A 72089-nucleotide genomic window follows, 5' to 3' on the forward strand; every position below is an offset into this window, starting at 1 on the left:
TCTTTCTGAGAATTTCTCTTCTGTATCACTGATTGTGTTGGAGTTAGATGTCTATTCTTTATGGTGTATAGTTTAATAATGGCACCTTACCGTGCGTCAAAGAATAACTTATAAACAATGATAATAATGATAATGACATGTCAATTGTTTATGTTATAAAATAGAATTGATTTTTGAATCGTTAACTTTACATTTGATAAACAAAATTAATAAATAATAATATTATTAACTAACTGAGTGAAAAGTTATTATCTAAGAACTAAGTGAGCAATACGATTAAAGCATCGCTATATTCTCTAAATAGCTTCAGAAACTGGAAGAACCTGTGCTTGGACGACACTTCAATAGCCTAAAAGGTTTATTTGTCATTTTTGAAGGTGTCTGGTGGCAGGTTAGGTACCAGAGAATACCTGCTCTTACATGTTGGAATGCTACATGTAAACTTCTGCTAAGAGAAACATCTCTTTTGATAACAAACTCTAGGTGGCACAATTTACCAACATGCGCAGCCACAAAACTCATATGGCCTTCACTGGACCTAAAGCGCTCTAAAGACTTGTTATCTCAAAGCAGCCTTCATATAAGCTCTCTAATAGGTGTTCTTACGAGACACTGTCTAATAGGCAGACACGCAATACGACTTGGTGTAGCCTCAGATGACTTTTGCAGAAGCTGTTTGGACGGGGAAGAAGAGGAAACAATCTCTCACCTTCTCTGCACTTGCCCTGCTCTTTCACTAAAAAGCAGACTTTTTCTAGGAGACTATCTTTTTGATAATCTCAGGATATCAAATATCTTTTTCGCTTTATAAAAAGTTCAAAATGGTTAGACTAGTAAGAAGTAATTCTCTAGATTCATGTGGTATCACAATGGGCCTTTTCTTTTAGCCCAAGTGCGTGGATTTTGTATCCGCAGCCACTTTAACCTTACCTAACCTACATGTTGGAAATACATGTAAAGAAAGATAAATGATTTGTTGTTATGATCCTGTTTTTCATCTTTTCATTTCTTTTATTGTATACCCGGTTGAAAATAGTCTGTTTGAAGGCCTATGTCAATAGTGTTCTTTCTGTTTCCATTACCGAAAAAGTTCTTCTTTCAGTTTCAAAATTTAATTAGTTGTAATGAAAACAATGTTTCTAGGCCAACAGTTGGAGCTGTCCTCAAAACAAAAACATCGTCTACTCTCTGGGTGGAGCTCTTCCACAATTTCCAATTTTTTCATGACTCATAGATCGGACTGAATTCGGAAATGTCACAGATTCATTTTGATTTAAGGGCCTTTGTCCCACAGTCCTGTGACTTTAAATTGCACAATTTAAGTGAATAATTCACATAACTTCCTTTTGATATGACCTTACATTGCGCTCAGTTGGATTACTTATGTACAAAATGTTGCGTGAGCTGTGTGGCACGTAGCATCGGCGTCATTTAGTTGGCGTCTGCTTCTTTCGTAAGGGTCTGGGGCCTGATTATAAGGTTCGTGGCGGACCGTTTTCAATTTGACCTTTCAAATTCGACTCGGGTCGTATTTCCTTACTAACCAAATCGCGGCGAGGTGAAAATAGTTCTTCCTATGACTTTGACTTTGACTTTTTCTTCCTATATTCCAGTGATCTGACAGCTTTCCACAAATTCTGCTTTATTTTGATTGAATTTGTAAAATTTTCTGTGATTTATTAAAAATTGTATATTCTACTGTGGATAAATTATAAGAAAATTAAAATAAAGCTAAATCAAATAATAATAAACACTCTTTCGCCTGTGAATGCGCCAAAAAAACCTGTCGGATTTTAACTCGCCAATAAACATTATAACATTTCAAATTCGTTAATTGGTCGAATTCAAAATGAAGAAGGCGAAAGCAATAATTGAAAAATGGCAAACTCTCTAGCAGAACGATTCCCAACGAATCCCCTAATTAGGCCTCTGAATATATCAGTGCCAAAGAAGTTCGTTATGATAGCTTCCGTCGAAAAAATATGGACCTGTGATGAATTTACGAATTAAATCGTAATCGGGGAAACTTTTACGAATCACAAAAAACTTTCATTAAATACGATAGAATTCGTCTTTCAAGGGACGGAAACAGCTCTCAACTCTGAGGATGATTTTCCACAAAAATTAAGGTCACTTTCCAAGTGCAGCAAAGTTTATTCAGCTTGCGCATCATTCGAACCTTTGTGGCATTGGTTGTTTACCTTATCTCTTTCAACTGAAGGCTGAAGCCAAGATGCAAAATCCTACCCGTTGTAGTCTGCGAAAGACTAAGTTATTATTAATCTTGTAAATGACCCGCAATTAGCACTAAACTATTTTTCTGAAACCCAGAATCGAAGATAGCGGCGATGTTTCCTGCTGATCGTTTAGTTGACGTTCGGTTTTAGTTAATCTCTTCACAAATCAGTGGACTCAAATTCTTCGCTATTTTAAAATGGGCGAGAGCGATGAACGGTTTCCGAACAGAACAGTATTTTTGATAAAATATTAATTTCAAAGTTTTGTTGATCATACACAATTTGACAGATGGAATTTCTAAAAAATGATCTTTACACCTGTCAAAATTCTGAAGTTTTTATTAGAAGACTTTTTATCTTCACAATTAAAAAAAAATTGTACGTTTCAAATTGAATTCCAAAGCGTGAACAATGTCAAGCTTTAGGTCAACCTTATGGTCAAAATATAATTTTTTTTAAGAATGCCATGACTTACCCTTAAGGCAAACAATTGTGAGATTATTGTAAACCAATAAAACGTTTTTATTGATGTTGAAATGAATGAAGACAAATAAATGATGCAAAGGGGTCGGTCTTTTGTCTATCTGTATAAATTTTCTTCAAGGTGCCATAGTGTCGTAATTGCTATTCTCTTACCCACCTGATGAAGATTAATTGACTTCTTCAACATTGCTAGACACTTGTCAACCAAAAAGAAAAGAAAGTCCTGGGTTCCCTATTCACTTACAAATATAGAATCTACAATTAAGGTGAAACATAATTAATTGTTTAAAAGGCTGAGAAAGAAATGTCATTCTTATTTTTTCTTTTTTTTTTAAAGAACTTTTTAAGGACAATTATTCTTTAAATGATTTAAAAATTTAAGGTCTCCTTTATCATTCGTTTAAATTCTTTTTCGCTGCTGGCGCTTGACATGATGGTGACTGTCGGTGGTCGATGATGGTCTTCGTCGTTGACGACAACGAAGACGAAAAAGACGATGGCGACAATGACAACGATTCCGACTCTGACTCCGACTCCGACAGCAACGACTCAAGGTATGAAATGTTGATGTTGACGTTGACAAGGATATATATGCGAGGACAGTAGCCACTCATGATTATATACGAATAAAGCAGAGATTTTTATTTTGTTTGATGGGAGAGCTAAAACCATCTCTTGTCTTTCGTTGGGTTTTTGGAAGGTTTAACTATAGAAGAAGAAAAGGTTAATCCATAGGACAGCATGTGGGTTGCACATCAGACAGACATATGGAGATATATTTTGTTCATATGTATGACACAAATTGGTCTTTTCGATAAAACAGCCTCACCCTGAAATGAAGCTTAACTTTGTGGGTGAATTAATAATTTAACATCGTCAGGGAGGTTTTTAACTAACCAACCAACCCTTTCGCCTTCTTATTTTTACGTATCCTATATCACCTTATAGCAACCTCTTCATATGAGTGGAGTCGAAAGCTGTCAGTCCATAGAAAAAATAAACAGAAGCACTTTAAATTGGGCGCCATTTTCGACCGTGATATTATGTGTGATTGTCAATCAACATCGCGCCATCTGTCAGTCAAAGTTAATTAAACTGTTAATTCGCATAGAATAACGTTTAAAATGTGTATTTTTTACCTTGATTTAGGAAGGACCAAAAAATTATAATCATGTTCATTCATTCAACGATTTTGTGTCTTGTGTTGTTTCTATTAAATCCTCCCTCAAAAATTCAGACGTGTTGACAATTATTATTCTGTAAAAAACACAAAAATACAGAAGATTCGAAATCCACCCTTAAAAATGACTCATTTGAGATAATGGTTTATCTATATAAAATCTCCCTTTTCTAATCTTTGTTTTGACATGGCATCACATCATCACACAGGAACCCTCAGTGCTTACAAAAAAAAAGGTCAGAGGGTAAAAGTGAGTGAGTGACACCGAAGCAGAGCACAGTGCACCTCAATCAAAATGTTTTCGAAGAAAAGAAACAAAACAAAGAAATTAGAAATTCATCCTCACTTTTTGATTCGGTTTTATATTGAATTTGAAAACGATTCTAAATAAGTTAGTGCAAAAATACATCAAGGCTAATTATTATAATTATTATAGCGGTTGGAGTTTTATACTGTTCCATAACATTGCTGATGCTACCTCTATTTAGTAAGTTTTTGTTTTTCAAGGGTGAGCTGATTGTCGTGTCTCGTTAAAGTGGAAGGCGGCGGCGGAGGATGAAGGAGCAATCAGTAGGATGGGTTCTCAAGGTGACAGTTAAGACAAACTAGAAGTAGGTAATTATGCTACACTTTTGGAAAGTGTTTTTGAAGATGTAATTTCAATGAAAACGCGTAGCTAATTGATTTCTTTAAAAATTCATGAAAAAATAATGAGAAGAGAGAAAACTTTTCTATGTCGAAAGCGAAAGGTGGCATAGTTTGTATTTTGTAAAACTTTACGCCAAAGACCAACGATTCAATTTTCAGGATGTTCTGAAGTCGATATTTTTTTTATTTGCTTTCCTATAAAAAGTTGGACAAAAGTTGTCAAACAGCTATTCCTGACTTTTGAGGAGCTAAACATTCTTATTTTTGAATTTTAAACTCATTTTTAAATTGATCCATGAAAAAATTAATAAAGTGACAGAATAAGTGTCAAAACACAATGACATTTGACGCCATTTTCAAAAATTATGGCTTATTCACGATTTGACAATTACAGCCATCACTCTCTCTCTCTCTCTCTTAAATAATCAATGTAAATTATATCGATACAATTTTATGGAAAATCGATTATTAGAATACTTTCTTCATTACCTTAAAGAATTTTTAAAAATCGAAAATTGTAAAAATTTTATTTATTCACCCTTTTTTAATATGGTCAATTCTCCTTTCCTTTTAGAACACACTTTTGTCAAGTTACAATTTTATTGATATTTTCTCTTTGAATACAAACTTGGGTGTTTCTTGGGTTCGGAAGTCTTTACTATATAAAGAAGAAGGGTGAATCTTTACAAGTTATACTTGGAGGACTTGGGTTTTCTCTTGGGATATTAAAATAATAGATTTTTTCTTTGCTAACCAATAAATGTTTGTTGCTGATATTGCAACTTTAAAATGTTTGAAAAGAAGAAGAAATAATCTTACACTTACCTTTAGGCTGTGTGTTTGTGAAAGTGTTTGGAAATGAAAATAAAATAATCATAAAATAAGGTAAAAGGGTTAAATGGCTTCAGGTAATACCAACAAAAAAAGCTGCTTTCTTTTACAAAAGTAAATAAGCATATTTTTATGGAAAAAATGTAAGGAAACCTAAATTTTCTGTCATGACATTAAATATTTTTAGTAGGTATAAATTTAATTTTTAATTTTTGTCTGGTAGTTTATTTATAACATTTATTAAATTTCTTACTTGGTACACATTTTTACAGATTAAAACAATCAATTTTAAATGGATGCGTCGAATTTTATTAAAATTCTATCTATTTCGCATTGCTCTTAAAACTAAAATTTTGTAAAGAGTTTACAATGTTATATTACCCGTGTTTTGTTGGAAAATCTATCAACAGTATGCACAATTTTACACGAATAACAAAAACAATATCCTCAGTATGAATGCTACCGATAAAAGTTAAAGTAGTAGTTTGACATTTATACGAGTCTCGAATGGATCATATGGGATTTCGTTCCCAAATGTTGGTAAGATTGATATTGCATTTGCATCTCGATGGCTGTGTTCGTTGAGAAGTTGTGCATTTGGAATCATGTGTTTTCCATTGGTGAAAAACAATCAATCTGTTACTGTTGATATTATTTAGTTTTTTTAATGGACTAACTGGGCTTATTTTTCAAAAATAGAAAAGATGATTAAAAAGTTTTGGTATGTTTCCACTAAAGGTTTATCTCAGTTTATATTAAATATATCTTTTTGGTGTTTCCATTCCATTCTTTCTTTTCCATTCCATTCCATTCCATTCAATTTTTTTCTTTTTATTTGAATAAAACAAAACTATATTTTTTGTACACAAACATGCAAATAAACAGACCATAATGCATGATCTGTACAACCAAGTCCTCCACACAGATTTTTCTTCACAAATTTTGAATCGACTCCGATCCTCGACCGGAATCGAGTCAAATCAATCTCATTTCGACTCAATTCAGTTATACAAAGAATTGAGACGAGCTTCAAGCTAGCTTCAATTCCACATGTTAACGTAGTAGTCTTCGAACAAACCCCCTTCTTGAAGTTTTTATTTTATACGTATCAAAGCTGCAATTGTTAAATGAACTATTTTTATAGAATCTCAATTTGCAGACCACTTCATCTTGAAATTATCCATTTTATTAGTTTTAGTTTGCTGAAGTTAATTTTAACTTTTAATTTTCACAAAACTTTCTTCTATATGTGGGTTTTTTGTTTTATTATTCTGACAGATCTTCTTTTAGTTGTACTAATGTTTAAATACAAAAATCTGGCTACTGCATGCCGTTGGCTTTTTTTGTGAATTTTCTACTATACTATTTATAGAATTCCAAAAAACACGGTTATATTTGGTTTTTATATTTCAAAATTAAAAGGAACATTACTGGAGAATAACTAACTATCAAAAAGAATGACCTTTTTGACACCTGGTGACTTATCCCAAATCATCCGATTCATTATTTCAAACAAAATTAAAATAAATGTAAAGTATTAAGATAAATATTAACTCCAATCGTATTCCATTTAATTTTTTTTTTTTTTTTTTTTTTTTTTATATCCGATGGAAATCTTCAAAAGACACTCGGTAAGAATCGGTACCGAGTAGTGTGGGACTCTTACCGCACTAAAACCACCGGTGAATCAGGACCAATCTATGAAAGATCGACAAATGATTTTTATTTCTTAATTTTTAAAATCGCATTGGGGGAAGTTTAAGGTTATAACACTTTCCCGTAGCTTTTAGCCCATCAGCTCATGAGGCTTGGTTCTTCTTAATCTCCGAACATTGTCTCGTACATTTAATACGGTCTCCATTTCAGAGTTAGTATGACTTTGCAGCCGCTTATTGTGTGATACAGCGTGTTTCTTAACCACTTCTGTAACCATTTCAATTTGAAGGTCACGATGTAGATCGCTATTTCTTATATACCAAGGGGCATTTATTATTCCACGAAGGACCTTGCTTTGGAATTTTTGGATGGGTTCAGCATTTGTTTTCTTTGTACAGCCCCATAGTTGGATGCCATATGTCCAAACGGGTTTCAATACTTGCTTATATAACATTAGTTTGTTCTGGATAGATAGGTCAGAGTTCTTTCCTATTAACCAGTACATTTTTCTGTACTTCAAGTTTAGTTCTTCTCTTTTCTTTTTGATGTGTTCTTTCCATTTAAGCTTTGCATCCAAATTCATTCCAAGGTATTTGGCGGTATTGGAGTAAGGTACTTCTGTACTGTTTATAAAAATTGGAACATTGTTTATGTTTTTGTTTGTAAAGTTTATATGCGTCGATTTTGTTTCGTTTAATTTGATACGCCATTTGTGCGTCCAATCACTAACTTTATCGACTGCATTTTGCAATTTTTGTGTAGCCTTCGTAACGGATTTATCTGGCACCAATATTGCAGTATCATCAGCAAAGGTGGCCATGATAGCGTTGATGTCCACTGGAATATCCCTTGTATATAACAGATACAGGGTTGGTCCTAGGACACTTCCTTGTGGTACACCGGCTTCAATTTTCTTAAGTTCCGAGTGATTTTGGTCGTACCGTACTCTAAAGAGTCGGTTCGTAATGTAGGATTTCAGTATTTCGTAGTACTGCCTGGGGAAGTCCCTATGCAGTTTGTACTCAAGTCCCAAGTGCCAAACCTTGTCAAAAGCTTGAGCAACATCTAAGAATACAGACGAGCATACTTGTTTTTCTTCAAGTGCCTTTTCCACAACATCCGTAATTCGATGCACTTGGTCTATCGTGGAATGTTTATTTCTAAATCCAAACTGATGGCTCGGAATCAGTCTTCTTTCTTCAATTATTTTGTTAAGCCTTTTAAGTAGCAGTTTTTCAAAAACTTTTGCCATGATTGGTATAAGCGATATTGGTCTGTAAGATGTAACTTCTGTTGGTGGCTTACCTTGTTTAGGTATAACAATGACTTCCGCAATTTTCCAATGATGTGGCACATATCTTAGTTTAAGGCATGCGTTTATTATAAATTGGAGTTTCTTGAAGGCTATAAGAGGCATTTCTTTCAGAACCTGAGCAGTTATAAGATCGTACCCTGGTGATTTTTTGTTTGACAGCTTATGTTGACACATGCTTCTTACTTCTTTGAGCGTGACAAAAGGTATTTCACATTCGTCGTTTCTGTCAACAAACTGTAAGGGATCTGTAGCTGTGCTTGCTGGGAATGGCTTGAAAACATTCGCGAGATGTTCAGCAAAGAGATCAGCCTTTTGTTTCGGGTTTCCGATCCATTTACCATCTTGAGATTTTATCGGCGGGTTTTGTGTCTGAGGTCTTTTTAGGCGCTTAGCTGCTTTCCATAAGGAGTATTCTGTAGAAGCATCCGTCGTCAGACTTTTCAGGAATCTACTTAGTGAATCATTTTTAAACTCACAGATTCTTTTTTTTAATTCGTTGTTAAGACGGTTAAAAACTACCTTATCATCTGGGAATCTCGTGGATTGCCATTTTCTTCTAGCTCTTCTTTTTTCCAATATCAACTCCTTTATTTCGATAGGATATTTTATTTCTTTTTCTCTCGCATTCGAAATAGTTTGAGTACTTTCTTCTGCAGCCTGCTGCACATCAGCAATAAATTGTTCTACTTCATGATCAATTTGTTCAATTGTTTGCATAGGGGATCTTAGGTTTATAAAATTTTCAAGTTTGTCTCTGAATTCGTTCCAGTTTGTTCTGTTATTCACGAGCTTGGGATTACTTTTTTCTATTATTTCTGTTTCGCTCAGTGATAAAATTACTGGAGTATGATCTGATGATAAATCATAATTACCTTCGACACTTATATGATTTCGTTTAATACCTTTAACTACGAAAAAGTCTATAAGGTCTGGTATTTTGTTAGTATCAGATGGCCAATATGTTGGCGAACCAGAAGAATAAAATTCGCAGTTGTATTTTCGGCCTGCTTGGTATAGCCGTTTACCTTTTGTTGTTATGAGCCTAGATCCCCATTGGGTGTGTTTAGCATTGAAGTCGCCACCAACAAGGAAGTTATGTCCTAACAAATGTAGGAGTTCTGCATAGTCTTCTTCAGTTGGAGAGCGCCTCGGAGGGCAGTATATAGCTGCTATTTTGAATTCTTTCTTTTTTATACCAATACTAATTGTTGTTACTTGCATGTTTTCTTTAGTAAACTTTGGTTCTTCAAAGTGTGTTAAGCACTTTTTTATAAGTATTGCTGATCCTCCCCTAGCTTTGTCAGCTGGGTGCGGAGCGTGGTAACATGTATAGTTTGGTAATTTATTATCAAGATTTTGTTCAATAGCGAGGTGGGTTTCGGACACCAAACAAATGTCTATATGCTCTATGTCTAAAAAGATGTTTAGTTCTGATACATGCTGTAAGAGACCGTTTGCATTCCATGTTGCGATTTTGAGTGTTCTGTCCATCATTGTTTTTTAAGAGCGACTTCTTCGCTTAGCTGTTTTATGTTTAAATCTTGTTGGTCAATCCTTTTCAGGATGAGTTCCAGCATTTCTTTTATAGAAGTTTCCTCATTCTTCCGCACATTTTTTACAATCTGGGAATAGGATTTATTTTCATCACTTTTGCTTAGTGCAATTGCTTTTCCCGGTTGATTTTTAGTAATGTTATCGACCGTTACTTTTTTGCTTTCAACTACTGGTTTTGTGTTGGTTGAGTTTCTAAGCTTGTTCCCAGTTTTGTTTTTTCTTTTTGTGTCTTGGAACTTTTTTGCTACTGGACATCCTCGGTAACTTGCAGGATGATTGCCTTGACAATTAACACATTTCGCTTTCTGTTCTCTGCCCATGGGACAGTTTTTGGTTGCATGTCTGCCTTCACATTTAACACAAGCGAACTCGCGATTGCAGTATTTTTGTGTATGCCCAAAGGCTTGACAGCGCTTACATTGTGGAACACTTTTCGACTTTCGCAGTGGTTCAATTTTGACAACTATGCCCATAATTGATTTAATACTGTAAATCTTATCGAGACTTTCTTTATTTTCAAACGTGAGCATAAATAAAGGTAGAGATCTCTTTTTTGTCGTTGATACCCCAGTGGAGTCTTTTACTATCTCATTTTTAATAAGATTATTGGCATCGAGAGCTTGAAAGCCTTTTTGTATAAGGTCTTCGACAATTTCTTTGGCAACACATGAAGAGTGAAGGCCTCTTGCTACTACTTTTATCGATCTTGTAGCTTTATTTTCGTACGAGTGCCACTGAATTTTCTTTTTGTTCAATTCTTCAGTGACAGATCTATACGCATCGGCGTCTTCAACAATGACTTTCCAATTGTCTTTATTGTATGATGTATATTTACATGCCTTATTCGTGCATTTTTCTACTATGCTCTTTAGCTCGCCAAACATTGCCAATCCGGAGATCATAATTGGGGGTGGGGCAGTTTGCCTGGTACCTTTAACGTGAGACTTATTTTGGGGTAAATCTCTTATTTCTTTATTGGATGCTCTCATTTTTGTAGCAGTATCTGATTTTGAACCTGTTTGCTGACATTTTATAACAGCCTCTGGGCTACTCTCTGCTTTTCGTTTCTTTGACTTACGTTTATTTCGGTTTCCTTCAGTTTCAAGGAGGAGCTCTTCCTCATCAGTATGAAACTCATTAGCAGTTTTTTGTGGGCTTTTCACTACTGGTGACTTTTGACTTGATATATTGTCTTTCACGGACTTTTTATCGAGCAAGCTGACTTTTTCTTCGAGTCTCTTCACTTGTTGCTGAAGACTTTCAACAAGGGCTTCAAGTTGTTTTCTGGCTAAGATTTCTATTTGCCATTTATCGAAATAATTTTCGGATTCAACTTGGTGGATCTCGTTGTTTTTTGTGAAACACTGCTGATCTTTTGTTTCGATCTTTTCATGGATGGTTCCTTTTTCGTTAATGACTTCTATGTCATTTGATTTTTGCGTTGGGGGTTTCGATGGAGTAACCCTTGGTGATATTTTTGGTGGAGTTCTTAGTGTTTTTGAACTCCGTCTATTTCCTAGAAGCAATAATTGGTCCTCCCCAGAATCCATAGGACCGATCTCCGAAGAGAGTGGATTTACCAGTTTATCTGGATTGCCACCTGGGGTATTATATCTATTTGTTTTACTCATTGCCATATTTGTTTTTATTTTTGTAACTTTTGTTTAGTTCCATAAATAGCTCAGTTACCTCCTCTATTTAGGTTTCTTGCAGAACTGGTTCTTCAGAGCGATTATCTTATCTTTTGCTCCTAATTCCTGAGAAGGTAGCTCAGGTGTCTCAGCTCTTGGATTCAATAGATCCAACGCTCGTCGTTAGTTCACCTTACGGTTATCCAGCGGGCACCACTTGGAGGTGACGATGCGATTTTGCTCCATTTAATGAATCTGAAAAAAAAAATGCAGATAAATTCAATTGACAAATTTATTCGAAAAAATAAAAAAACACAGAAATGCTTCTTTCAGGTTTTCACATAGGTACCTACGCTTTTTTGAAGTCTGGGTGTAGGCCACATTCCAGGGTTTTTTTTTGTTAATATTATCTTAATTTTGCTTATAATACAAATTGCTAAGTTTTTATTTTAAACGTCTCCACTCTATTTTGAAACATTAAATTGCAGTCTTTAAGTTGGAAAACCGGGTTATAAATGCTGGTTTCTCAAATGGGACATTTTGTATTAAGATTTAATAGATTGCTCTAAGGTGAAATTTTTAAGTAAGAAAACAAGGAAAATAATTAAATTACTCAAGTGTGCAAATAGATATATGTAAATCTATGATTAACAAGCGTTTAAAATAATTTCACAGAATATAAGAATGTACCAAATGCAAAGTATTCATTTATGTCAAAACGTTTGTGAACATGTGTCAACTTTAAAAAGCTAAAATAAAACAATGATCCACAGTTTCGTATACCGATTTTTTCTTATAATTGTTTTTTGATGTCCCCATTTTGTTTTTATCTTGCAATAGGTAGCCTTTCCTTTGATTTATTATTAAATATTTAATAGTTTTAAGTTATAATGGTTAAAACATTTTTAGGTTGGTACAACCATAACTTTGCTTGACAACTAACAAAGATTTAAAATATATCTTAGTTGAAATCATGGGGCTATTAAATAAAAAGAATAAATAAGGTGGCGCGGTGCAACAGTTCGTAGAGAGCGAAAGCCTAGTGAATTACAAACTCTCAACCATTTCTGTTGGCGAGTAATAATGTCAGGGATGGAGAGGACCTACAATTTAAACCGAATCCGAACTGCTAATTTGAGAAAGCATTTTTAAACACAAGAGTGATTCTGGGAGCATTTAACAATTCCTCACAAGAGGCAGCACCCGTGACAAAAAAACTTATGGTGACTTAGACAGGGATATATCCCAATACCTCTGGTATGACAGTCCTATGCATCTACCATCACGCCATGGTTACAACCAGTGGACGATTAGTCTTAACAAATATCGAATGTTTACAATTACGTGTCTATCTTTTCGTGTAAAAAACAAATGTTTTGTTCCCTAAATGCCTATAGAGTTATTTTACAAACTAAAACAAGTACAAACAAATATATATCATATTTTTTAAAAAATTTAATAAGCTTTAATTTTGTAGAATATTATTTTTTGATGCGACAAATAGTTTTCAAGATAAACCCGAAAAAACTTTATGTTTCTCCTCACTGTCGCTTGAGTTATTTTTTTTATAATATTAAAGGAGATTTTATTTTGTGGAACAACATTTTTTGAAACGACAAATAGTTTTCAAGATAAACAAGAAAAACTGAAACAATCTCCATGTTTCTCTTAACTGTCGCTAGAGCTCACGTCGGATTCTTGGGGACTTTTTTTTGGGTCATCACCAGACATCCCTTAGTAAGTGTGCCAAGTTCCAAACTGTTGGATTTTCTTTGAGGTGAAGAAAATTTTGTTCGTTCATTGACTGGACTAGTTGCATAGTTTTGCAGCAAATCTAGAATAAAAAGGGATTCGCGATTTAAGTTTTTTCAAACATTAATTTCATACGCCAATAAACCTAAAATAGTGTTTTAAAAATAATGCATATGTATTGTCATTTTATTCAAATTACTGAAAAATTTAAAACTGAAAACACTTTTTAAGCATATCCAAAATAGTTTGGAAGAAATTCAATAATATGGGAATAAGTCTATTTATATTACTTTGATGTTTTGTGTATTTTTAGCGCTTGGTTTAGTCGATTTGATTTGTACATAGTCTTGACAGACTTATGTTTAATCTTATATATAAAATTCTCCTGTCTTAGTGCTAGTTGCCATACTCCTCCGAAACGGCTTAACCATTCGGTAGGTCTGAGAATAGGTTTTTATCTATTTTTTATATTCCTAAGTGCTATTTTTTAATTGCATCAACATCGTACACAATGTAACAATCTTACGATAGTAGTCAGTGACGCTATTAACAATGAAGCATTGATTGGTATTGAGGATCTTCGCGTTATCATTGCCAACTTACCACTCAGTCATTTCGTTATGTATTTACCAAATCGAAATGTATCTGATTTAATAGAAATGGCAAAGATTGTTGCCCGCAATGTCCCATTAAGGAACAAAGATCAAAGAAGCATTTTTGACCACATCATGCTCGCAGTTTCAGCAGGACAAGATGGATTCTTTTTTTTCTGTTGCAACTGGCAAAACATTCCTTATTTCGCTAATTCTTGCTTAAATACGATAAAATAATGATACCGCATTGGTTCTGGCATATATTGAGGTTGCCACTAAATATTCAAAATAACCCAGGCGCGTTTTGCAAACAATCATCCATGGCCAAAGAGTTGAAACAGTGTAAAATTATCATCTGGGATGAATGCACTATGGCACACAGACATTCGCTTGAGGCGTTGAACAGGACATTGAAAGATATACAAAACAATGACAGACTATCAAACACTTTCCGTTATTCCTTGATCAACGGACGCTGTTAGATATAGGCAACGGAAAAGTTACAGGTCGATTTTTGCACGATTATTAATTCTCAAGATGCTTTCATTGACCAGATATTTCCCGATGTACATAGTACACCGACAATATACGAATCATAAGTGGCCGACAGCAAGAGCAATTTAAGCAACAAAAAATGTGGATCTCAGCGAATTAAATCTCAAGATACAACATTTGTTATCAGGAGATTTGGTGTCATACAAATCTATTGATACAGTTTGTGATGCTATTGAAGAAGTAAATTATCCAGCATAGGTGTTCATATATGCGATTTGCCCCGATGTAATGGTTGGGCTCATCAGAAGATGACCATTGCACCTTGTCTTGACGCATATTTTCTCGAATGAATAGCAAATTCCGAAGTGCAAATATATTATTACCGCGAATCCCTTCTATACCCATACAGATATGCCAATTCAATTCAAACGACTTCAATTTCCAATTAGATTAGTATTTGCATTGACTATCAATAAGTCTCAAGTTCAAACGATGTCTGTCTACGGCTTAGATTTGAGCACTTCATGTTTTTCAAATACATGGCGTGCTCTTGAGTGGGCAAACTATCCAGTTTGTTTGTATTGGCGAAAGATGGGATCACAAAAATATTGTATACTCTGTCGCATTAAGGGATTGATATTGTTTTTTTTTTGTAGAATTGTCATAATTAGCGATATGTATATAATTTTAAAGAATTAATTTTCATAAATAAAAAAAAACTGTTTGGTGATTTGCTATTTTAATATTTTGTTACCATATACACTGCTCTACACCTCTCCCCCAGTTGAATACCACATCTTTGCATACTTACAATACGTGCGTTTTGTTCGCATTTCATATATAGTAAAGTAAGAAATTCCCAACAAAATGATCTGCAGTGGCCAGATTTTTGTATTTAAAAATTGGTATAACTGAAAGAAGATCTGTCAAAATAATAATAAAAAACTTCAAAAAGGGGGTTTATTCGTAGCTTGAAGCTCGCCTCAATTCTTTATATACCTGAATCGAGTTGAGATTTATCTATTCTAAACTGAGATAAACCTTTTTTGGAAACATAGAAAAACATAAATATCTTTTCTATTGTTTTTTCTTGCAAAATAAGCCCAGTTAGTCCATTTTCACTAACAAAACTAAATAATATCAACAGCAATATATTCGTTTTTTCCGCAATGGAAAACACACATGATTCCAAATGCTAAACTACTCAACGAACACAGCCATCGATATACAAATGCAATATCAATCGTAACAACATTTGAGAACGAAATCACATAAGATCCATTCGAGGCTCGTATAAATGTCAAAAACCTATCCATAGTAAGATTCTACTCTAACTTTTATCGGTGTTATTCTCACTATGGATATTGATTTGTTATTCGTGCAAAATCCTACTTTACTATGGATAGATTTCCCAACAAAACACGGGTAATAAGTTATTTATGTCTAGCAAAATATTCTCTAGAAATTATTTATATGATAAAACAAAGTGTTTTGGGTCAGCTAGTATCTTATAAAAATACAAACGTTCAAAGAACAAAGGAATATAATCAGAGTATCAGAAAAACTTTAAAATATTGCTCCATGAGCCATGACTGCCATGGCTCAAAAAATTGAACTGTCACTTAAAAGTTAAAACTCACTAAAAACTTAAAGTTTTCAATTGAATATCAACTTAAAAAAAAGTCCTATAGTTTGTAAATTAATAAGCGAACTATGTATTTATAATATTTTACGATTACTTAAAAAACAGTATCTCATTTTTTCTTGTGAAAGTTAATGAATTCCTCATTCTTAGAAAAATTTTAGTTTTTATGTCATTAGTAGATTATTTTTGAATAAGATATTATTATCTATAATGGTCCATATAAGGACCATGTTCACTTTTATTTTTTTCAAGGAAGATCTGAAATTCTTGTTTGCCAATTTTTTCACCAAAAATACCAAGTGCCATTTTTCTAAGACAAATTGTGAGCAATTTTTGCCGAAACAACATACTTAAAATAGCGAAATCAATTCGAAAACATCTATTTACTGCCTGATAGTAGTGCCAAAAAATGTTTTTTAATGTTTAGCACCCAAAGAGGCCACCTCAGTAAATTTAGATAGAAAAATCGAATGTCTCTCAAAAGTAGACCCTATAAAAAGTGAAGCATTCATACAGCGGAAATCGGATGTCCAGGTATCTAAAAGAACTGTTGCCCAAATCAACAGAACATACCAAATTTTATGTCAAGACCTTATCGAGTCTATGTAAAGAGAATGTGCAGCAATTTGGAGGCAGCGAGGATATTCTACAAAACATAAATATCAAAATACCCAACAGAAAATTCTTGTTGTTACTTTTTCTTTGCAATGTGTCTTACGTTACTTATTAGTTGGCTCAGTCTGCCAGGAGCTTAGTTATAAAAAAACATGAAAACAGAAAAAGTTTTTTTCAAATATTATGAACATAATAAATAAAAATATTGAAAAAACAAAACCGTTTCTAATTAGGTGTTTCTGTTTTCTAACAACTTTTTTTTATTTCCTAAGTTAAAATTCATTATTGTTATTCACGTTCAGAAATGTTAAAATCTGTGTTTGAAATGAAAAAAAATGTTCTCAAATTTTAATGCAAAAATATTGTTCATAACAAATTGAATCAATTTCAATAAAATTCCAACTTACTAATGCACTCAAGGCCTAAAATATCTAGCATAAATCACTGACATAATTCTTCAAACATTTCCAAATTACTGCCAATCACTGTTCAATAATCCCAAAATGATTTTTCTGTTTCTAAAAACATAATGTTCCTATATTTACATAAATAGGTTAATCATAAACCATATTCGAAATTTTGTTTATGTAAATTAGCATCTAATAATGCCTCAAGGGATGTTTCGATTTCCATTGGGATTTAAATCAATCCTTCATTTTTTATTTCATACAAAACACGAAAAATCCACACTCCTTCTTCCCACCTACACTACAATACGATTGTTCCCTAAAAGAAATCAAAACATTTTGATTTAAATCAAAGAGAGTAAAAACTTACTCTCTCTCCTCTCTTCTCTCAACACCAATACCAATTCAAAACCCTGCGTGTAAATATTTTAAAACGATTTTGATTCGCTTATTCTCCAGTATATAGATTCAAGTATATAAAGCACCCTATCTATTTTATATACCTGGCAGAACGCATGACTGAACTCTAAGTCCCACCTTTTTATACCTGAGTGTTTGTTAATGGGGGGCGTGTTCATAAAACACATCCATATAGTACGAATATATGACTTGGTGAATTTTCAACGTTGACAACCGAAACATTGTTTATAACTTAACTCTTTTTCCAAAAATAGCCGCTCGCTGCAGGCTAACAAAAAAGTTACTCAAAAAAAGGTGGTTGGTAACGGTAAAAGTAAAACTACCTCAAACCCCGGCCATCTGATACGTTAGTTGTCTTTGGAAACAATGTGAAAAGTTACTCTTGGACTTGGTTTGTGGATATTTTTGTTTTTTAAGTGGACTTTAGAGTTTTGTTATAGCACAAAATTTCCATAAAGCTCTTTTCGTGTAACCATCATCATCGTAGTTGTCGACGTCCTCGTAGTCGTCGTCATCGTCCTTGACTATTATAGAAAAGATACGAAAAAGAGGACGAGTTTGGAGTTACGAGAGTACCTCTACCTGGAAGTCTATATACTTTTTTGGACATGAACGGGCAAATTGTCGACGAACGACGACACGATGCATGCATAAGTAATGAACGAACCCGGAATAATGGAGACACTTTTCGAATTCCTGACCAACGACCAACTACCGAAGACCGTTTTGTTGTTCTTTTGATTTAATTTCTGATCCATTAGCATCGATGCATGTTATCTGCCATCCGACGACGGGGTTTAAAATAAAAGGGGTGACGCAAGAGGACCCGAGGTGGTGGCTCTTTTGGATGGTGGATGATTCGCTTGGTCAGGAAAAACGTAAAGTTGTTTAAACTGTAACACACCTGTCAGTGAGTCCTTCCACCGCCAGTCAGTTGCAGTGGTGGGTGGTTAATGGGAAAGCAAACTTTTTGGTGAGAGTGTTGCGGGTGGCCAAATAATAAAAGTTAATGCTTTTTACCTGTCAAATCAGAGGTCCATTCTCTTCCGACTCTCCCCTGTCACACTCTATTTTCTTTGAAGGGCTAGAAAAAAGCCTTTAACATCAGAAATATAGAAAAAGGGTTGTTGGCAAGAAGAATGACGAACCTTTGGTGTGCATAATTGATTAGCAAAAGAGCTCTTGTGGCTTATTAAATATTTAAAACCCTATAAAAGAAATTAGGTTAAAACAATTTTCGGAAATTCTTACGTCAATAGTATAGGGTAGGTCATTTTTATTGACACTTTTTGTTGTCAATTCAGCGCAAACATTCAGCAAATAATATGAGCAAAAAAATAACCACAGCTTATAAATGTCACCAGTGGAGTGGAGGAGGACATATCGCGCTTATTTGAATTGACAGCTAACACTTTTTAGCTTTCAAATCAGTGGAGGTGGTGTTATATATTTCAATTGAAAAATTAAAACTAAAAAAGAAGAACAATCTTCATTGTGAGGGTGGTTTTGGACAACTCCCAAAAGTCTCAATGTAACGGTACATAAGCGCCTTTTTATTCAAAACTTAATACGCCCCGCCCAAAAATTCACATTGTTTGCATAAATAACACCAACTTACCGACTCACGGAGTCGTCATCGCTATCGTTGTCGCTGGCTGTGGGTAGGTAAAGTGGAGATGGAGAAAAACGAAATGAAGGCGCACAACATAATATAGATGGCGTTGATGGGGACCACGTACAGTACATATTATATATGTATCTCTGTTACCCATTCCCCCAGAGCAAATCGAAAGTCTCTCAAGCGCTCAAGTGTCTTGGGATGAACTCGAGATATATTGGCTGCCTCTCAGCGGCGCGGCGGTGGCACAAAGTATATAGGTAGAGACTCAAGTGTTTTCTTTTTTTCTCTAACGCCCAGCTTACGCTCCATTGCGGACCCAATTCCGCATGGTTGAATCCCAATCCGTCAGTTCAGTTGTGCAGTTGAAGCAGTTGAAGCTCACAGACAGAGTAAAACTGGTTAAGGCGCCTCTCGCACTGCTTTGTTTTTGGTGAGTTGTGAATGGATCTATACCGACACCAGTGTACCTAATGCAATAAGAAGGCGGGTAACTACTAGCGCTGCTGTTGTGGCTCGTTTTCGATTCGACTTGTGTCTCTGTGCTCTGTGCACAGCACATCCCAAGCACAACACCGTACATCAGTGAATGAGTGTTGTACACTGGGACTGGAGTACGCTGCTGCTGGCATCAGTTAAAGGTTTTATTATTTTTCATTCGTTTCGGATTCGGTGATAGCAGAGTAGTTATTCTTTGGTGCTCGAGAAATTTGGACGTGTTTCCTGTTTGGGGGAGACCATCACGCACAATCGAAAATAAAACAATTACCAATTGCATAAAAGCGCGATCCTAAGGGTCCTTTTTTCGGTTGGATTATTTATTAATATTTTAAATGTTTTTTTTGAAGATGATTGAACTGAAAGGTGACATTTAAAAAGGATATTTCTATCTTCTTTGAAATATAAATAAAGGATTGTGAAGTGATTGTGGTTTTGTAAAGAAAATAAATACAAAAAATTTAAGAATTTTAAAAAATACAATGGGTGATAAATACCTTTAAATAAAGTTACATTTATACAACTTAAGGTTTACTTAAAGTGAACTTGTTTTAGATAGTGAAATTAACAATTATAGAAAGTTATTGTAGTGTTAAAAATTGTTACGTTAAATTATTTTTAAATTCAAAAAAAAAAAATAAACAAATAAAAGTTTAAAGTTAGTTTTGATTTGTTTCTAATGATGATGGCATTAAAAATGCTTTATCGCGGTCCAAGTTCAAGATTGGAAAATTTAATTGAAAAGATTCAAGCTACCAAAGATGGAAATCCAGGTATACTTAATATTTATGTTTTATTAAAAAAAATAGATTTTAAGGCTACTTTGCACTTATCACTCTTCCTTTGAAATGTTTAGTGTGAATACAACCTTAAGGCTAGGTTTTATCTGGCAAACTAAATGCGTTGATCTTAACAACCTTAATGCACAATTAAGTATAAGATTAACAAATGTCAGAATTTGAATGAACGTCCTCACCACAAGATAACTTCTCAACCTAAAGTCATCTTTAATATCAATTTTCAAATACCTTATAGCTGTACAAAACTAAGAGTGTGAGCGATCGCTCATGTTTTACAGAGATCAGTAATATTTTTATAAAAATTCATAAATTTAATAAACTTTCAGTATTGTCAAGTATCAATCAGCCAACTATTACAATTCTTCATAATTATAGTTCAATAATAACTATAGTACCTAAGGTTAGTCAATTTAAAATTTCACTTTTTTTAAGGATTTTCTCATAACTTGCATTGTTTACAAGCTGTTGTTAATTTTAAGTTTTTTTTTTTCAATTGAAATGCCGACGGCTAATGAGATTGTTGTGGATAAACAATTTAATGGTAAAACTTTATTATTCATGTAGATTAGTATTACCTATTTTTAAAAAGCAAGTTTGCACTATTCGAAGCAATATTTAATTGGTTCGATTTGTGGAATTGCAAATATTGAGAAGTTTTCACTGATATCCCCAGAATCTACATTTTTAGTTTCCTTATGCGTACCTACTTGCGTATCAGAAGCACTCAGCAGTTTTGAAATTATGAATTTTGGGTACGCCACTAATGATATTTTGTATAAGCTTTTTTTTGTCATGAAAATAAAAAAATTGCGCTCTACTGGTTTTTTTAAAAATCATAAAAAAAACACTGATAAGAAATGATTTCGACTCAAAGAAATATATTGACTTACGGATGGGAAGTTATCACTGTATGCCCCATCCCTATATATTTTTTTAAGATAATCAAGTCGAAAGTCAAATTGTACGAATGCTAGAAATTGTATTTCAATTCGAATTTTCCTAAAATTGTATCAGATGTCAGAAATGATGTTCTTCAATGGATACAATTGTTCTAGAGATAATATTTTTATCGTTTGAAAATTATTAGAGGTGACATCTATTTTATAAATAAAAGTCAAAATTTAAATTACTTTTCACCCAGTCTCTTTCTGCATAGTTTGATGTAATTTTTTAGTTCTGATTTACAAGGAGAACCAAACAAAACTTTATTCAACTTGTCATGTAATATTGTGTTTTTCAAATGAATTTTTGTATATTTTTTCTTCACGCGGATAAAAAGATATCATAATTTGTGCAAAATGTTGGTGAAAACTTAAAAAAACAAAGCACGTTAATGCATCAAAAATCATCCAGGATTTTATTTTTTATGGTAAAAAATTTTCCTTTATGAATCTAAACGAACGTATTGTTAGCTCTGATGAATTAAGATGTTGTTTTGAAAAAAAAATTATTTTAAATCTATATGTGTCAAAAACCAGTTTTTAAAAACTGGTAATAGTTTTTTTTAGGGTTTTATTTTTTCAAATTTTCCCAAAATTTCTCCAGATGTTAAAAACCTTATTCTCCAATTCATACAATAATTTTGCATGGAGTTAATGTAATTTCTGCTCGTAAAAATATTTGTTTTTAGGTTATTGTTTTAGTTATAAAATACGTTTACTGATTTTTTATTTTCAAAACATTGTTCCAATATCTATAGAAAACGAATTGCAATCATAATTTTAAAAAAAAAAAAATTTTTTAAACTAAAATACATTCCCCTGTTTTCCCCATTTTCTCAAACAAATATTAGAGCATTGACTAGCTTAACCTTTCATAGAACTGTTTAATAAAAAAAATATATAAATTTAGTGTTGTTGCAGGTGTTGAAAAGCCAGAGCCTGTTTACTTACAGAATTTTTAATTTTAATTTCTTCGTTTTATTTTCGAATTCGAAGGGCGAATTTAAGAAAGCCTATTGAAGAATTGTCAATTTCTGTTATTCTGAAAGAAATAGACTTATAATGACACAGCAAGAATTGAACGCAAGACCTTTGGATTAAGAGTCCAAAGGGATAACCATCACGCCACGGATACCAAAACTATTAAGCTTCTAAAAAATATTTGTACATATTTCAAATTTTCTCAAAAACAAATTGATATTGAATTGTTTTTTGATCTAGGTTTTGCAAAAATATTAACATTTAAACTTTCTATCACAGGAAATTTTGTTCATCATTAGGTAATAATTAAAAAAAACGTTTATATTGTTGTTTAAATTTCTTTAACTGCAAAGACTGACCTCATTGAAAATTTAACTCACAAAAACAAGTTGGAGTAAACCAAACGTGCAATTTAATTCAACTTGGTAACAAGTAGATTTGTAACTATTAAAGTGTTAGACATATCGATAGACGAATACGAAAGGGAAGTTAACAGTGTGAGTCGCATCCTAGCTGCTGTTTTTATATAATTTTACCTTATTTCAACGTGTATACTAATATTGAAACCCAATGAGTTTGTAACTCAAAGCAGACTATTTGTATTTTATTTGTTGTTCCCAAAAACCGCTTATGTTGATACATTTGTCTGCAGCCATTTTGTAATGATTTGCTGATGGATTTTAGTTATGTTTGACTTAAAAAAACATTTATTTTCAATTTAGTGACAAACATTTACCGTCGATTTCAAACTTTTTCGGGAACTCACCGTTAAAACAGTTTATAATTCCTTTTTTTCAATTCCTATCATTTCTCTTGATCTCGATTCATACTCGACTCAGTTTTGTGTTTCAATAATAATTTAACAACGTCTTACATTATTTCTATATTCGAAGCAGTAGGTGGCTTAAGTGTTCTCAAGTTTTTCACTTTAGTTTCATGTACTTATTCAAGGACAATGTATTAATCCAATTTAAATTCCGTATGTTTTATATTTGAGTGATGTACCTTCAGTAAGTTGTGGAAAATGGTACAAACAATTTAAGTCGTAATATCTTAAGAAAAAGGACCTTCTTTTGTATGAGTTTATTTTAAAATTTAAAAAAAGCATCGAAAGAATAAGTGTTGAAAACAGATTTCAACAGATAAAGAAAGGAATTGCTAAAATAAAATAAATGCAAATGGACTTTTCTAGTGTGTTCTTTTAATAACAAACAATTGTACACTATGGCGTATACGCATTTTTTTCATTGAAATTTCTTTAAATGTTTCTCAATTTTTGTTTTGTGTACACTTTATAATATTCTTCGTTAATACATCAAATGCGTCTTTTATTATAAAATTCGGAATGCAGCAGTTCGCAAGTAATATAATTGCACTCACTTTGGAAACCTCTTTTCAAACCATTTATTTCAAACCTAAACATGATAAATATCCATTCATTCGTGATAGAAAAAAGTGGTCACATTGTTAACTTGTTTTAGTATATTTTGTGATAAGATGTAAATAAAGCCGAATTTGTTTAAATTACAAGTTGATGTCAAAATCTATGAATTAGCTTATTTTGAACATACCCGTTCACTTAAAAAAAATACATAAAGATGTTAAGAGTAACTACAAATTTGTGTATAAATTAAAAATAGTATTCACAAGACTTAGAAAATCTGCTTTTAGTTACAAAATCATTGGGTTTCAATATTAATACATACAATAAGGTAAAATTATATATAGAAAAAATCTGGGATGCGACTCACAATGTTAACTTCCCTTTCGTATTCGTCTATCGATATGTCTAAAACTTTAACGAAATATAAGTAACAATATTTTACGACTGTCAAGTTAGCACTACATTTTTCCAAATCTCAAAAACTGAGTATGCAATTAATTGTAGCTTTTTTGTTTAAAATTAGTTGTGGAAAGAAATATTCCAAAAAAAGTCCAAGGAAAAACCTGGAACAACTTTCCAAAATAGGAAAATAAAAAAAGGGACTAACTTCACGCACTCACTACTTACCCCCCGTTTTTTAAAAAATGAAAGTAAAAAAAATGTTTGGATTTTTTTTCAATTCTTACGGCTGGCATTTTCCCACATCAATGGAAAAAAGCAAAAATAATTCCCATCCCCAAAAACTCGCTCTGCAATGAATATAGACCAATTTCAATACTTCCATTTCTGTCTAAGGTATGTGAAAGGATAATGCAAAAACAATTAAACAACTTTGTCAGTCGCAATAACCTTTTAGTCGATGTTCAATCAGGTTTTCGTTCGGAATAATTGAAGACATAAGGACTGAACTCGATATTGATAATGTAACTTTTTTAGTCCTATTAGACTTTTCACAAGCATTCGAATGACGACTGCGCTTTCACCCTGAACCAAGAACTAGAAAAGATATCCTACTGGGCGTGCGTCGTGCAATGGGTTGGTTCTCAACGCAAACAAATGCAAATGCCTGGTTATATCAAGAAAAAAATTAGACTTAACATACTTTCCTTCCATATTTCTTAACCAGAACCCATTAGAATTCGTAAATTCCAGTAAAAATCTAGGAGTAATCTTCAATAAAACATTGATCTGGAATGACCACATCAACCAATTAGTAGGTAAGACTTATGGAACGCTTAGAACGCTGTGGACCACCCAAAACATCACTCTATTTAAAACCAGACTAATGCTTGCAAGGACCCTTGTAATGCCTGCTCTCACTCATGGAAGCGAAATTTTTTATAACTGCGATTCCATCAGCAAACATAAATTAAACATAGCATTCAATAGTATCATTCGATACATCTTTGGCTTAAGAAGGTACGACCATATTTCACAATTGCAAGAGATTCTGCTTAGTATGGCTTTTAATGACTTCATGAAGCTTCGAACATTGATACTATTTTTTAAAATCTTGAAAACACACTAACCAGCTTATCTGTTTGAAAAAATCACAATGTCAACATCGAATAGATCGACATCGGTAATTTGGCCACGATTTTCGTATTAGATCTCAGAAAGGCAATTTTTAATCGCTGCATGTCGCCTCTGGAACTCACTTTCAACTCATTTGCGGGATATAAGTGATATACATATTTTCCAAAAAAGTATTAAAATCTTCTTTTCGAACCAAGCAACTAACTTAACTCAATGTACTATCTTCTCTTCTTAACTTTAACTAACTTAACTATCTTTTTTTTCTTCTATTTCTATTATTTCTATTTTAACGTGAATTAATATTTTATTTATAAATTATTGTTATTCTCTTTTTTTGTATATAATTTAACTGTATATTATTTTCTTACCGTATTTTAAAAAAATTTGAATTGTTATATAAAGTTAAGTCATGGACTTTCACTAATTAATAAGATATCTATTATCTTACTGTGTAAGCGTTCATACTCAGTTTTTTTTTTAAATTTAGAAAAATGTAGTGCTAACTTGACAGTTGTCAATATTTTGTGTGAAATACAAAATTTGAAGTCCATATCTTTCCATGTTTTGATAAAACTTGAATCGTATTGTTTTTGTACGTTTTCGTGTTTTGTAAAAAAAAGTTTTTCAACTAAATTTGTGTAAAAAAAATACATTTGTTTTCAAGAATATTATCTAACATTTATATACAAAATTCTGCATGCAATTAAATTATTTTGAAGTCAAAACTTTCATCTATTTCGAGATAATCAAATCAAACGTCAGTTTTTACCAATATTGCGTAATATTTTCTGTAGATTCTTATTTTGTATAAAAATATAAACAATTAAATTTTAAAAACAATATTTCTTATAAGATAAAATTAGTTAAAGGCTATATTTTCAATTTTTACTAAGCTCAGTAGTAGTTTCTCAAGAAGTTTTCATTAAAAAAAAACATTGACTGTAAATTTTTCCAAAATTTAGAAAGATGTTAAAAACCTTATTGTTCGATACATACAATTACTTTGGAGTTAATATCATTATCGAGGTGATAAATATTTGTTTTCAGTTTTTTTTGTGAGTTTTAAAAATAATGTTATTGATTTTTTATTTTCAAAACTGTACTTATTTGGTATTACGTCACATTTATATAATTTAAAATTTAATTAAAATCGCTTGCGTTATTGGTTAAGTCAATGATCAAGTCCTTTCTTCATCTTTCGATGCTATTATTTGTAAAAAAAAATAAATTTGGAATCGATATCTCTTCTTGAGATTTGGACGACGAAAAATGGTATTTCAAACCACTAACGACGAATGTGTGAACTTACGTACACAAGCACGCACAGACATCTCTCTAGAAGTCTTTGGTTTAGATTCTAGTGTCTAGTTAAGTGTCGAAAAATGTCAATTTTCAATTCGTCAAATCATTTTTAATGGCACCAATGGGAAGTTATCAGTGTGGGTCGCATCGCAGTACGTTATTGAATTTGAAGAAATTTCATTTTTTAAGTGTGATATCTAATAACTTCAGTTGCAAAACTACATATTTAAAATATTTTCTCGTTACAACTTAGTCAATTTTTATATATTAAGTTATTTTTGTAGTACCCGTAACGTGATGATTAGTGCTTAGGGCTGTCATGCAAGTAGTCTTGAGTTCAATCTTTACCTATGCCACCTAAAAGTTTTTTCAGGGGTACTGCCTTTTGAGTAAATCTTGTCATGAAAGGTGCTTTCTCAAATTAGCAGTTTGGATTCGGCATATAAACTGTACTGTATTGACTACGTCCTGGTTCTTTATGGACCGTTGTGTCAACCAATTTATTTATTTTTAAGATACTTTTCTTAAAGTTAATAAACATACAAATTAACGTGCTTCCTCTGGGTAAAAAATGTTTCCCAAATAAATTGATATTCAAAACTAGGAACATAACTTGTCAAATAGTACGTCAAATAAAGTACTGTTTTATTAGGTAATAATAATAAAACTTCTAATCAAACTTCTTCTTCCGACGACGGGAAACACACATATTATAGCAGTCTTGAAAATCGTGGGAACTATGTTGCTTTTATCACAATAACATTACAATTTCCTCCCTCAGTTTCTAAATCATTAATAATTAGTTCAAATTAAAACTGGTGTTCCTTTCGATGTGTTATAGTTAATTTAGAATTAAAACAAGAAAAGCCTTAAAAAAAACCGTTATACATCTATCAACTATGACTAAAGCCTTATTTAATTGATATCTTGCAATGAGACATAAAACTAATCCTCTTGCATCTACTAGAAGCTCAATGAAATCAAAACAAGCTTCTTGTGCCCCCAAACAACCACAATGTCTGTGTCGGGTCGGTCTTTCCAATTTAAAAGGCCAAGTTATCATATCTCGTGATTCATGCTTTATTAAAATCTATTTGAAATCTCACACTTTGATGTTATGATGATGATGATCTAAGCACGGAAATGCGAGGAACGAAAGACAAAACATTTGCTTCTTCTTCAAAATGTTTTCCTTTTGTTTTTCAAATCCACCGGAAAGTGGTGGTCTTCATGTTTTTTTTTTTTCAAAACTAAGCCGCGATGCATGATACTTTTTTTTTTAATAAGACCGCCCGCGCTTAAAATTTTTATAAAGCCCCAAGTATCACAAGACTCTGGACTCTATAAAAGACAAGACACTGGACGAGCGACGACGATGGACAATGATTTTAATTGAAGTTTCCCTTCCGTCTAATTGTCATGTAACGCCACTTGATCGGGGAGAATTTCAATTTATATATACACAAAACGCAAAACAGCAGCGACTAACTTATCGTTATCATGGCGCAGCGTAATGTTGTGTTTAGTTTTATGTCGCCAGATAATAATTAGACCTCCCCTTCCAATTAATCCAAGTCAGTCTCATCAGCAAATACATATTATCCCTACAACACGAAACAGTAGCGGTGCGGTGGCGTGTGACAGCGACGGCGAGGGTATTAGTGGTAGCTTCGAAGTCGCGTCGTACGTCGCGTCGGCCCCTTCTCTTGATAATAAGCTATAAGTCCGCCACGCGCGTTAATTCAATTATAGACCGCAAACTGAATCCAAAGATTTTTCTGCCTTCATTGTTTTGGAACCATCACTTCCTCTTTAGTCACCACACCAGATTATAATGCCACTTAATTAATTAGGGGTTTTGCTATACTTGTTAACATCTTGTATGCAGGAGCAGGAGCAGAAGCTGCGATCTGTACTGCGCGACTTCGACTTCGATATGATATGACACCTACGACAGAGGGTGTTTTAATTAAGACAACATCAGTCTGGTGGTTGTTGATGTCATTTGAATGAATTTAAATTAATCGAAAACGTCTTAATTTTCCAGATCTGTACTCGACACACACCTCGTCCAGTTACTCGCCCTCCATGTCGGATGGGACAATTACTCCGAACTCACTGCATCACCATCATCTTCACCATCACCATCATCATCATCAACAGCAAAGGCTGCATCACCACTTGCAGCAGCAGCAGCAATACCAATGCGAACAGCAGCAGCAACAGAACAGCGGCAACGGCAATGGTCACAACCGCGACAGGCATCACAATCGACGTGTTTCAGCCTTAAATGGAGCAACTGCTACTGGTGGTGTCATTGGCGGCGGCGGTGTCGGTGGCGAGGACGACGATGAGAATGATGAAGACGACGATGAGGCTCGTGACGGGGATGCAGACGAAGATGACGACGCCGCAAATTCTAGCGAGGAAAGGGTTTTCCTTACGTCAAATGGTGGTGGTGGTGCCAATGATGCTGTTGGAACAAACACCACAACCACCACCACCAACACTAATTCCACCACCTCGAACAGCATCAGTGGCGCAAATAGCGGCAATGGCAATTTCAATGGCAACAGCAACGTTAACAGCGGCGGCGGCGGCAGCGGTAGCGGTGGCGGTGACAAACATTCCGTGAAAATACCAACGAAATTGCGGAAAATCGATAGGGATTCGGCAAAGTTGTTGGATAAGTTGACAAGTGATGGCATTAAGAGCGCGACCGACCGCGATGGATCCTATCAGTGTCAGTTCTGTGATAAATCATTTCCGCGCCTTGGGTATCTCAAGAAGCATGAACAGGTGAGTGGAGTTTATTTTCTTTCTTTTTTATTTTTTCATTCTTATACTTGCAAAGTTTTATATAGAAAGTTGAAGTTCAAGAGCGTAGAGAAATATGGGGGAAGGGGTGTGCAATGGCTTCGCTGTTACCTAAGTCTTGATTTAATTTTTGAAACTTGAACAAAAGGTTAAGGGTGATTTAGGAGTTATAAAAAAAAGAACATGGAGCAGTTTAAGAAATATGCCATTTTGAAAAAGACGAGGAACCAACAAATAATTTTGGAACATACTCAATCCCTGAAGCTTTTCTCGATGTAAATCAGAAGACATGAAGAAAAAGCAGTTTAGGAAATGGCACCTATTCAATTATTGCTCAAAATTTAATATTTCAAACAGTTTTTCATAGATATTCTTATTTCGATGCAATTTGGTTATTTTGGGCTCTAATTTTGGAAAACAGTCCAATAATTCTTTAAGTACATACAAATGTTACCCTACCGTAAAATTTTATTTGCCCATTTCAAATATGTAAGACCTCAAATTCTGTAACTTTGCAGATGAAGATTCTGTCAAATCATATTATCAGAGCTAAATTACTTTGCAAAATAAAGACAAGTAAACGCCTCAGTGTCCGCTTTGAATTTATAAAAACTGAGTTACTTATTGACCGCAGATATTGTCAATTTAATACCAATCGAAATCGTTGAACTTTCTGATTCAATATTTTACTGACTTAAATAAATTGCGTTAAGATATTACAATTTTTAACAATATTCGATATTTTTAACACACAACACAATGTTGTTAAAAATGTTGAACAACATTTTCGCTTTAAAGTTTCTCTTTTTTTGGTATTTGATGGTTTTTATTCAAATTATGTAAGCATCAAAGCTAAACGGTTAGGACTTGTCATAGAAGAAAACCATATCGTTAGTGGTTTTCAATGTACCTTCAACTTGTACGCATGGAATTTGAATGTTTTTTCTGTAATTAGATATCAAACCTAGTCGTTTTGATTTCATTAACTTTTCATTGGAAGGTATTGTAACATTTTTGAGTTTTTAAGAAAAAAATATTAAAATTCGACTTTTCAAAGGTCCTAGAATTTAAAACAAAGTTTTTGGAGGAATATTGTTTCAAATGTATTTTTTTAACTGATATTTACATCGAGAAAGAAGTTTTAGAAAAATCTGTCAAGTATTTTTTTACAATAGAAATTTTAAAAAAATTGTGAAAAAATGCATGCAAATACTTTTCTTTTAACTTCACATTTTTTGTTTGATGTTCTAAGCTCAACTTCGGGCTAACTTTCTCGCCAAAATACAATTTTTGCCTTTGGCGATCCAAAAGTACACTTTTGAAACTTTTAATTGGAATACAAAAATAACCCTTAAAAGGTAGTAAATCAACTGCGGAGCAAATTGTAATTTTGAAAGCTGTAATTTTTGAAATCAAATACTTTCGTACGGAATTTTGAATAGTAAATTTAACGGTTGTAGCTAGAAAAACAAAATGTTTGCAATTCAAAGAAATTTAAAAAGCTACAAATTGAGATTATTATTACTTTGTCCCCTAAATTCCGAAAAATTCAATTACTCAAAACCATGCAAGCTACAAAATTTCCGGTTTAAGCAAAAGACTAGCTACAATTTATAAGATTAAACATTGTTTGATTTCGCCACAAAGTAAAGGGCGTCAATTGAATTTAAAACTAACTTTACATCTTGCATCAGTTTCACTTCTCAATGATTCATCTGCATTAATAACACATCTTTACAATTCTTTTCATAAATTATATTTTTTTGGAAAAATTTTTAAAATTGTTTTGAATGATGCAAATAAATAAGCACTCAACAATGTGTTTTTCTAAAAAATGGATATAACCTCGATTATCCAAAAAATAGATCAAAGAAGATAATATTCAAAGGAACCGAAATGATAAAAATGTATAATTATAAATTACTAGCGGCCCGTTCCGGCTTCGCACGGGTAGACATTAATAGGTACACATTTTTATGTTATAATCATGCTAATTAAAACGACCATGATCACTAAATTTGAAAGAAATGTATGCTTATCTAAAAGCCTCCCTGTACACTATGTTGGCTGTTGTATTCGTATGTGGCAACAAAACGTATTGATTTTCAGGAGATCTACTCGGGAAAGTGCCACATACAATTGCCCGTGGTAAAAGCATCCTTTAGTCGATACCAACTATGGAAAAAGTTTGTCCCTGAGATTTATTTATTGTTAGGGCGATTGGAACTATAATCAGTTGGTAACATCGGGATCCGCAGAACATGTGCGAGCTGACCGGCCGGCCGTGGGACCCGTAATGATAGTTGCTACAATCCAATTATCTCTTAATTCTTAAATCAATAGTCTTGTATTCTTTAATATTGTCGAACATATTTTTGTCCTATCATTAATACTCTTCGCAGCGTATGCGATGAAAGACGTTTTATGGCTAAGTTTTTAAAAGTTCGGTTGGTTTTAATAGGAATTTCTAAAGATTTCTATATTAATCCAGTACTAAATATAGCCTATGTTACTCAGTGATAATGAAGATTTAAAATGAAAAAAGAACTATTAAAATCGGTGCAGTACTTTTTGAGTTTATTCGTTACATACAAAAATACAAATCTTTCCTCTTTATAATATTAGTGTAGATAACATAAGTTCTTCAATTTAAAACACAAGATTTTTTGTCATGATTGACTCCAAATCTTATGCTGTGAAGAAATGCTTTTTCAATTAACCTCGTGGATTTGGCTATTGGATTTTATTATTTAAATGATTTTATTATTTTTTTTTACAGGCTTTTAAACCTTCAAATTCAACACATATTTTCTGTAAATATTTAAAATTCAAGATTCAAAACTTAAAATTTGTTTTTCAAAAATCCGGAAATTTTTCTTATTCACGTACCCATTCATCTATAAATGGACCTCATTGTTAAAAAAGATTTTTCGACCAAAATTGGGATCAACTTCCAATTGCTCTAAAATTCAATTAGTCACTACAAAACTCCGCGTATGGTCATTTGGTTTCAGCTCCTGGGTTAGGTGGATTTTGTATGGTGCAGGCCCAAATCACGATACAAAATGCGCCACCTATTTACATATATGGTCTGAGACGAGCCAAGTTCTTGTGAGCGATATTCTGATGTACATTCTCTCGAAAAACACCAATTTTTGTGGCAGATCTTGCCCTTCGTTCACGTACAGATGTTGGCAAATTGTTCTCTGAGCCAGTGGACTAAAATTTGGCCAACATAGTGGACTTGGAATGACGACCAGACCTGTTGAATTAAATCATTTGAACTGTCTTCTACCTACTGTTATACAGTGATGGAAAAAATAATAAATAATAATAATGTTTTCACTTAATAGTAAAAAGTTTGAAGCTTATGCTGATTTTGCCTGGAATTTAATTGTTATCCTAACTTAAGGGTCAGTTTTTAATTCATGCAAATAGGGTTTTTGAGTTTGTTTATTAGTTTGTCAGATATCTTATTTTCGATACTAACTAAATTTTTTAAAAGACGTCTATAATTTTAATAAGTATGGGACCTTAAACTGTTCGATGAAAAAAGTATTTGAAACTTTACATTCACGCCCAGACAAGGAACAAGATGAAAAAAAGATAAACTTATTCGCCTTTTGACACACTATAGGTAAGAGTAAGAAGAAACCATTTCTTTCTTTAAGACAACTCAAAAGCGGATCAGATATAGCTAGAACAATATGAAACCAACTTATAGAAGCAAGTCTTCCTGGTAGAAGTCAACAAAAAGTGCCATTTTTAGCCTAGAAAACCATTATACAAAGACTTCCCTTTGAAAACAAACACTTACACCGTTCTTATTGGAATAACGTTGTGTAGTGGGATGAAACGAAGATAAATTTGTTTTTTCCAATGGAAAAATGTATGTGAGAGGGCCAAAAGACAAGACCTTTAAGTAAAAATACACAAAGAATGACAGTGAAGCACAGTGGTGGGAATACTCTTCAGCATCTGGTGTACGTCCAATATTTTGGATCAAGGATAAGATGTGCAATGTGGATTATGTTCACATCTTAAATTCAGTTATGCTTACATTAACTAAAGAGAAGGTGCCAACCAAATGAGAGTTCATGCAGGATAATGACCCAAAGCACCCTTAAAAGAAACAGATCTATTAAGTACAAGTTTAACAAAAATTTTATAATGCGAACGTTCCAATTTTTGTTTTAATTTCGCCAAGTTTCATGGTTCGAAAAGTCTTATATGCCAGTATTGACAAAAACTCACTAATTTGGTGGCATTTTTATAGTGAATTTGAACAATTTAAGTGCTTTGTTAAAGATTGTATCGCTATATTCTTAGTGATGAAAACTGTGAAAAGATGACTGCTTCAAAAGTTAATAACGGTCTATTCAAAATAACTCTAAAACTATTAAGTTTTTTTTTTCGTCAAATTGGTCAAAATTATAATTTTCTGCTTTCTTTATTTTGTCTAAGTTAGTCAAATAAAACTTAAAAACTTTTTATATTTAATAAATAATTAAATTAGCATAGTGACTTAAAACTCTCAACCATTTTTGTGTGCGAGTACTGTGTTGTCACGAATGGAGGGATACTTAAAAATTTAAAAAAAAATAAGATTTTTAATATGCGCAATCGATCTTATTTAAGCAGAAATTTAAAAAAAAAAGTCTGATACTACATTTAAATAAATATTTTTTCTGACATTAAAATAATGAAGAACTTAAATGACAGAAATGTCATTGTCATGTCAAGTTTTCAAAATATGCTTTGAATCCACAAGTCAGCAATTTAAAATGATTATGCCCCAAATCAAAGCTTCAAACAATTTAATTTTTTAATATTTTTCAATAAATTTATTCCACCCCCAATTCAAACCCCCCTAAAATCTTTATTCCATATCCGCTCATGGTTTTTGATGTTCCTTGTTGATTTCTCCCTAAAAGGATATTCCTTCCTTCATGTTTTTTGCTATGTATTTTTTGTTTTCCTTCTTTTTTTCCGAAACGAGAATGAGGGGGGTAATTAACAGTGTTTGCGCTTATTAGAGGTGAATTGCAAGAATATTTTCGCACTGCCTGACTACTTTAACAAAACCCATGACGCGGAGCGGCAGCAGCGGTTATGCCAATAGCTATACTTGCGGGCAGATCAATAAATACATATTTCTCTGGACCATCAACTCTTGACTATATTGATTTTACGTTGACCCTGGACTCACGTACACTGCTTACAATTTCAGTAATTTCTCGGCTGATACTTTAGCCATCATCAGTATGAGAAGTACACATATCCAATCCATGAGGAGCAAAATGTGCAGAGAGAAACTTTTGCAGGGTTCTAAGAAATTCCAACATTGACCGACCGACCCATCAGCTAGACCGGTCTCTTTCTCTAATAAAGTTCATATCTCTTGATCTGGGGGAATTTGTGTGTTGTCTTTGTCGTAATTTTTTTGAAAATAAATCTCATGAATTCAAGGAGCACTCTTTTAGGGTGAAGTATTGCACTTTGTGGATGGCAATAAATATAAATCTTATTCTCACTGACAAATGCAGTGCAGCAAGCGCAGGCACCACTCACATAAAACATGAAATTTTTGGGCATCTTTCGCAGCGCCTCGAAACGTTTTTTTTTGGTTTTACTGACTTTTTTTCCTGTTGTTAGTGAAGGTAACTTTTTGAGGAATTTGCTGTCAAGAAAAGGGGTCGAAGTCGAAGTCGAAGTAGAAGTTCCAGGCATGAAGGATGAAGATCGTATCTTTTCCTCGTTCGTCTTTGTCCCTGTCAGAGTGCGACTTTTTTATTTTTAAAAGTAAAAAAAAAAGATATTTCGTATGTGCCGAGCGAGATGATGATTTGCAATGGGCAGTTAAAAAACAATAACCAGCACAATCAGTTGTTCATATTGTGCAATAAACTCAAGCCAGCTCACTGGAATACAAATTGACTAATTTTGGCTGTGATTTCAAGTGAGTGCCAGCAACAGCGACAGCGTCAAAAAGCGAGAGATATGGAATCTGTTCTGGTTGTGAGTTGGCTTCTTTTTTTTCATGTGCTTCTCTTTTTGTTTTAAAAAATAAAAAAACTTCAAAAGTTAAAAGCCGCCAACTTAAGACATATGACGACTATGGAGCAGAGGTTTAAGAGGTTTAAGAGACCAGAAGCAAAGAGGTAGTCAAATTGGTTGGTGATACACTGGTTTAGAGTTTCGTCACCTAGCCGATAGAAAATATCTCAATTATACTTATACCTACCTTTCGAGGAGGGGGGGGGGTGAAGAGGGTGTGAGGTTGGTTAAAAAGAAGCTATGATTTCGAGGAGTTACAAGTCGTTAAATGCTCAAACGACGCAACGACCGTCCAAAGACATAAATGTGATTTCCCGGAATGAAGGGCACATATTTCGAGAGTTTTGACGACATTAATGACGATGACGATGACAAGACACACAGAAGGCACACCACGACGGTAGCACTAAGCAGTGCTGGGGTTTTGGGCAAGTCTCGAGAGCCAGCTCCAATTAAATAGTTTGCTCTTTGCAAATGCTTCGTGTAAACTATAATCTCAACCACCGACCGAACCACCTCTATATAGGTACATTTATGGACGAATGGAAATTGGATGGTGGATAACATCTTCTGGAGGTCTGCAGAGTCTCCTGAACTGTGTTGTGTATGATGAGAGTTATACATCTCATATGCATATCGCGGTGACTTTACGACTTGGCTATGCAGTCTCTGTCAGCCTTCTCCTCCTTCTTTGAGCTCCAAATAAAGTGGAATGATAATTTTTGTGTTTTTATTTTGCGCGAGTTGACATTTTGGACCCAAAGTGCAACCGCAGCAGCTACATAATATGACTCTGACAGGACAGTTGGCATGTTTCTAGATATACCTCCACCTATACCCTACCTCTCACTTATCATCAGAGAGAAGTTTTTGTGTCCATTTGGGTTTATGTGCGCGGCGGTAGCAATTAACATGCGTAGCGATCATCCACACTTTTGCACAGAGCCAACCATCACAAGACTGCTCCAGCACGACCCTTCCCCTATGTTAAATGTCTTATACAGTCTAGATGTCTTGATTATGTTATATTTGGCATGCTCAAGGCGTACGGTCGTCGTTCGGTCGGCTTGGCGATCTCAAATAAAGTGTATGAATATTTTATCATCATTCTTACAAGATACGAGTATTTATTTATATAAAAAGAAATCATGTACTTGGGGAGATTGAGGGGTGAAAGAGCACCTCAGCCGTCTCACAGATGTTTTCTATGACTTTTTTTTTGGCATTTTTGCTATTTTTTGTTTAAGAGTTTTAAGTTAAGTCCATCATTTGCAAAAATATCATGTCTTTTGGGGTCTGAATGATGCATCTCACAAGTAATTCGAGTATCCGCATATTTTTCTATCTTAAGCTTCAATCTTTTTTTTTCTTGAATTAATGTTGAATTTTGTTGTTCTTTATTTTACAGAGCCATGCCGAGCACCTTCCATTCAAATGCGACTACTGTGCAAGACTTTTCAAACACAAACGGTCTCGTGACCGACACACAAAGTTGCATACTGGAGATAGACGATACAGGTGTCCACATTGTGAGGCGGCATTTTCAAGGAGGTAAGTTGACAGATGACATTTGACAAAAGAAAAAAAAATGTTTAGTGAAAACAGAACCTTACTTGGTTTTTTAAAACATTTGACATTGAGATTCCAAAGACGGATTGCATATATTTGAAAGCTTTCTCTGACAAAAAAAAACACCCTATAAGTGGAGAATGTTGTTTAGATTTTTGATTATTTGTGTTACTAATCTCAAGAGTTGATAATTTTCTTCTAAAATCCTCTTCCTTAACAATTCAACCGTTATACTCATGGCTCTATTAATTTTGTAATATTAAGTACAGAGATTCGTTTTTTAGCTGAACTTGCCGAATGTGGATTAGTTTACCACAGTATGTCTTCTCTTGTCATTCCAATTTTAAGAAATTAAAAGTCAATAGGCATGGACATCTCCTTTCAAAATCTCTCTTTTTTGTCTAATGCTCACATTGTGTCATTGGCATTTAAAGGGTATTTAAACCCCTTTTAATCGTAGCTCATTATACAAAAACTAATTTTTCTATTTTTATGTATTTCAGTGATCATCTGAAGATCCACATGAAAACCCATGACAACCAGAAGCCCTTCCAATGCACCATCTGCAATCGAGGCTACAACACAGCTGCGGCCCTGACATCACACATGCAGAATCACAAGAAACAAGCAGCGATTTTGGCTGCTGGAGGTAATCCCGCTGCCCTCAACTACAGCCCTCGTTCCACTGGTTCGGGTTCGAGTAATGGAAGTTTGCAGAAACGTCGTTATACATCGATTGCCAACACTAAGAGTCCATCTCCCAGTACATTAGAATATGCCAAGCGTATGAGGAGTTCCTACGTCACGTGCATGTATTGCACCCAGTCCGACTTCGCATCAATGGAACAGCTGAGTAGTCATATTCAAGCAATGCACGAGAAGGAGGCGCTGGCTAATCAATCTGTTGCTTCGAGTGGTTTTCAAATGTCCTGCGAGTACTGCACTATGAAGTTTCCCAGTGTTCCGGCAATGTTTCAGCACATGCGGACGACACACATTGATCGGCTATCGAGTCCGAGTAGCTATTTTGAGCATTTTAATCGGCTGGCTGCAACAGGAACTTTCAGTCCACGACTGCCGACGCCCAAGTCGAATGAGACAAAGGTGAAAGTTGAGGAGCCGAGTCCTAAGGCTGAGGAGAAGACCGACGATGAACCAACTGATTTGAGCCAAAACAGGCGATCTGTTCAGACTCCGTCACAAGAGTCAGTCGAAGCTAACGATCGACCGGGGGTGTTCTTTTGCAATCAGTGCAGCGATGGTTTTCCCGATTTCGACAGCTTCCGCAATCATTTAAAGTCGCACATTGTCCAGGGACTCAGTTTGGTGTGTCATCACTGTGGTCAGACTCTAAGGGATCAGCCAGAGTATGAGAGACACATTGTTTCGCATTTTCTCATCACTTGCTCTGAATACGCCTGCACCGAGAAGAACTGCAGTAAGACTTTCTCTAAGCCAGATGAGCTCCAGAAGCACCTTTTTGACAATCACATTCAGACGTTGTTCAAGTGTTTGTTGTGTTCGGACCTCTTCGAAACTAAGGTTGCAGTACAAGTTCACTTCGCATGCATTCACTCACCGGAGAAGAAGATTTACCGCTGTTCAGCCTGCATGGACACCTTCCACGGTGAACAGGAGTTCCATATCCACGTTAAGACCCGACATCAGACAATAGTTGGATCACCAATTCAGTGCATGTTCTGCCGAGCTGTTTGTTCCACCGAGCTTGAAATGCACTTTCATCTTGCTGCCCATGCCCGCCAGTTCCGTTGTCCATCGTGTCCGGAGACTTTCCACGTTGAATTCCTCCTCGATCGACATATGCAAACTCACCATCATGGACAGAAGGAAGTTGAATCCACCCCTCCTCCTCCTCAAACGGTCAATCCATCACCAGTGAATTCGATCAATCCATTGTATATGAGTGCTCTCTTCAACAAGCCTCCTCCATCAAACCAAAACAACAATAACAGCATTCTGGACTACAACGCCTTTGCCATGGGCAAGAACCTCTTCGGCAACGCCTCAGGGAACAAATTCTACAATCCTCTTCAAGTCGACACTGGGTCGGCTATGAAGCATCCATCACTTGTGTATGCCAGCTTGAATCAACGCTACTTTGACACCAATCGAACTATTCTTGAGATGTACAACCAACATCAACAGGACAAGCTCGCAGCAGGACCCGTCGCTAGCATGTTCACTAGTCCCAGTAACAACAACAACAACAGAATCGCACCAAAACTCCCACAAGAGTCCAACAAGCCGTCAGATCGAGGAATTGCTGCCGGAGGTGGTTTCAGCTGTGGGATGTGTGAACGCAACGATTTCCGCACCGAGGCCGAAATTCACTCCCATCGCAAGATCGTGCATAACCTCAAGACCGGGGTGAGTCTTCGCTGTGCTTACTGCAGTGGAAACTTTAAGTCACGCAGTGAGCTCGAACATCACATGAAGACGTGTCACAACTCAACCGGCAAGCACAAGTGTTTGATCTGCGATGAGATCTTCCCTTCGCCAGCAATACTCGCCGAGCACAAGTTACAACACTCAAAGGTCGGACAGTCGGGAAAGTGTTCCCACTGCGCCAAGGCCCTGCCCGATGTTATGGCTTTCAAGGGACATCTACTGGACCACAACACCGAGGGGCAGATGCCAGTTCAATGCATTTGCTGTCGCCAAACTCTTCACTCAGATTTTGAGATCGGTCTTCATGCCAAGTGAGTTCTGCTTAAACCAATTCCTATTTAGGGCGAGATTTTTAAACATGCTATTCTTACAGATTCCACACGAAGTCATCGTTAGTTTCCGAGAGTGTTTGTGCTCTGTGCTTGGAAACAATACCAAACACAATGGACGCCAAGGTCTGTGACAAGTGCTGTCGCAAGCACAACCTCAACAACAAGTATTCCAACCAGCGCAACAGCTTCGATGGCAATTCGGGACAACCAAGTTACGTGGAGAACCGTTGCAATCTCTGCAACGTCATCATGCCCCACGCCCAGAAACTGCAAGAACACTTGGTCGAGCACACATTTGCCGGTTGCGAGGACAGAGGTTTCTCGTGCTACATCTGCTCGGCAGTCTTCACAGCTCCAGCTGGCCTTCTCACCCACATGGCCGAGCACGGTGCCAATTCACGTCCCTACGACTGCAACCTTTGCAGTGACAAGTTCTACTTCCGAGCCGAACTGGATCATCATTTGGTCGATCATGAAACCCGCGATCGATCAAAGGCCTCTCATGCCAGAGATGCAAGTCCTGTGACCGATGACAACAAGACATCATTCCCCGGTGGTGGCGAATTGCCAACCGCTGCTCCAGAAGTAGAATCCAAGAAACTCGAGCTTAAAAATGAAGCCCTCGACGAGAAGCCAGCCGAGGAGGACGACGACGAATACATCGAAGTTGAGAAAGTTCCCGAGACTCTCCTAACGCAGGAGAAACCGTCACGCCCTTCGCACGACAAGGACGACTAGACCACTATGGGTTAGACATACCTCATCAAGCAAACCAACCAGCACCAGTATTCCTTGTGATAGCCAAGAGATCTTTTGCTTATTATTTGTTTCTGTTCTTTTCGTTTCTATGTTAAACTCTTTCCAGATTTGTATCATTAATTTATTTCACAACAAAAAGAACAATGTTATTATTATATCCAATTAGTTATGTAGTGATTAAGCTTGCACCAATTGTAATGAATTTTAGCAAAAATAATAAAACAAATAAAATAATACCAATTACCAAACAATAAAACGTGTTGTCCTTGAAGACTTGAAAAAGTCTGCGCCCAAGTTTGTTAAGTGAAAGACAGAAAGAGAAAAAGAGATCATCAATATTGATGCCAAGCTCTTAAGACGCAGTTTGCATACCAAGTAGGAGTCTAAGCTAGCGTGGGGTTTCCTACTCCAAGGAATGTTAATTTTTTTCTTGGATTGAACATAAGTTGAACTAGGTTCCATAAGCAACCATCAAGGGGGACAGAGTTCACCATACACATTATGCGGCGGCGGTGGCACGAAGCGGCAGAGACGCAATGTCGACAACGACGACTGCCGACTGAAGACGGTATGATGCACAGAGATCAAGCACAATTACTAGTACTTTGCCAGCTGAATTGATGTTTAAAACTGGCTACCCTATCGGATTTCGGGGATCTCCTGTGGCTTGAAACGTCTTAAAGCTAGACTGATGGTAATAGGTGTGTGCTTACACACAGCTTCAAGGCGAGACGCGACACAAGTGGCAGCCGACTGACAGTTGACAACTACGACGACGACGAAAGCAACGAAGTTGCGGCGGCGGCGGGTGTAAGCATTTCCATCATCAACAGCCAACGATCAAGACAGTTTATCTTGTCAGGTTGTCGTCGGGCGGGTGGACTAAATGCATTTTGAGGTCTACATTTGTACTCGAAGAAGTTCCCTTACACTCAGGAGTAGGGGCGAAAATCAGAGGCAAAAAGAAGTAGGTACGTTGAAGGTATATGCGGCAACTTTTTCACTGCTTTAAGAGATTTGAGTCAAGTTAAGGTTGTACCGCAAATAACCGACCGACGACGTCGACGCTCCGAAGAGTCACGTAGCAGCAATAAAAAGGTGCACAAAATCTTTTGATATATGGTTGGCAAATGTTGACATCGTATGTACGATTTTTTTTTAAAATGCGCTTTCAAGTGTCTTTTTGGATGGATGATCTTGAAGCATTTTAAACACATTTCAGAAGTTCTTCTCTTAACAGCCGCATCAGCTCTATAACAGCTACTGAGCTGTTGGAACTTGTAATTTTAAAACGGTGGAGGCGGTTGCGGTGGCGGGGCTGGTGGTATTTAGAATTAGAATGATGTGTGAATAGTTTATATGGTGGTAAGTAAGTAAAAGTAGTAGTAGCTCATTGTTTTATTTTATTTTAAATGAAGAATGAACGAGTTTAAGATTTGTTTAGAAAATATTTTACGGACAATAGAAGTTCACAAAAAAGCTAAATATTTGTGTGACATTTCGTAGAGCTAAGATACTTTTATTTCTTCGTTAAGATCGATGTCACTTTTAAGGAAAAATTGGTTGAAGTCAAAGTTTAGAAAACGAAATTCCAACGTTTTGAAAATTTAAAATTAAAAAAAAACCTAAATCCAGAACACTAAAAATCTCGAAAATTTAGAATCAAGACAGAAATGTTGGCAAATTTTTTTTTCAGAATTTTTCGGGATTTCGGGACATTCACAAATCCCCGCTATTGTTCCGAAGAGGTGTTCTTCAACGCCGGCAAAACCACTGCGTAAGCTTTTCCATCTGTCTTATTCAACTGATTTCTTTCCGAGTAAAATAAAACTGCATTTGTCCAGCCTGTCCCTAAAAAAGGTCTATCCCGTCTATCTATTATCCAATTGCGCTAACGTCCCTTTTTCTTCTTCTGATCAATTTTCAACTTGAGAAATATCTTGAAGAACGGAAGCTTCTTAATAGCCGGCAGTATGGCTTTCGTAGCAATATGTCCACTGGTGATCTCACAGAACAAAACTTTACATCGTTTTGGAGAAAGTAAAATTATTACACTTGATATTTCAAAGGCATTTGATAAAGTCTGGCATCTTGCTCTCTTATCGAAAATGCGTGCTTTCGGTATCGATGAATCTCTTCTTCGTTGGGCTAAAAATTACCTTTCGGACCGTTTAATTCTAGTAGTGTTGGACGGGTTCAAATCGGATATTCACAAAATAAACACTGGTGTGCCCCAGGGCTCCGTTTTGTCTCCGACGCTCTTCCTCATTTTTATAAATGATCTTTTGTCTGAAACTTCTAACTCACTAAATTGTTTCGATGATGACAGTCCTCTCAGCTCTTCATATTCGTTTGTCATTTTCTTCAGATGTGGACTGTAGTGGATGCGCACACACCTTAAATAAGCATTCATACTTAAAGCTCAACGTTAAAATGTTATCTAGCAAAATCTAAAGCTCAAATCTAAGAAAACGATATAGAAACACGGAATGCAGACATCTTGCATTTCCGCTTTTCTCTCGTCCCTTTTTGATCGTGCTTTTTACCCGAGTAGGCTATAGCAACAAGAGACCGTCCATTTGTGCTGGAGCGACAAACAACTCCTACATAAATTAAGTTGTAAAATAAAGTTTTGTTTATTTATAAGAATAAAAAGTTGGTTCTTTTATTGCAATTCCGAGAGTTGCATTCGAGGAACCACATGGACTACCAAGGGACCGTATGATAAGCTCCTTAAATTCTGATATTAACAGTATTATCTAATGTTAAAACAAAAACCGTGTAGAATTTAATGATTCGAAAACTCAATGCTATCTACTGTCACAAAAGCGTAGCTTTCTCCCAATGCCACTTTCTATGAGTGGTACTTGAATCGAGAAGACAGAACAACCATCAATCCTAGGTATGTATACTACAAACCACTTTGACATCGCCGAAAATGCTACTAAGTGTTTAGGTTTTTTCCGACAATGCAAGAAGTTTTTCTATACCTTCTAACCGGCTATAATTTACAAAGCTTTTATTCGTCCAAAACTGAGTATAATTCTCATATTTAGGCTGATGCCCAATAACGTACTTGAGCCTTCTGGATTAAATTGAAAAAAGAGCTCTTAAAATGATAGGAGAACGTTCTCTTACCGAGTAATTTGCTTCTCTTGGACACCACCGCAAGGTCTCAAGGTCATTGTTTAGTCGTTATTTTATAAACAATACCATAATACCCATACTGCTAGGAATGCCTATCTTTAAGACCAATTTCGGAAGTACTGTTAAGTACAGGAATTCTTTCTTTAGACGCACTACAAGAATGTGGAATGCTTTACCAGGCTCAATATTTTCCACTCATAACAATATGCAGACATTTAAAACCAATGTTTATCGGCTTCTCTTTTCTAATCTTATCCTCCCTTCTTAATTGTTGTGTTTAATCATATTAAAAGGGTATTTATAACCCCACGCGCACAATATAAAACAAACATCTTTTCTGTTTTTATTCGTTTACTAACTTCAACTTATAGTTTTGGAAAAGCGTTAGTATTTTGATATTGTCAATTTTTCGAGTTTATATCAAAACGGCGGCGCACTACACCGCTAATTGGATCTCAGGCTGGGTTGCCTTGAGATTGCCATTTCATAGCTTCGAGTTTACTGCAAATTTAAGAGTCTCTATATTTTGTGAAGTTCTCTTTTGACGTAAAAAATTTTAATAAGAAATTTGACATTAAAATATATGACAGCGATAAGTTTAAAATACTAGTTTATGTTAATTTTAAGTGTAAAGATGTCAATTTTCATCAGTTCGTCAAGAAATAACACGGTCTGGTCAAGAAAATTTTCTTCGAAAATATCGTTTGTGTCGTTGTTAGCGTGCCACGTGTACACTGCCGGTCATAAGGTTAGTGTCATATAGGTTCGACACCCCTGCCTAAACCTACATTATATAAACATACTTATAATCATACATTTGTATTATGTTATCTTTTATGACAACTCAATAAAAGTACACTTCAGTCTTCACTTAATCATTGACCACTTGACATGGTGTCAGAAGTGGCTTAAACTTTTATATTAATAGAAAAGTTTATATTAAGTTCCGCATCAATTGTTAATACGAAAAAAAAAAAAAAAAAAAAAAAAAATCGTTAACAATAAATAAATTAAAAATAAATATATTAAGAATGCCTCCTAAAGATGATCCACAATCTGAAACTCTGAGTGCAGCTAATTACGTGAAGCCACCAAAGCCACTCCAAATAACCGGTGGAAACCTTTCATCGGCATGGAAAAATTGGATCCAGCTTTATAAATGGTTCGAGATAGCTGCACAACTAAACAAAAAACCAGAGGAAATCCAAGTGGCAACATTTATGTCATGTATAGGAGCAGATGCAGCAAACATCTATAATTCTTTTTCCTTCACAGAAGCCGAGACTGATAAAGTATCTTCCATAATTAATAAGTTTAACGAGTATTTTTCTCCTAGGGTAAGCTTAACATTTGAAAGGTACACCTTTAATACTCTAACTCAACGCGAAGGAGAAAGTTTCGAAGAATTCTTAACAAAAATTAAAAATCAATCAAAAAAATGTGCATTTGAAAATCTTGAAGACTCATTATTGCGGGACAAAATAGTAACGGGTATAAGAAATGATAGTCTGCGTGAAAAATTATTAGCAGAAGATGACATCAAACTAGATCAGGCTATAAAGGTATGCAGAGCAAGCGAGATAGCTTCCCAGCAATTGCGCGATTTACATAAGCCCGAAACAGCAGCAGTTGATGCAATAAAAAAATATAACCCACATTATTACAAAAAATCACCAAAAGCCAAATCTTCATTCACCTACACATGCAGAAATTGTGGGACAGAGCATGAAAAAAATGAATGCCCAGCTTACAAACAAAAATGCCAACACTGTAAAAGAACTGGCCATTTTACCGATCTATGCTTTCAGCGAAGAAAAAAATTCGATAAGAAGAAAAAAGTATACACCCTACAAGAAGGCACACAACCTGTTAGCGAAAGTGACAATACTAGTGACGATTCAAGCGGTTTGTTCGTTCTAGCTCTCACAAAATCAGAAACAAATAAGGATGAGACAAAAAATTGGTACGAAGAAATAAAAATCGAGGAAAAAACAATCAAAGTTAAACTCGACACCGCCGCGCAGTGCAACGTGCTTCCAGTCAGTCTGATAAAGAAATCAAATTTACAAAAAATAAAACCAACAAAACAAAAGATTATAGCTTTCGGTGGAACAGAAATCGACGTGCGCGGTGAACTAACCCTAGATTGTGTTGTGCGCAATAAAAATCGAAAAATAAAGTTCTTGATTGTGAAAGATTTTCCAGATTTTGAGCCAATATTAGGCAAAGATGACTGTGAAAAGTGTTCTCTAGTGCTGCGTGTGCAAGAAATAAACTTGGATAACGAGATTTTCCAAGGACTTGGAAAGGTCAAAGATTTTGTCTATGATATTGACCTAATCGACAATCCAAAGTTTGAACATTATGCGCCAAGAAAAATTCCTCATTCCATTCGAGATGATGTCAAAAAAGAAATTGACAATATGCTCAGACTCGGTGTTCTAATCAAAACGGACGGATTTCCCCCTGCAGTTTCACCGATGGTAGTGGTAAGAAAGAAGGACAAAATTAGGGTATGTATCGATCCCACAGACGTTAATAAAAATATACGTAGGCGTTATCATCCTTTACTAACCATTGAACAAATAACTGCAAATATTAAAGGATCTAAGTTCTTTACACTATTAGATTGTACGAGGGGCTTTTGGCAAATCGAGGTATCAAAGAGAACACAGCAATACCTCACGATGTCAACTCCTTGGGGACTATTTTCATTTACACGAATACCGTTTGGACTTGCGTGCGCACCAGAAGTCTACCAGAGCTACATGCAAACAATTCTCGAAGGATGCCAAAACACTGATGTCGCTATTGATGACATATTGATCCATGCGAAAACTCAAGAGGAACTGCAGCAACTCACAGGTAAAGTCATCAAAGTACTTTCTAATGCTGGCCTAAAACTCAATAGGGATAAATGCGTTTTTGACGCTACTAAAATAAAATATCTTGGCCATATACTAACGTCAACAGGTGTTCGTGCTGATCCTGAAAAAACGATCGCCATAGAGCAACTAAAGGTACCGACAAATAAAACTGAACTCCAAAGAATTCTAGGTATGGCTACATATCTTTCGAAATTCATCACAAATTTATCTGAAATCACCCATCCGTTACGAGAACTTCTAAAAAAGGAAGTTTCATGGTTCTGGTCTAAAAATCAACAAGAGTCATTTGAAGCTCTCAAAAAATCATTTTCTTCAACTCCATTGCTCCGATATTACGATTCCAAACTTGACGTGAAGCTGCAAGTGGACGCTAGCCAACACAGCCTTGGAGCAGCCCTCCTTCAAAACGATCAACCGATAGCCTGCGCTTCCCGAGCGCTAACGAACACTCAAAAAGGCTATGCTCAGATTGAAAAGGAGGCCACAGCGATACGTTTTGCTTGCGAAAAGTTCCACGAGTATGTATACGGACAAAATCTTACCATCGAGACCGACCATAAGCCGTTGGAAACGATCTTCAAAAAACCACTGTGCTCAGCTTCACCACGGCTTCAAAAAATACTCCTTTACGTGCTTCCGTACGCACCAAAAGTAATTTACCGAAAAGGGACCGAGATAAAACTTGCCGATACACTCAGCAGAAACTGCAACAATGAAATTAATAAAACGCCAGACGACAACATACAAATACATGCTTTAACAGAACTTACCTTAATTACAAAAGAAAAATTAAAATTAGAAATATCAAACGACAATGAACTTCTACTTATTAAAAAATTTATATTACAGGGTTGGCCGGAAAAAATCACCGACCTACCACCCCTGATAAGAAATTATTGGAATTTCCGGGAAGAGTTAACCTATGAAGACGAAATCATTTACAAAGCTGCTAAAATTGTTATTCCTAAAACACTCCAACTTGAAACCCTCACACTAATTCACAAAGGCCATTTCGGAATACAAAGATGCCTACATCGTGCACGAGCAACAGTTTTTTGGTTGGGAATGCACAGCGACATCAAAAATTTTGTAGAGCGGTGCAGCATATGTCAATCCTACCAGCCATCTAAACCCAAGGAACCACTAATTATAAAAACCATTCCCACTCTCCCATGGGAAATAGTAGCAATCGATATTTTTCATTTCCATAATAATGAATTTTTATTAATTGCAGATAGCTACTCCGGTTTTTTCGACTACACAGAACTCAAACAAACAACATCAACTGAGGTTATTAAGGCTCTGAAGGTCTGTTTTGCAACCCATGGCATCCCATCGGTCCTGGAATCAGACAACGGGCCACAATTCGCTTCAAGAGAATTCGCTAACTTTGCTAAAGATTGGGACATCCAACACCAAACATCAAGTCCCTACTATCCCCGATCCAACGGACTGGCCGAACGATACGTGCAGACAGCGAAGTCAATGCTAAAAAAATGCTTCAAAGACCAATCAGATCCTTATATTGCGCTCCTGAATTATCGAAATTCACCACGAAATGAGGTTCTGCAATCACCAAACCAACGACTCATGAGCAGACTCACAAGAACAACTTTACCAGTTTCCCCTGAACTACTTAAGCCAAAGATTATACCGGACGTACACGAAAACATCACCAAAATGCGACAAAACTACAAATCAAACTACGACAACAGCGCAACTCCATCAAAACCCTTTCACGCTGGAGATAGGGTACGTATCCAACGAAACCATCGAGATTGGATAACTGGAGTCGTCGAAGAGTCACCAAAACATGGACCAAGGTCGCTTGTAATACGAACAGATGATGGCAAACTTCTACGACGAAACAAAATCCACATTCAGCCTACTAAATCGATCATCCAGGCACCAAAGTCAGTAACAGCAAATATACCACCTTCAAATTCAGACTCTTTGAAACACACCAACAACCGTAGCAAAATACCAAACACGCCAGATCCGACTACATCAACACAAATAAACAAATCACCAGATTCAACCAATTCCCCAGCTAAGACGACAAGATACGGACGTGTCTTAAGACAACCCGATCGCTACACATCTACAAGCTTTAAATAATTTTTATTACAAAGCATTTCATAACATTATTAATTTACTTTTTTTGAATTTCCTTAACTATAAAATCACTTACTAATGTTTATATCATATTGAATTTAAATAGTTTTGCTGAATTAAATATTAACTTTAAATTCTATAAAAGGGAAGATGTCATATAGGTTCGACACCCCTGCCTAAACCTACATTATATAAACATACTTATAATCATACATTTGTATTATGTTATCTTTTATGACAACTCAATAAAAGTACACTTCAGTCTTCACTTAATCATTGACCACTTGACAGTTAGAAGCAGACATTTTCGAGAAGTACAATCGATATTTCTCCAGTTACATAATAATCGAATAATTAGAAAGGAAGCTCTTTCTCTGCCTTAAGACTTCGCGAAACGCAGCTTAAACTAGTTAGTAAGCTAATTTTAAGGCCAGTTTATCCACTGTTACCTGCACGATTCGCTATGCTAAACAATAAAAGCACCTGAAGCTTAAGAAAAAACTACCACGTAATGACGCAAGGAAGAAACGACGCTTATGTTTCGCGAAAGATCATATGAGCGTATGCGCAAACTGGAATGACCGTAAATGATTTGCGAAAGGCTCTTTTTCGACAAAATCATTTGACCTAGATGTTCCAGATGGTTATAATTATTATTTGCATGGCCTCAGGGAAGTGGAGCCATTTTTAAACCATCACCAAAGAGGACAATTTTCAATATCTGCCACAAACATAAGTTTAACCAACCGTATAAAGACTCTCTTAAAACTTACAAGCAAGCCCTGTCATCAGCCAAAAGACAAGGCTGGAGAAAATACTGTCAATCAATTGAAGACATAAAGGACTCCGCAAGGCTCAGCAAAGTTTTATCGAAGGAACATTGTAATCCTTCATTTCTAAAAAAGCCTGATGGAACCTGGACAGCCTCTCCAGCCTTATCTCTTGAGCTACTGATGAAGACGCACTTTCCAGGTTGCGAGAGTGATAACCCCGAACCGCTTGAAACCACAGAGCTAAACGTAGCTCATGTGGAGCAAGTCAATTCCGTTATAACCAGAAAAAATATTTTGTGGGCCATCAATACTTTTTCTCCATATAAATTCCAAGGCATGGATGGCATACTGCCAGTTATACTTCAAAAGTTGCATGATGTGGCAGCTCCATGGCTGGAACAAATTTTCAAAGGATGCCTCCTTCTCAAACATGTGCTCATGTCGTGGAGACAGGTCAAAGAAGTTTTTATCCCGAAAGTGGGTAGCCGAGGTAACGAATCCGCGAAGGATTTCAGACCAATGAGCTTAACATCTTTTGTGCTTAAAACCTTGGAGCGAATTCTTGATTACCATATAAGAGAAATCCTAGTTGGATGACCACTCGAAAGCTCTCAGCATGCTTATCTTAAGGGCAAATCTACGGAGACAGCCCTCCATGAGGTAGTGCATACTGTAGAACAAACATTATAAAGAATTTACTCTTGCCACCTTCCTAGACATAGAAGGTGCTTTTAACAACGTCCTTACCGAATCCATAGAAGAAACGCTCGTTAAGTTCGGTGTAGAAGACTTCATTCGAGAATGGACTATTTACATGCTCAGTGGTAGGAAGATTCGAGCCACTCTAGGCAATACAATCGCAACAAAACACGTGAGTAGGGGAACACCCCAGGGTGGTGTTCTTTCGCCTCTTCTATGGCTTCTGGTCATGGATACAATTCTCGTTAAATTAGAGAGATGTGGAGTGAAGGCGGTAGCCTATGCGGATGATTTGGTGCTATTGGTGTCAGGAAAGTACACCTCTGTGATTAGTGAAATCACGGAGTCAGCTTTGAAGAAAGTTAGCAACTGGGCCACTAGTTGTGGACTTTAACCAAAGTAAAACTGAACTGTTGCTCTTTACCACCAAAACTAAAGTACCGCCCTTCACGCTACCTCGACTCAATGGTCAAATCCTATCATTATCTTCCAGTGCAAAATATTTGGGAGTTATATTCGACCCTAAACTAAACTGGAAACTAAATATTGAAGTACGGGTTAAGAAGGCCTGTGTTGCCTTCTACGCCTGCAGCAAAACTTTTGGCAAAAAGTGTGGACTTCAGTCGAAGATGATTTTATGGACGTACACAGCCGTAGTACGCCCTATCTTAACATATGGTTCGATTGTGTGGTGGCCTGCTCTTAGCAAAGCCTATAACATTAATAAGCTAAAGAAGGTTCAGAGAACAGCTTGCGTGGGCAGGGCACCACAGGGGCCATGCGTACTGACTACTGCACTCCTACTTTGAACCTTAGTAAGGGTTTTAAGGTTATTTTCCCATCGAGAGAAGATTGGGAGGATGACATCGTGTCGATAGGTTTCGACACAACCATCTTTACTGACGGCTCAAAGATGGAGTGCGGAGTTGGTTCTGGGATCTTTTCTGAGTCCCTAAATGTAGCCAAATACTTTAGCTAGCGTTTTTCAGGCTGAACTGCTGGCAATAAGGGAGGTATGTAAGATACTTAAACAAAACCCTAACCAAAACCGAAATGTGGCTATCTTTACAGACAGTCAGGCAGCTGTCAAAGCCATTAACTCGGCCATATCCTCATCTAAATTGGTGCAGCAATGTCACGGTGAGCTTGCAGGCCTGAATATTAACCTCGGTGTCATCCTGATCTGGGTTCCGGGCCATAGTGGTATCGTGGGAAATGAACGGGATGACGAGCTAGCTAGCAAACTAAATCAAACCGAAGGTGGAGCAACTTACCCAACTGCATTATATCTAGGAAGATATGGCCCACCTATAATAAAACCCGTACAGGCCAAGGCAAGACATAGCCAGGATTGTTGCGGTTTGTACCGGACATTGGCCTATAGGAGTTCATGCAGAGAAGTTGGGTATCAACACCTATTGCCGTAGCTGTAGTGATCAAAGTGAAAGTGAAACGATAATCCATTTCCTCTGCAAATGTCCTGCTTTGGCAAACACCAGAATGAATCTTTTTTCTCAATGCGACAAAATGGCTCTAACATAATCGCTATTAAGGTTCTCTATCAATCTATCCCTTTCAATCAAAGGTCAAACCAGTTTTTGGTATCAAAACGGCGCACTACAGCGCTAATTGGATTTCAGGCTAGGTTGCCTTGAGATAGCCTTTATATATCTGCCAACCATAATGATGTCGTCGTGGTTGGTTTCATCTCCTTAAAAAAGAACTAGAAGGATATCATTTCTTGTTTATTTCATACCGGAGGTCAAATTCGACATTCACAGTAAGAGATATCTCTTTCAATTGAGATAATACTAAAACCAAAATTTATCGATAATTTCTACTATTGTCGCATCGAATGTTGAATTGTAATATAATTTCGGATCCCAAAATTAATATCCGAAAATTGTCTTTTTGACTATCGCGGTCGTTATACCAAAATAAAAGTTAAATTAAAAGCAATTAAATAAACCTTAACTTTGTATGTAATGCACTTATTTCTTGAGATGTTGCAGCTTCTACTTTTTCAAGTTAACATATTCAGCATTTAAAATGATTTTTCGAGTAAGACAATGTTCTTTCAAAAACTTTAAAACCACATTATATTTATATTTTCAATATTATCTTCGTAACCTCAAACTATTATCGCAAACTTATTTATGATAATATTCCTCATCTCAAAGACTGCATAGTCTCAAACCCAAGAGGATTCATCAGAAATTTAGATATGTTCACATTTAGAAAACAAACACCTCTTAAACGATTAAGCTTTGTCAACATCATCTCATCAAACATAAGAAATAACTCATCGAATCTTTGTTATGTTGAATTTTACAAATTCAAGCTTCTGTAAAATGACACACACCAAAGTTACCCATAACGTTTTCAAAAAAAAAGAAGAACTCACTAAAAACCAAAAAACTGATGACATTCCAGGATTTTATCTTAACTCACAAGACCGGTAGTCGTTAATTTCGTTGGGTTTTTGGATTGTTACATATTTTTCGCGCTCCATATATTGCTGGCCAAGTTGGGCCAGGCGGCGGTATGTTTTTCGGGAGCCCCTTGGAAGCCCCATCAAGGTGATTTATTTAAGTTTTATTTCGCTCACGTGATGGTGATGTGATGTTATTTGTTTTTGGTGACTGCGGTGATGGAGAATGTTTATGTTCTTGGAATTGCATACAACATCAGCACCTCAGTGGTCTCCTAAAGAACATGACATTTCGGTGCAGAAATTATGAGAATCTCTTGTGATTCTTTAAGTCAGATAACGAAAAAGGTTTTGAGGTTTTTGGTTTTATTTTAATTTGCCTTTTTTGTTTGAAAAATTTAGTCTGTTCTTTGAGCTGTCAATTTTATATGACAGAAGACTGACATAGAACTTAATCGATCTGCACCTGTGCACCATTGAGACCGGTAGTTGTCAATTAGCGCGCAATTGTCTCAAAGCTAAATATAATGCAACTAAATGAACTTAATGAATCCTTCGCCATAGAATATTTCTTGGAACCTTTTTCAATAACTGAGAAGAAAAAGAAATAAATAAAAACATTCCTCAACTGTCAACCAGGCAATCAACTATCGACCAGGTTTGCGTTCGTCGTCGTCGGTGTGGCTGGAACTGCAGTTTGCACCAAACCATTGAATACCGCCTATCGAGTTTCCCCACCGTGCGTCGTCGTCACCACCGTCTAAGCCGACCAGACCAGAACGGACCGAGACCGCCATCATCGCATCGCTCATCGATCCGATCCGATTCGATCAAAACCGATTGCCCATTATAACTTATAAGTCCACACAGATTATCTACAACTACAATATTGTTGTGTAAATATAAATCAAAAGTATTTTAGAAATGCATTAAATCTGGAAGCACATCAGAGGCAGCAGATATCGGCTCAAATTGTGTCCAGTCTCAATAGTTATGGTTGGTTTTTTATTCTTTGACTTTTATCCCTCTCCATTGAATTGCGCGATGCCGCTATGGGAGGATAAAGTGCGAATTACCTTGTAGCAATCGGCACAAGCTGATCCATCACGCCGTCGTTTATCGTCATCGTCGTCATCATTGTCATTATATTGAATTTATTCGATTTATTCGATTGCAACTGGGCGATTGGAGAATTGTGGGGTCTATAAAGATCTATCTCTGAGCTGTACTTTGTTTCTTAGTTCGAAAGCTAAAAATACAAAATGAAATGCTGTTAATAAAGTCTATAAACGGTGGTGAAGCGGCCTGATTTGAAAACACATGATCAAAACTCAACTAGTTTTACTGGAAAGAAAGAATAGTGTTTCAACGGTTTTCTGATTATTGTCTTGGAGGTATAGGTTCTTTGAATTCTAAGTTTAAGTTTTGTCTTGAATTAAGCAAAACAACAGCTTGATGGCAGGATCAAAAACAATACTAAGTTTTTTACAAGTATTGAATTTTTACAGTAGCAAAATCGAAGTTTTTCCAGAAAATCGAAAGCAAAAACATTCTGTTTTATTTTAAATTAAAAAAAATGTTGGTTTACCCAAAATATCTCACGAACCAATAACACTAGAGACTTGAATTAAATTTCGAATTATGTATTGTAAAGTGATGATGAACAATTATTTTTTGTAAAAAAAATCGAATTAACGATTTTTGGTATAAGTGAAAAAAAAAAAAAAATATTTTACGAACAAAAAATGATTTTGTCTCCAAAACAATTTTGCAACAAAGAAAAACGTTTTTGACAACTGGTCAAATTTTGAGAAAAATCGAATTGACAATTTTTTTTTATAAAAAATAAAATACTAAAAAAACATTATTAAAAGTTGGTGTAATTGATTTTTGACTCGAAAATCTATGGAAACATTTAAGATTAAGGGTTCAACTACTAACTTTGTCCTATAAGAAATATTTTTTTCAATATTCGGTCAAAATTTGAGAAAAATCAAATTGATAGTTTTTTAACAACACATGAACCTAAAAAAAAGTTACTAAAAGTTGGTAAAAATGGATTTAAGGCTCAAATATCTATTCAAAAATATTAGATATTGGCTTCAAATTAATTTCATTTTATACAAAATATTCTTTCCAAAATTTGATTAAATTTAAACAAAACATTACTAAATACTGGTCAAAGTATTCGGGAAAAATTTTGAGAAAAATAAACTGACAGTTGTTTGTCCAATAAAATAAAAAACTAACAAAAAAATAGTAAAACTTGGTAAAAATTTACTTTCAATTCAAATATCTTTTTAAAAATTAAAAGTATTGGCTTCAAACTAATTTTATCTCACAGAAAATATTGTTTTTGACATTCAGTACAATAGTACGCAACTTTGGTAAAAATTGGTGTTCGGTTCTCGATATCTCGTTTACGAAGAAGATATTGACTTCAAATTAATTTTATTCATCCAATTTGCATACATTTATATAAGAAATAAAAACTTTTAAGAAATGCTACTAAAATTGGTAAAAATTGTTTTACAAAAAAAAATGTCTAAATCAAACTATTTCATTATATGCAAAATATTTTTGGTAATTTTAAGATTTTTAAGAAGAATTAAACTGACAACTTCTTTAACAAAACTTGATAACCTACAAACCTTATAAGTAGGGCAACTAAAAATACTTACTTACTTACTTACTTAAGGTGGCGCTACAGTCCGGGCCGGACCTGTGCCTAAACCAACATGCGTCTCCAGCCAGCTCGGTCCCTAGCTAGCTGTCTCCAGTTTCGCACGCCAAGTTGGTTGAGGTCCTCTCCCACCTGGGTGCGCCATCTGAGTCGCAGTCTTCCTCTACTGCGCCGTCCCTCCGGATTGGATTCGAAGAACTTCCGGGCTGAACCGTTGATGTCCATCCGCTCTACATGATCCAGCCGTCTAAGCCGCTGGACTTTAATTCTGCTAACTAGGTCAGTGTCGCTGTACAGCCCGTACAGTTCGTCGTTATATCTTCTCCTCCATTCTCCATCTATGCGTACGGGACCAAAATTCACCCGAAAAATTTTTCTCTCGAAGCATCCTAAGACGCCCTCATCTTTCTTTGACAGGGTCCAGGCCTCAGTGCCATAAATGAGAACCGGAATGATTAGTGTCTTATAGATGGTGATTTTAGATGCTCGAGAGAGGACTTTACTTCTCAATTGCCTTCTAAGTATAAAGAAGCAGAGATTTGCAAGAGTTATTCTTCGTTTGATTTCAGCGCTGGTGTCGTTGTCTGCATTAATAGCGGTGCCTAGGTAGACAAAGTCCTTAACTACCTCAAAGTTATAGCTGTCCATGGTGACGTTTTGTCCAAGACGTCGTCGTTCAGTGTCCTTTTTTGATGACAGCATATACTTGGTCTTGCCCTCATTGACCACTAAACGCATCTTCTTCGCTTCCGTCGATATGCTCAAAACCGCTCCACTGACATCACGCTTTGATCTTCCAATTATTTCAATATCATCTGCGTATCCGAGTAATTGGATGGACTTTGGAAGATTGTGCCTCTAGTGTTGACGGTTGAGTTTTGCACAATTCTTTCCAGAACGATGTTGAAGAAGTCGCATGACAGTGTATCGCCTTGTCTAAAACCTTTTTTGACATCAAATGCATCGGTAAGATTTTTTCCGACTATGATAGAGCAGCGCATTCTCCATCGTAATTTTGCACAAACGGATAAGTTTGACAGGGATGCCAAAACTAGACATTGCTCTGTAGAGCTCCTCCCTATAGATGCTGTCATATGCGGCTTTAAAATCGATAAAGAGATGGTGGGTATCGATTTGAAGTTCCTGGATCCAAGATCTGCCGTAGTGTGAATATTTGGTCGATAGTGGACTTTTCTGGTCTGAAGTCACTCTGATAAGGACCAATCAGGTTGTTTTCCAACGGATTCAGACGTTAACATAATACGGCAGAGAGGATCTTATACGCAATGGTAAGTAGACTAATGCCTCTGTAGTTGGCGAAATTAAGAGGGTCTCCCTTCTTATGTATCGGACAAACTATTCTAAGATTCCACTCATCGGGCATACTTTCTTCCGACCATATTGTGCAGATGAGTTGGTGCGTGCTCCCTACCAAGTCATCGCCTGCTGCTTTGAATACATCGGCAGCGATGCCGTTAGCTCCAGCAGCTTTGTTTGACATCAGTTTAGATATAGCTATCTTCACTTCGTCAAGATCGGGTAAGAGGGATGGTAGATCTGCGTCGCCGAGGTTGAGTGGTTCTATCTCCCTTACAGCGGAATTCGGTTCGTCGTCGCCGTTATATAATTTGGAGAAGTGATCTTTCCATATTCTCAGCATCGACTGTGGTTCTACTACGATGTTCCCTTGATCGTCTTTACAGGCTTCGGTTCGTGTCTGGTACCCTTGGGAGGTTTTTTTTTACCTTTTGGTAAAATTTACGAATCTCATTCCTATTGTGAAATCCCTCTATCTTCTGATCGCGCGCTTCTCATGCTCTCTTTTTTTCCATCTAAGAAGTAAGAAGCCGGTGTTCCTCTCTCCTTTTCTGCTCGTAGAGCTCGCGAGCAGCTCTAGTCCTTTTGTGCAGCGCCGTTTTGTATGCCACTTGTTTCGCTGCATGCTCTTGCCGGCATTCGTGTTCGAAACAGGGGTTTCGCTGTGGTTGCCATGTGAAACCTAGCACTTCAGAGGCGGCATCTCTGATGGCTGCAAGGCAATGTTGCCACTGGTTTTCAATGCTTAATGCAGGCAGCATAGGACTCCTTAAGAGGTTATTAGAGACTCGATCGGAAAAGGACATGGCAGTCTCTTTAATATGTTTTAATAATAATGTTTTAATTTTTATTCTAGCGAGAAATCATCCCAACAGGAGGACTAACAAAAATGTGCCATAATATAATTGTAATTAGTATACATGGCTTCTAATTCATGTCTCTAAAGGCGCAATTTAAACTCAAGTGATATATTGTAAATAAGACAATGAGCAAAATGCAATTACAACTACACTGAGATATCTTTGCACAAATGACAGTGAAGTCCAAAAGCTATGTTTAAAAAAAATATATATCACTTGAATCTATTTTGTTTTCAGCGAATCATTGAAATCAAAACTGAAAACAAATTTTATAAAATTATTCGTTTTTATAATTTGCTCTTATTTATAATTTTATAGGTAAGGAATTTTTAAAAGTAGTATAGAAATACTTTTAAACGGATTTTTAAATTGAAAACACCAGTTTTTTCGTTAAATCTGAAATCAAGTAAAACAATCTGCAAAAGATTACAGAAATCCGTTTTGTAAAACTATCTTCAAAAACTGTACACATATTCTTTTCAAAATCCTATTTTATAGGAACAAATGATATTTCAGCATTTAAAATAAAAAATTAGTAACCAAAAAAAAAATCTAATCAATTAACATTTTTAATTTTCAACAACATCATTGCACAAAATTTAAATTGTAACTAAAAAAAGGTATGGGCCGTAAAATCTTGGTTTGTATTCCAACCCAAAATTTGCCTCTTAGCCATTACTCGAAAACCCCTAGGATGTAGACAATTCTTCAAATTGATGAATCCGAATCAAAACATCAATAATTTTTCGTTGTTCGTTTTACTTAAACTAAAAAAGGTTGGTATTGCCTTAAGACTTCTTCCATGTAAAATTGACGCGTAAATCACCCTAACTATAGGCAGTGGTCAATTACGTGACATATACAATATGACTTTATAGATACAAGCACTCATAGCATAATAGTACATAAACCAATGGCAATGGTTTAATTGAAGCCGATCGATTGAAATGCAACCAATTCAACTAAAGATACCGATAATGTATCTTCTTGCCACAAGCTTATATGAAAGATAAATATATATCTATGAACCTAAGTATAGAAATAGATAGGCTATATAGATATATAAATACGTGCATATGTATGTATGTATATTTGTTTATGTTACGTAGTATAAGGAGAAATAAAAAAAAATTAAGTTGCGGTTACGACCATCAGATACTTAGAAGGAATCCAAAAAATTGGCGATAATAGGCGCAAATGCGGTCTTAATTACGTCGATTTTCCAGCGCGAAATTTTTCCACGACTAGGGTGATGTGGGAAAACAACTACTGATCTGACACAGGTATCCCGCGATATTCCGGTATCTCATCTCGTCCCCGTGCGTTTGTCGTCGTCGTCGCCGTCGTAGTTTGGTTCCAAGTTCCGAAGTTCCAAGAAAAATAATCCCCATCAATAGGTGTAGAAACGCTTACTTCTTCGTGTACATTGAAAACTTATGAAGAAGCCGATCGATTTACTCGATTTTTATAAATTTAAAAACATACCGCCAGCCATCCGTGCACCATCAGCATCACCGCCTTCAGAAGCACCCGCATTTACGTCAAGCCGCCTTCGTACACGTTGTTATGTCTTGTACTTAAACTTGTAACCATCGTCTTTTTAAAAATGAAATGGGTTCCGAGGAAAACAAGATACGAGTAATATTCAACACTTCCCTCCTTTTTTTATTTATACGTTATTTTGATGGCGCAAATTAATACAAATTATTTTGCAAAAGCATTTCGTTTCTTTTGATATGTGGTGTGATGAGAGGTGAGGTTGAGGTTGAGGTTGGGGTTGAGGTAAGGAAAAATGCGTGCATACAATTTACAACCCCCTTTTGATGATATTCACTTAGGAGTTATTACCTCAATGGCATGATGTTTCACAACAAATATTGAAAGTACTTCGTTAATGGTGATATGCCACTCAAGGACACACACGTAGCAGCATTGGCATCGGCAACGGAAAGTAAATCAACAAACAAAGCCATAGCCACAAACAGGACCAGGACCAGGATAATAGGTAGGAGAGAGAGTGTCTTCAAGTTCACAAGAAGACAAATGAGGGTAGGTTATCCGGTTTGAGATTTGTTCTGTTCTTGTTTTCGTGGTGATGAGATGATGGTGAACTCAATAAAAAGGATTTTCCAGCTCATTTTCTTATGCCATTGTGTCTTATTAGGGATACGATTTTTAGATTGATGATCAACGGAAATGGTGCACACAATTTTTATAGGTATACAAGTAGGTTTGTGGATGTTATTTTTCAACACTTCTTATACACACGACACGAGATGGAATATTTGCCATTTTTATAAAATTCTATTTTGTTTTTATACTTTTGCAAAAATGGTAATGAAAATTTATGATGAGGGTTACGTAATGCCAAAAAATGATATCGTACGAACATTTTTCAACATTTATTTTATGTGAAAAATATACGAATGCCTAATTTATAAGGACTCTTAAATTGATGATTGATAAATTTTGTATTGAATGACGTATAACACCCATTTTCCAAACTCCCACTCAAATAACGTTATTATCACATTTTATTCAATTGAATATAGTCAAAGTATGGAAAGAGAAAGCTTTTTATTATTATTTTTTAATAAGTTAAAAGGTGGAGGATAAGGTAACCCAGATGGGAAGAAAATGTTCTATTAAATAGGCGAAGCACAAATTGATAGAATGAGAATTATTTTTAAGATGACGGGGAGTTAATCAGCTTATAACCTTTTTGTAAGAGGGTGCCATCAAATAGGGTTTCAGAGGGCATGAATCGTTTTTAAACATAAGAATCAAGTCTGCAGGTATTTTTCTTTGTGGAACTCTTAATGAGTTAATAATCGAATGATTAAAAGTTGATGTTAAGGAAGAGAATTATAGGTACTCTATTTTTTAGGGTGATTTGAAAGCTCAAGTTGAGAATTAGTAAGAATTATTCATTTTTTTTTATAATGAAAGCCGTTTTTCAGCTGTTTACATGAGTGAAACATTTTAATACTTTTGGTATTGTTTGTTAAAGCAAGATGCTTTAATTTGAAGTGACATTGTGCACACAGTAGAAGCAACCTGGAAATGCATTTACCATTTTATTAAATTGAATGCTTGGATAATTACTAACACCAAAATTTCAAATAAATTTAAGCGTCAAAGTAGGTTTGCAGCACAAAATTAAAGCTCAAGTTGTTTTCTGTCGAGATATTCGACAATTTAAACCAATTAAGTGGTATATTATGTAAGTTTTTATTTTTGTGTTTAAAAAACTGTTTTTTTTCCAAATGATTCGTCAATTTAAAAAAAAAATGCAATACGTTCGAAGTCATCATCTCTGTTCTCAATATAGTTACTTACTTACTTAAGGGGGTATTCTGGTCTAGAGACATGAATTTTAGGTAATTTTTGAAGTGCTGTAGAAAAAAGCAAGCAACAATTTTACTATCAATTTTTTTTATACATTGTTTATTTACATTAGAAGCATACAAAAAAAAATAAAAAAGTAAAAAAAAATCAAAATTCCGTTAGTTATCAGCTGATGGAGTGGTGCGTCTCAAAAATTTGGTGCGTGACCATGCCCACGATTTTAACTCTCCTAGAAATCTGAAATCAAAAACTAAAAAAAATATTAATCTACAATAATGTCGCAATGTCTGGAACTACGGAAAAGTTACAAACATTTTTTTTTACAAAATGGCGACTGTCCAAAGTAAAATAAAAAAAATTTACCATTTTTTTGAACATTCTTCGATTTGTTAAAAATAGTAAAAATGAAAATTGGGGAATGGCCGTAGTTCCGGACGTAGACAAGTCCCTAAAGAAGACTCTCTTAAAATATCAAGTAAATCGGTTCGGCAAAACCTGAGAAATCGTGGGTATCAGATTCAAAAAGACAGTTCTGAGAAAAACGCGTTTAGAGTACCCCATTATGTCTTTTGTTCTATTAGTTGCAGCCCAACCGATTTGGATGGCTGCTCAGCATAATACTTATTTCTCCGAAAATAATTTGAATTTGGGAAAATCCTCTCGTAGACATATTCTTAAATAGTTAAACTATGAAAATATGAAAAGAAAAAAAATCGATTTTTTTTTAATTTTTACACCAGAATACCCCCTTAAGGTGGCGCTACAGTCCGGGGTGGACCTGGGCCTCAACCAACATGCGTCTCCAGCCAGCTCGGTCCCTAGCTGTCTCCAGTTTCGCACGCCAAGTCGGTGGAGGTCCTCTCCCACCTGGGTGCGCCACCTGAGTCGCGGTCTTCCTCTAATGCGCCGCGCCGCCGTCCCTCGGGATTGGATTCGAAGACCTTTCGGGCAGGAGCTTTGATGTCCATCCGCTCTACATGACCTAGCCATCTAAGCCATTGGACTTTGATTCTGCTAACTAGGTCAGTGTCGCTGTACAACCCGTACAGTTCGTCGTTTTATCTTCTCCTCCATTTTTCATGCGGGACCAAAAATCACCAAAAGAATTTTTCTCTCGAAGCATCCTAAGACGTTCTCATCTTTCTTTGACAGGGTCCATGCCTCAGCGCCATAAATGAGAAACAGGATGATGAGTGTCTTATAGATGGTGATTTTAGATGCTCGAGAGAGGACTTTACTTCTCAATTGCCTTCTAAGTCCGAAGAAGCAGCGATTTGCAAGAGTTATTCTTCGTTTGATTTCAGCGCTGTTCTCAATATATTTGAGGCAAAACTCATGTTTTGACAATTTTATGTTACTTAGCTAACTATGCATGACATGACGATTAGTGTGTTGGGCTGTCGCGGGTTTTGCTTCTTGCGAGGGATTGGCAAATTCTCCAAAAGTAATTGTTGCCATGAAAAGTGCTTTCTCAAATTTTGGATCGGCTTAAAACTATAGGTCTACTCCATCCCTGACAACAGTCCTCGCACACAGGAATGGTTAGGAGTTATAAGTCACTAGGCCCTAATTCTCAAAGGACTGTTGCCCCACCCAACTTATTTATTTTATTATTTTTACTATACTATAAGAGGCCGGGATGCGAACCACACTAATAATTTCGCATCTTTGCAACTTTAACAAAATATTAACATTAATATTTTGTGTGAGATAAAAAAAAAATTAAGTTAATATCTTCTTTTCTGCTCATGATACTTAATTGGAAAAATATTTCTAAACAAAACAAATAGAATAGGACCAAGGTGACTACCCTGGGGGACACCAAAATTCACAACAAATGAACTTGAACACTTATTATGAAATTTAACAGTTTATGAAATAGTCGTTAAAACCTTGCTGCGATAGTTTTAAAAGTAATGTTTAATGACACAATTTGTTGAAGGCCTTGCTGAAATCAGTAAAGATACAATCTACTTGTTCATACGTTTTTCAAAGACATCTAAACAAAATGTCGTAAAGTGAAACAGATAAGTAACAGTTTTACGCTTTTTAACAAGACCGTGCTGGTTATCATAGATAATTGAACTACAGTGAAAAAAAGGACGCTACATACGATTGACTCGAACGGTTTAGGTATCACAGATAGTTTAGCAATAGGTCGATAGTTCATTATTTCGTTTGAAGACGTGTTAAAAAGAACACATAACGGATGTGTTCAATACGCAGCACATTTCTTTAAAATGGATGATGGTACACTGTCGACAGTGGGGCAGCTCCATACATGGTGATGATAAAAAAGTCACCTTGTAAAATTAAAGCAACGGGATTATAAAGTTTGCTCTCTTAAAGTTAACGGAAAATCTGATATGAAGAGTGTGATTTTTTTTTCATGTCTCGTAGTCAAGGTAGAATTTTAATGTCCAAAAATCGTTTATTTAAAAAGATTAACTTTAGTTATCCATAAAATCAAAATTAAGATCGGAAAAAAGTTGCAAAAAGTGTCACACCTAGATGAAGGTATGTAGATTATGATTAAAGTTTAAAAATATAAAACAAATAAATCTTTGTGTTGAAATAATTGAAATGAAAAGAAGAAAAATTGTTCACTTCTTTTATAAATTTACGTTTTCAAAATTTTAGGAACAATATTCAATTTCTGAAAGATAAATTGTATTATACATTTTTTTTTTCCAAAAAATTATCTCAAAATTGTTATACCAATAGTCCTTCTTTTTAATACAATTTCTCTGCTCCTTTTCTAACTTCTAAATTGCAAGTTAACAATATTTCTGAACTTTTCAAACAATTATTTAAATAAAAAAAGGTTGTGAAAAATTTGTACTTTACCCAAAAATATTATGCTTTCCATTTTATTTACAATTTTGAGTCTTAAATAAAAAAAAGATCAAAAGTTTTCAGATGTTGAATCCTACATAAAAAATAAAAGTTTTTGTAGCCCAAGTCACATCACTAATTTAAAGGTAGCTTTAAAACATTTTAAATCCCAGTTCATAATTAAATGGGATCGCTCACACCGAATGAAAAAACGTTTTTTTCGTCTGAAAAAAATTGGCTCAGTAAAAACTTCTCGTTCAAAAAATATCTCCCATCCGTTGGACGTCGTGCACTTGATTTTGCCAACAGTAGTGAGCAGACAAAACGAAAGCGCACCGCAGAGTTACAAAATACTGTTCCAACACCTGAACTTGTTTTTGCAGCTCAAATGAGCTTACGAGCATCTGGTCAAAAACAAGAAGCTGATTTGGTCAAAGAAGCAACATCATCCCCAAATTTTTTAAACAAATTGCAAAACTGTAATAAGTTAAAAAAAAATGTCTACTTTAGAAGCTTTGTCAATGATGATGGAAACTAAACTGTCTCGACATCAATACAATGTCATAAGAAGTTATGCAAAAGATGTTTTTTCTTCTTACAAAGAGGTTCAAAAAGAGAAACAGAATTGCTACCCACAAACCTTAGAAGTCACTGAAATTGAAGCTCAAGTTCCTATACAAAATCTCCTGGACCATACAACTGTAAAAATTGTGAATAACCATTCTAACACTTTTAATTCCCTGACCCTTAACCTGAATACCGTTGAACTGACTTTTACATCTAAATGGGCATAGCCAGTATCATCAAACATTTCTAGAGCCTCGTGAAAGTGGTGATAAATTTGTATTTATGAAGTGTCTTGTGCCCTTGCAACTTTCTGGCAATCGGCCACTGAAAATTATTTTTGAAAAAGAAAGTGACGAATTAGTAAAAAACGAAGAGATTATCACAGACAAATTCAAAATCTCCAAGACACCAGCATTACCATGAACAATAAGAACTTCGTTGTTAAACATAGTTCCATTTTTTCAATGCTTGACGGCAAGCTTTGCAATAACTTAAGCAATACCAAATCTGCTATTGGATTTTACTTGTGATTAGCCTGCCCACATAGGAGGAATATCTATCATTCGGTTTGTCTACTTTCCATGCATGGATTCGGTTATTTAATTGTCTTTTGCATTTAGCAAGAATGGAGAACTACTGAAACAACGGACAATATTGTTAAATAAAATAAAATGCGGATTCAAAAAGAATTCAAAGAAAAAACTAGACTAATTGTAGATAAGCCTAAGCCTGGACATGGAAATACAAACACAGGAAATGTTTCTAGACGGTTTTTTGAAAAAAGTAGTCTGTCTGCATCTATCACCGGAATCGACGAAAAACTTATTGAAAAATTTCATGTAATCTTACAATGCATTTCTAGTGGTTTAAGACTAAATGATAAACAATTTAAAACTACTGCATATCAATTTAAAGATACTGCATATCAATTTGTGAGATTTTACCTATGGTATTATATGAGTACAACGGTTCACAAAATTTTTATTCATGGACATGTAATTGCTTCCAATTGCCTTCTACCTATAGGTCAACTAAGCAAGGAAGCTTCGGAGTCTAGAAACCGATATTTTAAAGTCTTCCGAGAACAGTTCAGTCGAAAAACTTCTAGAAAAGACATCCTCACCGATATTTTCAACAGAATCTCAAAAGAATTTAAAAATATTTTTTGTTGACATTTTTAATATTGTTATTTCTCAAAAACGTGAAGAGATTGTTTTAGAATATCTCAGAAACGCGCTGTGCTAGAATTTTTAAGCTTCGGATTCTAATTCAGAATACTAAAATTCTTCAAAAAAGTGATCATAGGTTAGAAAAAATTATTTTTTAAACAAGTAGAATTCGTCAATTAAAACTTTTTAAATAAGCGATTCCAGGTTAATTAATACCATATTCCCGAAATTTAAAACTGTACCAGAGGTTTCAATAAACTACTACCTTTGTCATAAAAACACAAACAGCCATCATAATAGCATTTTTACCTTAAAAAATAATTGATATCATAAAATGGCCATTTCTGTCCCACTGTGGCGTCGGGACCAGGATTAAAACATTCGTCAAGTTGTAGGATACTATTAAAGACAGTTTCTTTACTTATAACGAAATAGACTGAGCTAACGAATTTCCAAAAACAATCAGGATTATTTTTAAGGTTTAATTCAATTTTCCGAATGAAGTCATTATATAGGATGTTAGAGTAGTCAGTGAAAAGTTGTTTTATTATAATGAAAGTCCTATAATCATCATCAGTTCCTGTTTGATTATACTTTATCCAAGTTTGTTCCTTTTGTTTTTTAAGTTTTTAACATGAGAATCAAAATTGGACTAAGAGTTAGTAACACAATTTTCAACATAAAAACATAAACTTGATTTCAATATCTGATTTGCCCTGAACATTTTTAGTCGAAAAACAATTTTTATGAATTGTGTCAGCGTTTTTTTTAAAGTTTTTATTTGTTATAAAAAAAAATATCGATTGGATTTTTGTAAGAAAATAATTCTTCTTTTTTATTAAAAAAAAAAATTGATTGGATTTTTCTAAGAATATAATTCTATTTAAATAACAAAATTTTGCATAAAATGAAATATATTTTCAAAATATTGAAATGAAATATTAGTTTATATTAATTTTGGAAGTTGATTCATATTTAAAAAAAAAAAATTGACAATTCGATTTACCATAGTAATAATATATTTATATAAAATTAGTTAAGTTATCTTAAATTAAACTTACACTAGTTTATTTTTAGGTTTTTAGTTTTTGTAAAACAACATTTACTTCAATTTTATTTAAAATTGTACAAAATATCAAAAATGTATTCGTTGCATAAAATCAGATATTAATCGATAATTTAAAATTGATAGCCTCTATTTTTTTCAAAAATCTTACAAGATTCTGTATTGCAAGTCATTAAATTGAAAAAGACTTTAGGTTTAGGTAATCTTTTATGTTTTAAATCATCCAAAATTACAATATGTTATGTTGCAAATCGTCAAATTTATAAATAAGTAAAAAAATTTGTTATTTATACTTTTTATTTAATTATATTTTCTTTTTTTGAAATGTCATATTCGACAAACTGCAAATTTTTGTCATGTGTGTATTCTTAACATAAAATATTGCTTTACTTTTTTGAGAAAAAAATATTATTTGATATTTTTTTTGATAATTTTCCAAAATTATTTAATGACACATATTATTCAAAAATAATATAACTTCCTCTTAGAAATTCGAGCAATAAATAGAGAATGGGCAAAATAGAAATAATGTTTACCTACTGTGGAGTTTTCGAATGCACGAGTTTCTTATGTGCTTAAATAAGCGACGAAAAATCAATAAGAATATTTTGTAAAGTCAAATAAACAAATGTTCTTATTAACAACGTATATACTACACGGATCTTTTTGATGAAATAATTAAAAGCTTATAGATAGATAGATAATTTCTTTATTCTTATCAATGAATTCATATATTACAATGCGCTCGAATACATATTTAACAATAACATTTTATAATAAGAATAGTTGATGACAACAATTATTTTTTTTAAAATAGTGGTGATCAAACATCGATTTTATTTTGTGTGGGGTTACAAAAATATAATGGAAGAAATTAATATAAATTATACATTAAAAATTATAAATTAGAAAAAATAAAAATAGTATTAGCAAGTATTAGTGATTTACACAAGTTTAATTTTAGACAGTGTAACGTAGAAAAGTTTCTATTTCTTGGTGGTCAACGGCAAGAAGCCATAACTTTATTTCTTTTAAAAACGCGCCAATATTTCTTATTTTACGAACTTCTATAGGAAGCGTGTTAAAAAGTTTGCAGGAAGCAATGGAATAGGAGTTCATGTAGCTTGTCGTACGAAAATATGGGATATTTATTGTATATAGGAGGAATTACTTCTAAGACTTCGTGTGTCGGAAATTGGACTTTCCAAATATCCAGCTCTTTTGAAAAAAAAACTTTTAAAACTTTAAAAAAATATAAATGTCTAACGGGAAGAATTTTTAAATACCTAAAAAGTTCCATTGATGGTGTAAACGATGGGTTTTACAAACGTTACGTATAGCTGATTTTTGAATAACGGTGAGTTGTTGTAGTTTGTTAACATATGCATCGCCCCAACAGGGTATTCCATATTGCAACTTGGAATAAAAAATGCCAAAATAAACCATCTTCAACAAATTTGAAGAGCAATGTTTTTTTCAGGTGGTAGAAACAACGGGTGGATGAGGGAAGATAATCTTTTAAAATAGAAATGTGCTTGTCCCAGTTAAGGTTCTGATCAATATAGATGCCGAGGTACTTAAAGTCTTCAACTATTTCAATTTCAAAACAGCTACCACTGCATTTAACGTTGGGATGGTATGATTGACTATGATGACCATTACACTCACCATAAAGTAACTTATGACTGAGGCAATCGTGAGAATGCAAAGTTATTGGTATGTCGGGAGAGAAATTACCTCTTAGGCTGAAAAACATTAACTTTGTTTTGCTGCTCACAATTAACTCGTGTTAAGCAAACCAGCCATTTCCAGATGAATCTACGAAAACCAATTTTATACAGTTTATCCAAGAGTATGTTATGGTTCACCATGTCAAAGGCTTTAGTAATATCCACGAATAGTCCAGCACACTTTTTCTTAGCATCTAAACCTTCTTGTAAAATGCAGCAAAATTCTAGAAGAGCCTCCTCAGTAGAAAGCCCAGCACTGAATCCAAATTGGAATGCACTCAAAAAGTTTATTCTATTAAGGTAAAACAAAATTCTTCTTTTAATTACCTTCTCAAACAATTTCGATATTGAAGAGAATTAAGTTATTGGTCTATAATTTTCTTTATCTGTTTTACTTCCTTTTTTGAACAATGGAACTATCATACCTTTTTTTAAATCATCAGGAAACTTTCCAGAGTACATGTTTAAGTTAAAAATGTGTGGCAATATATCTACCAAATTTGGTCCAACCTTTTTAAGCATTATATTAGATATTTGATCTTTCCCATGAGAAGTTGAATTATTTAACGAGTTTATTGTTTTAAGTATTTCAAGTCCTGTAATTGGCTTAAAAAAGAAACTGTTCGAACTGGTTTCTTGAGGAACAATCTCATAGCAACATGTACACTTTCAGAAAAAGAACTATGCCCAACAGACGCAAAAAAGGAACTAAATTCATCCGCTACATCTTTTGGATTCGATAAAACAACTAAACCATTTTTAGTACAATTGGATTGCTGCTATTCGATATGTTCCGCCCTAAAATACTACTACTCGTAATAATGACTTCCGATTCCTTTTTGATGATGCCCTTTGCCGTATGGATCTAAGATTGATAAAATGAATATTTTGTTGTTCTTATTTCTTCGTTTACTTTTTTACACAGCCTCTTATACCTGGTTTTCAGACTTAAATTCATCGGATGTTTCAGACATTTTTTGCTTGATTTATTTTTCTGATTAATTTTGTTGATCAGCGATGAGTTTATCCATGGCTTGATGTTCCTATTTGAATTGTTCTGCATTAAAGTACAAACTTATGTGTTCTTTAAAAATTTTAAGAAATAAATCATAGGCAATGGATACTTCACTTTCAAACATGACGCTATTCCAATTTTCATAAAGTAATCGACTATTTAAAAGTTGATAGTTGTACACAACTCTCTGGGGGTTGGGTAAAACATTCATTGTTTTCACATCTAACACTTTCAAAGAGAATTCCTGCCATACAGTGGTCAGTTATATTAAGTTCAAGGTTAATTCCAGCAATAAAATTGCAGGGAATCTTATCAAAACGACCAAGAACATGGTCAAGGCACGTACCAGAACAAGGCCTAGTCACTTCGTTTACGAAAGATGTAAGTCCATTTTCGGCTATGAGAACTTTACAAAGAACAGAAACAGAGTTACTTACTAGAACATCTATGTTTAAATCACCTATAATAATAAGATTCTTCGATCGTTTAAGACTAAAAAAAAATTGACATTTCATTTATAAAATAGAGGGCAGATGAAGCGTGTAATCTATAAACGCAAACAAAAGTAAATAATTCATTATATATGTTACAACACACTTCGACAATATCTGCACTTTTTAGATTGAAAACTTTGTGGAGCAACAGTAAATGCAGAACTGGGGCCTAGTGACTTAGTGACTTACAACTCTCAACCATTCCTGTGTGCGAGTAATGTTGTCAGGAATGGAGGGGACCTTCAGTTTATATGCCGAATCCGAACGGCTAATTTGAGAAAGCACTTTTCATGACAAGAATTACTCTTGAAGGATTTTCCAATTCCTCGCAAGAGGCAGTACCCGCGAAAACTTTAAAACAAGTGGAATTTTATATATTCAAAAAGAAGAATCGGTTTTATATGGCTGATGTATCCATATTCAAAAATGATGCCCTTGAACCAAGCTTTCCAATGTTCCATATCTGAATTGTGGAAAGTTGACACACCACGTATTTATTTAATTCACCAAATCGAGTTAAATATAAACAAAATTAACTAGAACTAGAACAATATTATGTTAGAAAAATTAAAGTATTTATTAAAATAAGGATTTTTTTAAAACTTTAAGATTACATTCAAAAATACAAAAGTCTAGATTGAAATAAAAGTGTACTATCAACGATTAAGAGTTTGTGTCGCAATTTGTTGAAATTTTTGTATAAGCCTCACATGGTCAAGTGTCAATGATTGATGCAAAGTACCACTTTTGAGAACACTATCCTTTTTTTTAGGAAATTCTATATTTGCGATTAACCCCTTTGTACTTACTCCCTAAAGATTTACTCATCAGAGCACTACAAATAAGCGAAATACAATATAAAAAAGAGTCTGGGATGCGACCTAGACTGATACGAGTACCTTTCTATCCTGTATGCCGATTTATCTTGCTTAAGACCTAAGCGAAACATTTATAACAATTTTTTGTAAATAATTTGAAGTCAATATCTTTCTCTGTTCTCCAACAGTTTAGTAGAAAACCGTTTTTTATCAGGTTATATAGGTTTTTTTGTTTTGTTTAAAAAGACGTCAGTTATAAACAATTAACTAAAAATGACCACCAATATTTTGCATACGATGAAATATTTTTTTGTCCAAAGCCAATTTTTACCAATTTTAGTGGAAATATTTCTTAAGTGCTTTTATTTATTGTATAAACAAATACAGATTGGATTTTCTAGGAAAATTTAGCACTATATAAAATCATTTTGAAGTCAATACACTCATTTGTTTACGAGTTATCGAGAATCGAGCATCAATTTTTACCAATTTTGCGTACTATTTTTTGTAGATTTTAATTTTTATGATCCTATATAAATTTTACCGAATGTCCAAAACTATATTTTCTGTAAAAAGTAATTAGATTGAAGAAAATTTCTTAAATTTTTAAAAAGACGTTTGAGTCGAAAATCAAATTTTATCAATTTTTAGTAATGTTTTTTTTTGTTTTTTATTCATTGTAAAAAAAAAATTCGATTCGATTTGTCTCAAAATTTCATCAGGGGCCCTACTATGTTACACGAATCTACTTTTAATTCTTTTCCAAACTCATTTCCGATTCTACTTTCAAAACGTACTGCGTATGAAAGTATAATCGGATGCCGGTTATACCAAAATGCTGTACTTTCGAAAGAGTATCGAGTTATTTGATAGTTTTAAAAACAAAACAAAACAAAAGAGCCAGGGATGCGACCCACACTGTTAACTTCCCATCTCGTCTGTCGATTTGGCTTGCTTAATAGGTTTGTAGGTTTTTGGGTTTTGTTAAAAAAGTTATTAGTTGAATTATTCTTACAAAGGGGTATGCTTATTTTCGACCCGGAGTGTACACCAATGAATTTGGTATCAAATTAAAAGTTGTTCTAAGCCGGATATATCTGCAAAAATATTTTGTCGATAACTCATGGGAGATCATAGATATTTGAGATTGAAGTTCCTTCCTTCTTAAAACCTTGGAAAGATTGATTGAAATTTATATCAGACATAATTTAAAACCATGTCTCATTCCCACAGCTCAACATGCTTACTCTAAGGGAAAATCAGTAGAATCAGCACTTCACTCACTGGTACGTACTATTGAACATTCCCTCGAATACAAAGAATATAACCTGGTAGCGTTCCTAGATATTGAAGGAGCTTTCAACAACGTCAGTTACCAGGCGATCACAACAGCAATGGATAAGCTGAAATTAGAGAAGTCAATCATAGATCTTATAAGTCTCATGCTCAAAAGCAGGACAATAATTTCTAACATGAGAAGTTTTACTACCACCAGTTCGGTGAATCGAGGCACTCCCCAAGGTGGAGTCCTTTCGCCTCTTTTATGGAACATGGTAGTAAACGACCTACTTACAGCATTGAACGCAGAGGGTTTTAAGGTGATTGCCTATGCTGACGACGTTGCGATATCCGTATCTGGGAAGCACCCTCAAGTTCTCTCGGAACTCCT

The 72089-nt window shown here is 34.8% G+C and overlaps 2 protein-coding genes across 3 annotated transcripts; both read left to right on the forward strand.

Annotated features, from left to right (window-relative positions):
* Window positions 1-20054: 20054 nt before the first annotated feature.
* LOC129940827 (zinc finger protein 423 homolog) lies at window positions 20055-40721 on the forward strand. Of its 2 annotated transcripts, none has more exons than XM_056049323.1 (5): window positions 20055-20351; window positions 28570-29321; window positions 36805-36947; window positions 37469-39685; window positions 39748-40721. In XM_056049323.1, the coding sequence occupies exons 1-5, from the start codon at window positions 20258-20260 to the stop codon at window positions 40442-40444; spliced, it is 3903 nt and encodes a 1300-aa protein (XP_055905298.1). In that variant the 5' UTR covers window positions 20055-20257; the 3' UTR covers window positions 40445-40721. The 2 variants fall into 2 exon arrangements, with proteins under 2 accessions (XP_055905298.1, XP_055905299.1); XM_056049324.1 differs by lacking the exon at window positions 20055-20351 and adding an exon at window positions 28280-28513.
* A 3922-nt stretch (window positions 40722-44643) lies between these two features.
* LOC129949549 (uncharacterized) lies at window positions 44644-48618 on the forward strand. Its single transcript, XM_056061078.1, has 3 exons — window positions 44644-45651; window positions 45706-46477; window positions 47735-48618. Exons 1-3 carry the CDS (start codon window positions 44644-44646, stop codon window positions 48616-48618), a joined length of 2664 nt encoding a protein of 887 aa, XP_055917053.1.
* Window positions 48619-72089: the final 23471 nt, after the last annotated feature.

The sequence above is a fragment of the Eupeodes corollae genome, chromosome 1 (assembly GCF_945859685.1).
Source record: "Eupeodes corollae chromosome 1, idEupCoro1.1, whole genome shotgun sequence".
NCBI lineage: Eukaryota > Metazoa > Arthropoda > Insecta > Diptera > Syrphidae > Eupeodes > Eupeodes corollae.

Coding starts and splice junctions, on each gene's coding strand:
- LOC129940827 (XM_056049323.1), top strand. CDS start 20,258: ATGATGATGGCATTAAAAATGCTTTATCGCGGTCCAAGTTCAAGATTG. Junction 20,352..28,569: donor TACCAAAGATGGAAATCCAG/GTATACTTAATA, acceptor TTAATTTTCCAG/ATCTGTACTCGACACACACC. Junction 36,948..37,468: donor GAGGCGGCATTTTCAAGGAG/GTAAGTTGACAG, acceptor TATGTATTTCAG/TGATCATCTGAAGATCCACA.
- LOC129949549 (XM_056061078.1), top strand. CDS start 44,644: ATGCCTCCTAAAGATGATCCACAATCTGAAACTCTGAGTGCAGCTAAT. Junction 45,652..45,705: donor CGCAGTGCAACGTGCTTCCA/GTCAGTCTGATA, acceptor ACAAAACAAAAG/ATTATAGCTTTCGGTGGAAC. Junction 46,478..47,734: donor GGAACTGCAGCAACTCACAG/GTAAAGTCATCA, acceptor TATTAATTGCAG/ATAGCTACTCCGGTTTTTTC.